The sequence below is a fragment of the Lipophrys pholis genome, assembly GCF_963383615.2.
Source record: "Lipophrys pholis genome assembly, chromosome: 19".
Taxonomy (NCBI): domain Eukaryota; kingdom Metazoa; phylum Chordata; class Actinopteri; order Blenniiformes; family Blenniidae; genus Lipophrys; species Lipophrys pholis.
In genome coordinates, this window is record NC_137647.1 from 22,933,248 (window position 1) to 23,005,336 (window position 72,089).

At 43.4% G+C, this 72,089-nt stretch overlaps 3 protein-coding genes across 4 annotated transcripts in view; all 3 read left to right on the plus strand.

Moving 5' to 3' along the window:
* Positions 1-1,187, plus strand: part of LOC308124874 (NACHT, LRR and PYD domains-containing protein 3-like) — a 21,729-nt gene extending 20,542 nt beyond the window's left edge. For both annotated transcript variants that reach the window (XM_080488230.1, XM_080488231.1), the window contains exons 12-13: positions 247-420; positions 716-1,187. In XM_080488230.1, coding sequence (XP_080344356.1) covers positions 247-420; positions 716-725 — 184 coding nt within the window. In that variant the 3' untranslated portion in view covers positions 726-1,187. The remainder of the gene's footprint in view (positions 1-246; positions 421-715) is intronic.
* Positions 1,188-32,527: 31,340 nt separating this feature from the next.
* Positions 32,528-42,702, plus strand: LOC308124344 (eukaryotic translation initiation factor 4 gamma 1-like; the record flags this gene model as incomplete). Its single annotated transcript, XM_080487265.1, has 17 exons — positions 32,528-32,554; positions 34,264-34,332; positions 34,433-34,852; positions 35,126-35,272; positions 35,456-35,692; positions 36,394-36,498; positions 37,311-37,548; positions 37,652-37,754; positions 37,867-38,111; positions 38,771-38,934; positions 39,073-39,245; positions 39,617-39,742; positions 39,853-39,934; positions 40,044-40,142; positions 41,258-41,392; positions 41,864-42,065; positions 42,698-42,702. 17 exons carry the CDS (start codon positions 32,528-32,530, stop codon positions 42,700-42,702), a joined length of 2,577 nt encoding a protein of 858 aa, XP_080343391.1.
* A 97-nt stretch (positions 42,703-42,799) lies between these two features.
* Positions 42,800-56,959, plus strand: LOC308124345 (uncharacterized protein; the record flags this gene model as incomplete). The annotated part of the gene is made up of 28 exons (XM_080487266.1): positions 42,800-42,805; positions 42,906-43,322; positions 43,596-43,742; positions 43,926-44,162; positions 44,864-44,965; positions 45,289-45,526; positions 45,629-45,731; positions 45,844-46,088; positions 46,748-46,911; positions 47,050-47,222; positions 47,594-47,719; positions 47,830-47,911; positions 48,021-48,119; positions 49,235-49,369; positions 49,841-50,042; positions 50,180-50,268; positions 50,676-50,783; positions 50,884-51,300; positions 51,574-51,720; positions 51,904-52,140; positions 52,842-52,946; positions 53,279-53,516; positions 53,619-53,721; positions 53,832-54,076; positions 54,736-54,950; positions 55,693-55,771; positions 55,855-55,995; positions 56,787-56,959. 28 exons carry the CDS (start codon positions 42,800-42,802, stop codon positions 56,957-56,959), a joined length of 4,773 nt encoding a protein of 1,590 aa, XP_080343392.1.
* Positions 56,960-72,089: the final 15,130 nt, after the last annotated feature.

Consider the following 72,089-nt stretch of genomic DNA (forward strand, 5'->3'; position numbering starts at 1 on the left):
GCTGTGATGTGAGACTCTGATCCTGCAGTGAGAGATGGACTGAGCTCAGCAGCTTGTTACTGATGTGTGTGGACATGAGGAGGAGTGGGAATGTTGAGCTGACATGTGGATGATGAGTGTGATGAAGATCCACAACAACAGAACAGCTCCTTGATCAGGACTCAGTAATGTGGAGCTGCTCATTTCTCCATCAACACATCTGATTGGTTCTCCTCATTCATTCTGCTGCTTTCTCTCTTTATTCAGGTTGATGAACTGCAGGTTGTCAAAGATCAGCTGTTCTTCTTTGGTCTCAGCTCTGAAGTCCAACCCCTCCCACCTGAAGGAGCTCAAACTGCTTTTCAACAACCTGCAGGATTCAGATGTGCAGCAGCTTGTTGGTCTTCAGCAGAGTCCAGACTGCAGCCTGCAGACTCTCAGGTCAGTAGATGTTGGAGTGAGTCCATGCTGCTTCCAGCAGGTTTCTACTAAACACAGTTAGTGTGAGAACAAAGATCCAGAGTTTGACTGCTCTGTGAGGCTGTGAGAGGAGAACGCTGAGCAGCTTCAGGGTTGGACAGCAGAGGACACAGTCAGCCAATCAGAGGAGCCTCAGGCTTGTTGTGTTGGTCTGACAGTGGTGGTCCTTCATGAGCTCTGAGCTGCTGCTGTGGACAGGACTGAAGTCCTGGCTGCTCCACAGAGACTCTCCTCATCACCTCTCATCTCTCTGCAGGTGGAGGTAGAGCAGAGAGGACGCTGTGTGTCCTGAAGATCCACTGTGGAGAGCAGAGAGGACGCTGTGTGTCCTGAAGATCCACTGAGGAGAGCAGAGAGGACGCTGATGAGAATTGCTGTGAAATTTAATGTCTTTGTACTTCATGTGAATTATGGTTTTTTACTTTAATTTTAAGTTTTTTGTTTGGCAGCCGTAGCTGCTCATTTACCATTTTTTAACGGATTCTTTTTTTTACAGAAACTAAAAAAAAAAAATTTTAAAGAAAAGAAAAAATGTATTAAATTATTTTAAATACTGTATTGTTTACGGAGAAGGGGTGGGATTTGATAAGTTATACTTCTTCCCACTCCTTTTCAGACATGCAACCTAAATATATTGTTATGCTGGACTTAGTCACTGCTTCTTGGGGGAAATATCTTTGGGTGATCGGTGTGCGCTGTGACGTTGATATCTGATTTTGAGCGAGTCCAAAATAAACAGATAAAATACAAACTAAGGAGCTGTGTTCACATGGGTTGGATGTCCACACAGTATTCCAGCAGGTCGAAGGTCAGGCACCATGTTTGGTGGGACATGGCTCACTGGTGTGTAGTTTAGTGCAGAGTTCCACTGGAAACAGAGAATATTAACGATAGACTACCTGTAATGACATCATCTCTCCACCAGGGGGAAAAACTCACTGTATTTGTATCTGTTTGTTCTTCTTCCGGTGATGTTCAGTTTCTGGATTAGGTGTTCAGAGCAGAATGTGGCTGAGCTTCCTCGGTCTCAGAAGGCATAAGTCTGTATAATGTCAATTACATTTGCTGCTTTCACACTCACACTAAAGAATCCCATCAGTGATGAAATATGCTGTTTAATACATGGAATCACTGAGGTGACATCATAGCCAGTAGTAACAACAAATTCATGCAGGTTCTGGAATGAATCAGTGTTTCCTTCATCAAGTGTCCTGCCCCACATTGAAAGCTTTCGGGTGAAAGAATGGATCTTGTCTGTGACCTGAGGGAGGTGTTTATCTTTTCCTTCAAGCTGTAGATTTAGTTCATTTAGCTTTCCAAATATGTCACTAGGGTCGGCCAGTTTCAACAGAAAGTTCTCATCACAACATTTTGCGACTTCATACTTGTGCTCCTGCTCCAAAAACACTCTTTGTTGCAAGTCTTTGTTGCTGTCAGTTGCTGCATCAAATTGTCAGGCGAAACGTTTGTCTTTGAGTTCATCTAGCAGCTGTTCCTGGAGATGGTTAGCAATGTCATGTATACGTGGGCCCATAGTGTCATTGGACAGGGGGAGAGTTGTTGTTGCAGCACTAACGTCATCCAGCATGACAGAGACCATGTCTAACGCTGCAGGCAGGATCAGCTCCTCTCCTATGGGATGGGGTTTGTTGCACTGAGCGATTTGGGACGCCACTTTATATGACTCTAACTGTGCTTGCTGCTTTACTGACGTAGTTTTCACAAAGCGGGATGATTGTTGTCGATATTCAGCACATTTCTGCTGAAAAAAACTCAAATGGCTTATCAACGTGACTGGGGTTATTGTGGCGTAAAAAACTAAATATCACTACAAACACCAAGGTGGGCTAAGACGAGGAGGGTGTAACACTGATGACGCTCCGTCTGATGATTTATTGCTCCGATCTTGCATGTAGTTGGCACTTACTTGTTGCCGTTCCATGATTTGCCAGCAGATACATCTCAAGACAGTGCAGATATTTCTTTAGCGACAGCGGTCAACAGAAAGTTTCTCCCCCAAACTCGCCCCACACGGCCCTGATGCAGGTCTGACAACACACCGGCACAGGTGAGCGTGCGCACTAAAAACAAAACACCTCTCCCACAGCGCCACCCCCATTCACTGTGGTGCAGAAGCACTTGCCCTCCAAGCACATGCATGTTGCTCGTAGATAAAGGAGAAATCAACAGAATCCCTGTGGCTCCTACAGGGGTGTAAAGTCTTTAAGTGACGCCTTCATTTATTTGGCTTCATACTGTCCACTGCCAACGTTTTTAGACACAGTAAACATACGGGTCTTTCCTCGTCTCCCACCGTTGTCACAGTGAAGCCAAGCGCTACATACGCTTCGTCATATTTCCTCGTCTTAGCCTTCGGGAGACTTTCGTTTGTTTCATTATCTCTGTCTGTCTCTGCCTTTCTTGTCGTCACTGTGAAATATTTTTTCATGGTGTTTCTTAAGGCTTTGTTTATGTAACGGGTCTGGTTCCCGCCAACGAGCTGTCAGCGAACTCCGTCGGATGCCGGCACAATCCCGACGGCGACAGATAGTGATTCCGAAGCGGCACCTCCTCAGTCTATAGGTCCTTACCTCGACCGACGTCAAAAACAAACAAAAAAATCCACGACAACGATAGAAAATTCTTTTATTCTCTCTGCCACGGTCAGTGCCAGCCTCTCGCTCGCTCTCCTCTTTCTCTCTCTTTCTAACTCCCACTCTGTACTGTAGGCTCGCATGCTTGGTGTGAAAACCATGCCACCTACTGTAGTGGATGTACAATTACACTTTGTTCTAGTACGGCAAAAACGTCATGTTCCCCGGGATCACACGCCCCTGGGGGGCGGGCCCCACTATTTCCATATGTTATTTGGACGGTGCTGGGATGGATTGTTAGTGGACCACTGAATGGAAGGTGTGGTGCGGTGGAAACTGACTTTCCTGATGCTCTGGTTAACAGGATCTCTGTGTGCAGGCTGGAACAAAGGCTGACAAATCAACATTATCATGATTTCACTGAAATGGCCGTGAAGAGAAGAAAATGTCCAGAGAAGACAAAAGGTTTATGCAAATTGTCGGAACAAAAGACTTGCTGAAAAATGTTTCCGATAAGGATGAAATGAAGAAGAGGAAAAGGAAAAATTCCAAGAAGGCCAAGAAAGAAGAAGATGAGAAAGGAGTGATGAGAAGATCCTCCAGAAGAACAACACCTTGAGGCAGGTGCAGCTAGTTGAGCATCAGGAGAACCTGGATTCCGTGAAAATGTTTCACTGCAAAGCAAAAGAACACAAAGAGCAGGAAGTGGTGAGGAACCAGAAAAGACTACAGACGCTGCAGAGCGTAAAGCCTGCATTCATATGGTACTGAGCCTGAGAGGAAAAAAGGCCTGGAGGTCCAGATTCCGGGGGTCCAGAAGGTAGAGAACTGAACTCTAAACATGAAAAGGGAATCAGGACATTCCCAAGACCAGGGATGGGTGCACTGGATGAGAGGAATATGTTTGGTGAATAGATAAGTTTCCTTTTGGCTCCTTTATTTAGTTTTTTTGTTAATTGTTTTGTCTAAACGCCATTAACAATTAGGGGCCGGCGTGTAGGAGCCAAATGTGGCCACGGGGTGGCGCTGGGTGTAAGGGAAGATGTCCTATCATGGAGGTAGGTGAATACTGACCTGGAAGGTCAGACAGGTTTTGACCACCATCAACTCTGTAATATCGCTGTCAAACATTCTGTCATCGTTGCTGTAATACTACAGCAATTTGAAAGGTTTTCAATTTCAAAGGGAAAGTTGCATTGCACTGAGTGCAATAAAGGATGTTTGTGGCATGAAGGAGTGGTTTATGGACATTTGTTGAACATCACACAGTGAAACGAGTGGCATGCAGAGAAGCAAACAGCACGTGGACAGACAGACAGAAGTGCGAGGCTTCACTGAGCCCCAGAAGGAGGAGTACTTCAGGAGGAGACTGAGTGATGAGGAGCTGAGCAGCAGATTCATCTCCCACATCCAGACATCCAGGAGCCTCAACATCATGTGTGGAATCCCCGTCTTCTGCTGGATCACTGCTACAGTTCTGGAGCACATGTTGACCACAGAGCAGAGAGGAGAGCTGCCCCAGACCCTGACTACTGAATATGGTGTTTCAGCAAAAACTAATGAAAAGATTCAAATATGGTTCTCTTAATAGGGCTTGGTAGAGTAGAAAAAAAACTGTGTGGCTGATCAGAATGTGTAATGCGGTCCTGGCAGCACTGTAGAGTTGTGGTGAGCACTGTTGCTCTCAACAAGAAGGTTTCACATTGAAAACTTTCTTTGTGAAGTTTTCTCTTTGCCTGTGTAGGTTTTCTCTGCACATTTCATTATAGCTTAGGCCATCAAATCTAAGGCCTGTTTCATTGCAGTAAATCCATCAGTCCATTGTTTTACTCTTTTGTACCACTGGTCTTTCTTGAGGTGCTTCCGTGGTTCTATCTGGAGTTTTCTCAAGCTTTCCAACTGTTTACACGTCACAATAAGAGCCTGATAAACTTCATCAAAATCTCAATCTCTGCACACGTCACTCCTAAATAAGAATATACTTACACTGGACTGATTGTTTGGGTCATCCGTTTTCATGACAGAAGCACAGACTTTCCATGACAGCTGATTGGTGGGACTCACGTAGATTCCAGGTCATGATGACAGCACCTGTGTTGCTAAAAGCGGAGCCATCTCCAAAAACCTGACCTTGTTTGTGTCTTGAGAGGAAAACATTAACATGGAGTGGAGATGCAGCAGAAGCTGTAAATTCTGAAAGCATAAAAAGAAACTCAGCACTTTTTATTCGAAGCAAAATAAATAAAGACTGTATAAAGCCGTGTTGTTCTTCTTTCCATTATTGATATAGTGTTTTACTGGCTCAGAGGAGACTTCAGATCTCACCGTGGGGGATTTTGACTAGCGACAGGGAAAAAGACTTCTGATTCACCTTGTGTTGAAAAATACTGAGAGAAATGAATGGAAAGACAATCCAAGCCTTGTTTTTGTGAGGGAAGGTGGACAAATGGGTAAAGTCTTTGATTTCAAATGACCGACAATCCAAGAAACACGGGACATTAGCGTGGGAATTTGCGGCCTCATCGAGAAGTCATTACAACGCCATGTTTAGCCTGTGGGAACAATTTCACCCGAACGGTTCAAGAGCAGATGCAATAAATCCAGGCTTCAAGTGTGGAGGTGACGGAGGAGTCGGAGGTAAATGAGGTACAGTATGTACGGCTTTGCTGCCACCTGGCCTTGACCAGATCAGGCACACACACAACAGTCCTCAAGCCTCCCCTCTTCCATCTTCCCAAATCCACGTCTGTCATTCTGCCCAATCAGGATACGCCGGGTCAGGAAAAACCTCAAGAGCAAAGGTCAGGAAACAATTACTGAAAATAACGGCTCGCCAGCGGAGCGGATTCCACTTCCATTTTGAATGTGCGTCTGTTCCTCAGACGATCTCACTCGTTAAATCATTAACACCAGGACTGGAGACCACAAGAGGGGGAAAGTAACAGAGTTGTATGTTAAAAATTTAGACTCCGTCTGCTTCACAAGTGGCTATTACATGAGCTATTACAGACAAAAAGGATGAGAGGAGAGCTCCCTCCCACGCCTCCTCCCGTAAATCAATGAAGGCTCACTGGGCTTGTGGTTTGACCCCAAAGTCGATTTCTCCTTCAGACATTTAGTTCCCAACGAGGGCCAACCAAACAAACTACTTTCTCAGCATTTTATATCTTCCACATGTCAGTAACACTTAAAAAAAATACACGTCGTGGAGTATCTGAGCACTGTGTGGGATTGCAGCGTCATGACAAAGCCTGACAACCATGACATTATGGTTTGGACTCTAAACACACATCAAAACACATTATTCATTTCATGGATTTGTGAGTTCAGCGCAGGGACTGTCTTCGTCTGTCTGTCAGTTATTGTGACTGAAAGATCTCAACAACTGTCTGGAGGATTACTGTGAAATATTGTACAGATGCAGGAGGGTCTTAGCTGCCATGTCATTTCAAATCCTTATTGTTTCACCACAGATACGACATAATAATTGTGAGAAGAACATTTCACAGCTGTTTATGTTGCCATAGAAACTGGGATCTATCATTTGTTATATGGTGAGTTGCTGACGCTTCCTCATCCTCAGTAGCATAAACATTAACTTACAGAACCTCAGTTTTATCAGTTATATTACTTGTTACAATGGATGTCATGATTTCTACAATAGAAACTGCACACTACAGCTCTGAAACTCCTCTGAAGCAGTCTTCGACCTATCACAGTTCGGTCCTTGTCTAAACAATTAAAATCTTCACGCTTGTCAATTTGTCCTGCTTCTACCAACACATCAACTTTGACAATGAAATTTCACTCACTGCCAAAAATATTTTGTACCTAACCTCACTCCAAACTTCACTACAGGTATTTGTTTATGAACCCTGTAGTTGACACATTGCTTCTATCTGCACCCCTAAACTGAGCACCTGCAGACTCTGAACTCATGTGTCAACATTTTGGAAATGGAAACTTAGATAGATCATGAGTCCAAAGATTTAGTCCCACCTGTGTGGATTCTGCAGATATAATTCCTCAGCATGTTTGAAAGAAAATTGGTCCAAATTCCTCCGCTCTGCCCGGGCATTTGAACGCACCAGGAAGAGTCAGAGAATTGTGAACCACTCAGAGGCCGCCTTTTAAAACGTACATACCACGTGATATCAATTGGCCAATCACGTTGCTCGTTACTGCACTTGTAACAGACTGGCTAAAATGGGCAATGAGGACTTAAGAAAAGCAGAAGAGTTTGTGCTGCTTATGCAGAGGCACTACCCCTCCACATTGGCAGTCTCCAGCGACAAAAGTCCGACCTGTGGTGAGATGTTGCCCATCCTGCAAAAGCTACAGCAACACTACACCGTACAAGAAGATGACTGTGCCTTTACAAGGAGCATCAAAGAGAACATTTGGAAAGATCTTTCCAAACGATACCAGGTACAGTTGATGATTTATTTAGCATAAACAAACTGAGCTTAGACCCCGATATAAATTGAAAGTGGATAAGGATGAAGTCTGGGGCAGGATCAGGGAAGCAGCCATTGCAGCAAACACAGGGGCAGCAGCAGATGAGGTATCTGAATTTGACAATGTCTTTGATTGGAGCACATTTCCATCGTGAGAGTGGGACCTTAGATTTCTTTGTTTTATTTCTTGCCTTCTTCTCAAGCTCCCGGAGCAAGGAGAGGCACAAAGGGAGGGGTTTGATGATGAAGATGAGGAGGAAGAAGACTCTGTAAGATTAGCTCATTGTGATGGTAATTGGATGGATCATACATTTTTGGCTTAATTTTTTATTATGTCCATTTCATTTCAGGTGCCACCAGTAAATCAAACAGGACTGCCTTGGAGGAACTCTTTGAAGAGGAGGACAACGAGCTGCAATCATTCCAACAACGGCAGCCCCTTCTTTCCCTGGCCCAGACAGTGGATCATGAGGTCCAGCTGTACCTGCCCCCCATCCCCTGCAAGGATCACGCCACCCTATGGCGGTGGAGCAAGAGAGAGACTCTGTCCCTGCTGTCAGGACTGGCTGAAAGTTTTCTGTGTGCAGGCATCCTCCACCCCGTCTGGGAGGGTGTTTTCCACAGCGGGAGACACCATAAGTCCAGAAAGATCACGTATCCTACCAGAAAAAGCAGATATGCTTATTTTTCTGCAAAAGAATTGTTAGCATAGTTGACGGTTGCATAAATGCAAAATGCACAGTTCCCAGTTCCCAGTTCCCAGTTCCCAGTTGGACTTGAGTTGATTGTATTTGTCGCTGGCTGACGTAGTTATATTTTTAATGCTCAGTCCATATATCCTTTTAAAAAGGAGTGTTGAAATGTTACTGGACATTATTGTGTATTTGCCACAGAATAATTTAGATTGTATTTTGTCAATTTCTACTGAAGAATATATATTTTATTATTATTTTATATTTATTTTCAAAACAAATAATAGTTTTTCTGGGGACCGCATGGCACCCCATCAAGGAGTCCTAGGATGTGGACCTCTTAAGCCCTCATTGTTGGTTTTTTAAGGTCATGTTACGTTTAAACTTGTATCTTGTTCACAGATAAAATTAAGATATGAAACAAAGTGGATGCTAATCTACCTGTTTATTCTCCTTTAAAAAAGAAAGAAAATCGATGAGAGAACCGATAAAGAATGGAATCGTTAAACAGAATCGGAATAGGAAAAATCTTATCAATTCTGATCCCTTGTGATATTTCTGTTCCTGCAGACACCTGAGGAATACTCGGTGGTAAACGCCACGCCCGCAAAAGAGAGGGAATCGAATTTTGAGCTGCCCGGCAGCCTGGATGAGCTGCTTGAGGTCGGTACTCTCTGCCGGTTGATTGACTCTCTCACTGCTTCCATCTTCTTCTCTTTATCACATATAGTTTAACAAATGGCCCCAGTCTTCAGAAAATACACTCAACCATCTTCAGGAGAGTTTCACACGTTGACATGTCTTTACTGATTGTCACTGATTGTAATTTGTAAACTTCATCCACTTTTTTTAATGATTTAAAGCTCATTAAATGTCACACATACAACCTTTGAAGAAATATTTTGGGGAATTACAGAACATTTCTAATGGATGGTGAAGTAAATCATTTCAACTGTTGGACTACTGAAAAAAGCATTATTGATTTAGGAATGCACCAAATACTAGGGTGGTTCATTCAACCAGGTTATGTAATTTTATAGATTACACTTTTAAGGTTATTTTTGCAAACGCCATATTTCAAATATTTTTTTATATTTATCGGCGTTCACGCCAGTTAAAGAAGATGAAGCGCATTGCTGTAATAAAATAGACTTCTGGCTTCCAGCTCCAGACTTGAGGGGATGGCAGCTTAGAAAGAGAGCTGTACAAGCTGGATGCTCTTAAAGGTCCGGGCATCCTGCACGCAGACATTAAACCTGACAACGTCATGCTGGCCAGTGTGATGAAGAGGCTCCTCAGAGTCAAGCTGGTGGATTTTGGTGAAGCAGCTCGAGCCTCTGAAGTCTATCCTGGGTTGGTTCTCCAGCCTATTGGGTACAGGTAGGTCCACGTCCTGGTTCATCCACACTCCCTGGCTCCATGTTGATCAGTTCTTCAGCTGTCCTGTGTTTCCTCCTCAGAGCCCCGGAGGTTTATCTTGGCCTCCCTTTCACCGAGGCCATCGATGTGTGGGGAGTGGGATGCGTCCTGGCCTACCTCTCCCTCGCCGACAACCTTTTCTCAATCAACTGCGAATATCAGATGGTAGGTCTGCTTGTTCCAACATGTATCCCAAAGAAGTTTGAAACCTTGTAAGAACATCTGCTGATGTGTCTGTGAAACGAGGGTGCAGACAAGGCTGTGCAATCTCACCCCTCCTCTCTAATTTATTAAGACAAACACTGGGCCAATCAATAAGACAACATCAGAATTTTAAGGGTGTTTCACTGTCAGGAGTTGAACACAAGGTGGCGATGTTCGCTGACGATGTGCTGATCAGCCTGGGGGACCGTTGAGTTCATTCAGTGAATTAATGTCGACCTTGAGTGATTTTGGTAAGTGTTGCTATGCGACAACACAGCCACCGGTCTTTATCTCGGTTTGACGGGAGAAGCTCCAGCTCTGTGGCTTGAAGGACCTGAAGGAGCTGAAGGAGCTGAAGGACCTGAAGGACCTTGTTGGGATCTCACAAGACCACAGAAAGTTGGTTCATTCTTATGAATAACAATCTTCATTTGTCCCTGAGCATCTCACCGCAGGGGGTTCCTGTTTCCACTGCAGCCCCATGCATTGAAATCCCCCCCCCCCCCCCCCCCCCCCCGCCCCCCCTTTCTGCTCAAAGGTGACCGACTGCCCCCCGTGCACTCAGCCGGTCACCGATTGGTCCCAGGATTCGACACCTTGGAATGCCTCCACCTCACCAAAAGCCTTTTGGAGAGATTCTCTCTAAAAGTTTGGCTCCTGCTCTTCAACGGAGGAGGAGGGTTGCTGGAAGCAGCAAACACCAGAGGCCTGCAACCAAAGGCCTCAACTCCTCTCCTGACCGACCACGAGGGTCAGACCTTCCCTCGGATCCAGAGACCAGCACCCAGCGTCTGATCTCCCATCAACCAAGACCAACCGGTTCCTCCAGGACGAGACCAGGAAACGACACCTCACAGAACCTCTTTGTGCTTTTTCCTCAACAAGTAGGAAAAGCACCACAGACCTGAGCGACCAGATCCTCCGGTCTGGACAAGGGAACAACCAGGAGGCTGCATAGAAAGACTCTCCTGAATCATCAACTCTTTCTTCTTCTTCTTCTTCTCCTCCTGCTGAACACAGCCAACCACAGTTAGCAGGAGGAGCTACCAGCTACAGGAGCAGCAGCTTCTCTCCAGCCTGGACAAAAACCAAACTCCTTCAGAGACCTCAAGGAAGTGGAAACAACCAACTGGGTGAATACCTGAGATTAGTTCAACCTGCTGCTCTGCATAGAACTGTTGATGAGGATGTGTTGATTCTATTACAGTGATTGAGTTCTATTGATCATGATATTAGATTCTATTACAGTGATTGAGTTCTATTGATCATGATATCAGGAGTAGTTGTCAACCTGTAAACCAACGTTAGCTCTGCCACACACACACACACACACACAGGGTCTGCCTGTTAATCTTTGCTTTACTAACTAGTTAACTCACAAACCAACACATTTCACATCGAAGACAACGTCACACAGTAACTGAACACTGTCTGACGACTCCAGACGTTTTACAAGGCAAATCACCTTCACAGGAAGCAACACTAAAGACGAGCTTCCCTTTGTTCTCCATCACCTGGTGGAGACTGAGGACAGCCTTCCTGCTCTCTGAGAACCTCCATTTGGAATGTAGTTTATTGTGATCCACCATCTTGTTTTGTAGTTCAATCACACGTCACACACTCCCTCCACCTCTCTCTCTCGCAACACCTACACACACCAAGCTTTATATAAGTAGTTAGAATCTGTGTTTTTATTTGTTTTCATTGTAAATAAATAAAATTTTTGAATCATACTTGCTGTTTTATTAATGTGCACAAAGGTGAATCAAATGTCGATCTCCTCTGTGTCAAGAACTCCAAAATCCTTCAAGCTTTACAGTTAATTGAGTTAATTGTAATTAATTTAACTATTAGTTCAAATTCCTAATGAACTGTTTCGTATATCTTATGAGACTGATAGAACTGAACTGGCTATCATTTCCTGTTAAACAGGTGGTGCTCCCGAGGTATCTGATACAGATCAGATAAAATTTTCAATACCATAATTAATAACTATCTTTGATAACTATTAATCATTATCGATAGCCAAACTGCCAAAACGCGACATAAATGGTACCCCGTGGGTGGACTGCACTACATAAATGGTACCTAGTGATTATTATGAGGTAGGAAATCCCTACATAGTGTTCAGCAATATTTATTGTGCATCTTCAGTCATGGAAAGGGATTGGAGCCAAATAATTAATTTAATTGTTAGAATTGAAAGTGAGAATAAAGCTTTAAACTCTTCTTTTTTTTTAGGCATGGTGTTCTATGACTCCTTGTAGTGACTACATGTTTCCACCAGGGGGCAGCAGAGGTCAAATGAAAGTTCAATCAACTGCAGGGCTTCAAATCATCAAGTCATCTTTATTATTCATAATTCAAATCATCATTAAACTCTTCTCTGAGTCCGTTTCAGTTTTTAAAAGAAAAATTAATCAAAATATTTCCACTAAAGGACTTTGAAACATTTGTATAGAGAAGAAATTATATATCTAAAAAGTTTGTTTCCATGATCAGGAAATAATACTTATCATTCTGCCTAGACTAAAATAAATATTTATTTTCTCATTGTTTGAATGGTTACAATGGCAAAACAAAAAAAACTATTGTTGAATTGAAATTCTGTCGAATTGGACAAAAATTTTGTCACAAAACTCACAACATTTACACATAAATAAAGATATAAGGCTTCAAACTGTCTTACTCACTGGATTTCTTTAAAATGCTGGAAAACTTCTATGCAACATAGAAAAGTACAGTTCAAAGATAAATGATTGATATGTGTCGGCACAAAAGTACTCAGATTACCACCATGGTAGGTCCATTGCTCATTTCTTCCAAACAGCAACAGAAACATGATGAAATGGTTTCCAACATGAAGAGAAGCTGCTTGTGCAGGAAAACTGAAGACGATGAATGAAACCTCTGCCGCTGAAAGTCCAGTGGTACACAGTCAGGGCTCCTCCCACCAAGCACTCAACGACGCATTGCTCGCTTGCTTGAGAGGCCGTCTCCCAATCAGAAGGTTGCAGGTTCAATTCCCATCTCTGCCTGCCTATGTGCCGAAGTGTCCTCGGGCAAGACACTGAACCCCAAACCTCTCCCGTTGGAGTGATGGTGCCTTGCATGGCTGCAGCCTCCAATGTTGTGTGAACGGGTGAATGTGATGAAGCATGTAAAGGCTTTGGGCTGCTCACACAGTGGAAAAGTGCTATATACTGTAGGTGAAGTCCATTTACCATTTTAAATTTAGTCCAACCACAGCATCTTCCATATATTTACATTTTATATGTTCCATTTCAACCTATTGTTTTCTTAAAAGTTATGAAAATATTTCATGGGATCCAATGTTTTTTGCCATAAATATCACAACAAAAAGGTGAAGAATTGTTTCAAATCTTTAATGTTAATAAACCTTTAACTGCATTTTCATATAGATAATCTGAATTTGTGAGGTTCCACCTGGTTTGATCTGTTTGGTGATGGTGCGTTAAATATGGGTTTTTTAAATGGACTCATAACAAGTTTATACCCGAACTGATCAAGTGTTGATTCTGTTGAACCGTTTTGACAAACAAAGACGACTCAACCAATCAAAATGCTCCGTTTCAGGCCCCGTTTACACAGCAACGTGTTGAGAACAATGTAGTGAGCATGTAGGGCCACTAGTTGGTGCTGTTGGTTGTTTTTGTGATGAAACCACACACACATGCAGCAGAGAACAACTTGCTCTAAACGTTAACGTTAATATAAATAACGTAATTAACGTTAATGTGATTAACGCCTACCTGTCTTTTCAAACGTCTATGTTTGTCGGGTTTTACCTGATAGGGATGTTGTTTGGTAGGTGTTGCTTCACCCACGTCAATATCGTGGCTGAGGACGTGCGTCTGAGAGTGGACATCACCAAACATCGAGCCATAAGAATAAATCAGACCTGCCAGATTAGCCTGCTCCGAAACAGAAACATGGGAAAGGAACAAATTCTGTAATAAAACTGAATTAGCAAACTTTGGCTGAGCCAAAGTCACAATGAAGACGTCCTCCTCAGGTGGTGCTGAACTGGACAGCTCCTGCACGTCTGCACACAAACTGACCCGCTGCCCGGAGCGTTCAGCACCAGAGCCTCTGGACAGCTCCTGAGGCTCCGTCTCTGACACAAACCAATCAACATGCTCAAAATGTATGGAGGTATTATTGTTGAGAAAGGTTTGTGTACTTGTAAAAGCGAATTTGTAGTTGTGTACCATGAGTTGTGTACCTGTAGGATTCTTTTCTCTCCACTAACACAACATCACACTTACAAAGTCACAAATTCTTACTATTAGGAGCCCAAATTCACTTTTACAGATTAAAAAAACTGTAATGCTGATATTTTTCCTCCAATTGTTGCAGTAAATCTGGTGAAGAACATATTTGTGCTTCTGTGTCGATGTGAAGTTCTTCCACACGAGTCACAGATTGTTTTCTTCATCTACAAATCACACATTGCGGCTCTCAGCTGAGATATCTGGTGAAAAAGATCTGTGCGTTCGGTCAATGGAGAAAAAGGCGATGCTTATCTGAGATTGACGGATTTCACAGCCAACCAGGAGAGAGGCTGACAGTGTGAGTGGGTGCAATGACCTCAAATGTCCACCAGGTAGAGGCAGACGTTGACGGGTCAGTGTGAGTGGATGTAATGAACATGAATGTCCACCAGGTGGAGGCAGACGTTGACGGGTCAGTGTGAGTGGGTGTAATGACCTTGAATGTCCACCAGGTGGAGGCAGACGTTGACGGGTCAGTGTGAGTGGATGTAATGAACATGAATGTCCACCAGGTGGAGGCAGACGTTGACGGGTCAGTGTGAGTGGGTGTAATGAACACGAACGTCCACCAGGTGGAGGCAGACGTTGACGGGTCAGTGTGAGTGGGTGTAATCAGTGTTGGGAGAGTTCAGTTTCTACATGAACGAGTTCAAAGTTCAGTTCATAAATTTTGAAATTAACTAGTTCAGTTCATAGTTCTAAATTCACAGTTCCAAAAATGAACTACTTCATCGTTCTTTTTTATCGGAGTTACGTGATGCACCTGAACGCATCACACACGTATCAGCAGCATGAAGCTTGTTAACCCTTAAAAAGCCGAGTCGTCCACCGCAGAGTTCAAAGCATGTAAAAAAAAAAAAAAAGCAGGTTATCATCCGGAAAGTACGGTAACCATATGAAGATGAAGTATTAATCGTGGAGGCAGAGTCTGAGGTAGTGCTGCTGTTCTTCCGTTTGTTTTTACCGCGGTGCTTCGCATTTTGATGACGCATCCAGACTCTGTGTTCGCTGTAGTTTCCAGATTGGCTGTTTCCCCCCTCCATGTTGCGGGTCAGTGTGAGTGGGTGTAATGAACATGAATGTCCACCAGGTGGAGGCAGACGTTGACAGGTCAGTGTGAGTGGGTGCAATGACCTCGAATGTCCACCAGGTGGACGCAGACGTTGACGGGTCAGTGTGAGTGGGTGTAATGACCTTGAACGTCCACCAGGTGGAGGCAGACGTTGGCGGGTCAGCGTGAGTGGGTGTAATGACCTCGAACATCAGGCAAATTGATGCACTTTAAATCTTTTCTGTTACAGACTAAAAAACAATGTTAATAAAGTTATTCTTTGTTGTAAGTTGATCTATATGTTGTTTTATTTAATGTTAATAAGCATAGAATGTTATGCGGAGGTGTACTTATAACAATTTTATAGACAAATTTTACTATTTACAGCCACAGGGGAGTGTGTGTGTGTGGGGGGGGGGGGTGCGTTTTTTCATCCTAAAGAATTATTGAGAAGCACTGCCATAGTTAATGATCACCTCCCATGGCTCCAATACCTGAGGTGCATCCGTACCAATGATGTGTGGGATTTGGATGTTGAGTAAATGTGGACATTTAGTCAGTTCCTCTGGTGTCACCATGCTGTCAGCAGTGACTGGCATTTTCTATTGTATCAGGACCTCTGGGAGAGAATAGAAATTCTTGCTGTCCAAATCAGCTACCATCAAACCAGTGATGGAGGAGCTTGAAACGACTGCATCTTCCAACTTCCTGCTAAGCACCATGGGATAATTGTCCCATGGTGCTTCGCAGGAAGTTTGTTCTTCTTCCGGTGATGTTCAGCTTCTGGATTAGGTGTTCAGAGCAGAATGTGGCTGAGCTTCCTCGGTCTCAGAAGGCATAAGTCTGTATAATGTCAATTACATTTGCTGCTTTCACACTCACACTAAAGAATCCCATCAGTGATGAAATATGCTGTTTAATACATGGAATCACTGAGCTGACATCATAGCCAGTAGTACCAACAAATTCATGCAGGTTCTGGAATGAATCAGTGTTTCTTTCATCAAGTGTCCTGCCCCACATTGAAAGCTTTCGGGTGAAAGAGTGGATCTTGTCTGTGACCTGAGGGAGGTGTTTATCTTTTCCTTCAAGCTATAGATTTAGTTCATTTAGCTTTCCAAATATGTCACTAGGGTCGGCCAGTTTCAACAGAAAGTTCTCATCACAACATTTTGCGACTTCATACTTGTGCTCCTGCTCCAAAAACCCTCTTATCTCCTCTCTGAGCTCAAAAACTGTGGACAAGACCTTTCCTGGTGACGGCCACCTTGCTTCACTGTGAAACAGCACAGCTTGATGTTCAGCTCCCGTCTCCTCACAGAGAGCAGAGGACAGTCTTGTTTTTACTGGTCTGGACTTTGTAAAGTTGACAACACCTTCAATGTCAGTCATAACGTCACTTAATTCAGAGGAGAGGTGCCTTGATGCCAGTGCTTCTCTGTGTATGACACAGTGCGTCAACTCAGCATGAGGCCAGACCTTCTTCATGAGGTTCTGGAGCTCTTTTCTCATCCCTGCCATGGCCTGTGCACCATCACTACAAACACCAATGCAGTTCTCCCACTTCAGCTCATTCTCAGTCAGGAAGCTGTCCAGCATTTTGAACAGCTCTTCAGCTGTGGCTCTGTTTCTGACACATTTACCAAAAAGTAGATCCTCGCACAGGCGGTGTGTCATGTCAAAACGTACATGAGCAATAAACCAAGTCTTTGTTGATGTCAGTTGCTGCATCAAATTGTCAGGCGTAACGTTTGTCTTTGAGTTCATCTAGCAGCTGTTCCTGGAGATGGTTAGCAATGTCATGTATACGTGGGCCCATAGTGTCATTGGACAGGGGGAGAGTTGTTGTTGCAGCACTAACGTCATCCAGCATGACAGAGACCATGTCTAGCGCTGCAGGCAGGATCAGCTCCTCTCCTATGGGGTGGGGTTTGTTGCACTGAGCCATTTGGGACGCCACTTTATATGACTCTAACTGTGCTTGCTGCTTTACTGACGTAGTTTTCACAAGGCGGGATGATTGTTGTCGATATTCAGCACATTTCTGCTGAAAAAAACTGAAATGGCTTCTCAACGTGACTGGGGTTATTGTGGCGTAAAAAACTAAATATCACTACAAACACCAAGGTGGGCTAAGACGAGGAGGGTGTAACACTGATGACGCTCCGTCTGATGATTTATTGCTCCGATCTTAGGTGTAGTTGGCACTTACTTGTTGCCGTTCCATGATTTGCCAGCAGATACATCTCAAGACAGTGCAGATATTTCTTTAGCGACAGCGGTCAACAGAAAGTTTCTCCCCCAAACTCGCCCCACACGGCCCTGATGCAGGTCTGACAACACACCGGCACAGGTGAGCGTGCGCACTAAAAACAAAACACCTCTCCCACAGCGCCACCCCCATTCACTGTGGTGCAGAAGCACTTCCAGACAAATGTGGCGTTGGCGAAGGTATGCGCTCTACCGTGTACCTGTTCTAGTCTACCTACTGTATAAACAAAACTCATGTGTAAAACGAAAGGCAGTTGTGAATCCACCCAAACACACAGTCATTAGTGTACAACAACAAATCAGCCAGTGGGAGTTTCCTTTAAAAAATATTGAGTGAAGTACATAACTCAATAGTTTTAGTTGCTTTCTACAGAGTCCCTGAGTGGCCATAGAGGAAAAATAGTAATAATGCGAGGCAACAAGATAATAAGTTGTTACCTGAAGTTAATTACGCGAAGGAACAAAATAATTTAATCCGTGGCCACAAGATAGTTGTTACTCATGGCCACGAGGGGGGGGTGGGATATGAGGCTCCTGGGGGTGGAGAGCTGACTGTCCTCCAACCGGGCCTGTTCGGGCCTTCGCTTTTCCTGGTCTGGCGGCGGGGCTGGTCACCCCAACACCGCCCCCGTGTTGGGGGGGGGGGGGGCGGTGGGTGGGCCGGCTCCCGGGGGTGCGGTGGGCTTCGCCGCCGGGTTGGGGGGGGCTCTCGGCCCGAACAGGCCCGGGGGCCCTGCTCCAGCCTTTTCTCGGCTTGGCGGCTTGGGTCAGGGCCCGGGGCCCTGTGCCCTTTATCCTTCTCCTGTGGGCTCCTCTTGTCTGGGGGGGATTCCTCTCTGCATTCTCTATCTGGTGCTTTCTGGGCGGGGGCGTGGCTCTCTGGGGTGGTTCGCTGGGGTGGCGATGTCCGGGCCCGATGGCCTCAGGCCCCGGGGTGTCGCTACGGGTCCCCCCACAACAGTTCCGGCCACACCCAGTGGCCACACTAACACACACACACACACACACACACACACACACACACACACTTCCACTCCTCAAGAAAGGTGCTTCTGAAGTTGCTTGTTCTCTGTCATCATTTGCTCAAACTCTAAAAATAATGTTCCTCTTTTGTTGTTGCTTCTTTGTTAATTCATGTTCCTGCTTCATGTTACTGTCTAGATAGAGCTGCTCAGGCTGGTTAATCTAAGAAATCATCTTACTGTCTGGACAGAGCTGCTCAGGCTGGTTAATCTAAGAAATCATCTTACTGTCTGGACAGAGCTGCTCAGGCTGGTTAATCTAAGAAATCATCTTACTGTCTGGACAGAGCTGCTCAGGCTGGTTAATCTAAGAAATCATCTTACTGTCTGGACAGAGCTGCTCAGGCTGGTTAATCTAAGAAATCATCTTACTGTCTAGATCAGACCTGGGCATTGTACGGCCCCCGGGCCACATACGGCCCTTTGCTTGACTCTCACCGGCCCGTGTAAGGTTAATTGAGAATTACAAAATAAACATATTTTCTAATTTTACCTCATGCATGGACTAAAGCTGCATTGCTTTTATTTTGAAGTTGCATTTTATTCACGTACAGTGACGCAATACGTAAATCAAGTCGTGTGCATGATTGACAAGACGACTTTAGCCCTCAAAAATGTCCACTCATGCTAAAAAAAGAAAGGTAGATGCCCAATGCAGGGTTTTCAACACAAAATGGACTGCTAAGTATTTAGTTACTGAAGTCAGAGGTAAAGCCGTGTATTTAGTTTGCGGGGAGCAGATCGCCGTGTTTAAGGATTATAATTTGAGTCGACATTATGAGACGAAACACATTAAGAAATACAAAAACTTGAGTGATGCTGAGAGGGCGCGGACATCGGAAGCGTTGCTAGCTAAGCTACAAAAGCAGCAAGGCTGTTTTACCAAGCTTCACGCATCCAGGGACGCAGCAACCAAGACCAGCTTTGTGATATCCCACAAAATCGCTAAAAACAGTAAGCCATTCTCGGAGGGGGAGTTTGTCAAAGAGTGCTTGGTGGACTCTGCAGCACTGATTTGTCCTGAAAAAAAAGAAGCATTTGAGCAAGTCCCGCTGTCCAGGCGAACCGTGACGCGGAGGGTTGAGGACATTGCGGGAAATCTGGAGCTTCAGCTGCAACGTGAAGTGGCAAGTTTTGACTTTTTCTCCTTGGCTTTGGACGAGAGCTGTGATGTCCGTGACACAGCCCAGTTCCTCGTATTTGTCCGTGGGATAACGGACTTTAAGATGATGGAGGAGCTGGCTGCAATGCGGTCAATGAAAGGGACAATGACAGGGAGTGATCTGTTCACGGAGGTAAATATGTGCATGGACACAATGGGACTGAAATGGGACAGACTGGCAGGTGTCACAACGGACGGTTGTCCGAATCTTACGGGGAAAAATGTCGGACTTTTGAAACGTATGCAAGATGCAAGTGACTGAAATCGACGCAGATCAGAAATTGGTATTTTTGCATTGTATTATACACCACCATGTGTTGTGCAAGTCAGTGCTGAAAATTAACCATGTTATTGATGTTGTAACTAAAATAGTAAACTTCATCAGGGCACGCGCATTGAATCACAGACAGTTTGTTGCACTTTTGGAGGACCATGAGACTGAGCAGTGTGACATCGGCCACCACACAGCTGTCAGATGGCTCAGCCTGCGAAAAGTGCTAAAAAGAGTTTGGGACCTGAAAGCTGAGATTCAAGAGTTTTGTGAGAAGACAGGCAAAGACATCCCAGAGCTCTCAGAGGAGGACTGGATGGCAGATTCTGCATTTGCTGTTGACGTGACTGCACTGATGAATGAACTGAACACCAAACTGCAAGGCAAGGGCCTTTTTGTTCATGAAATGCACAGCCTGGTGAAGCTTTCATGAAAAAGATGCAGTTTCTTTCAAGCCAACTGGAGAGCAACACTCTCACTCATATGCAAACCCTGAAAGAAGTCACACCATCAGCTGATCACCTCCGCAGGTACTCATCCATGTTGGGAGCACTGCATGGTGAGTTTTCAAGGAGCTTTGAAGATCTCAGAACAATGGAGGATGAAATGCAGATGATTTCCTCTCCCTTTACCTGCAGTGTGGATGATGCACCCAGTGATGTTCAGCTGGAACTTATTGACCTGCAGTCTGATGCAACACTGGAAGAGCAGTTTAAGTCAGGATCACTGCTGGATTTTTACTCTTCTCTCAAGAAGGAGAACTTTCCAAACATGAGGAGACATGCTCAGAAGATGTTGGTTCTCTTTGGCTCTACCTACATATGTGAACAAACATTCTCAGTGATGAAGTTTACTAAATCCAGGTATAGATCCTCTCTCACAGATGATCATCTGTCAGCTTTGCTTCGCATCTCCACCTCAGACATTCAACCTGACTTTGATGCACTCGTTAAAGCCCAACAGAGACTAGATTTCTCACACTGAACAAGAAAAAAAGAACTCCAAATGAGGTGGTTAGACTACAAATGTAGGCATGTAAAGGCACCAACTAGCAGTGAATGGGACACTTTCTTTGGAGGCCCTTTTCTCAAAATCACAGTTCAGTGACAATCATTATAATATGATGTTTCTTGCTTAATATTTACAGTACAAAGACAATGTTGTGATGTCTTTAGAAAGCTAAGAACCTCTTTCCAACAGTACTGTATATGAAACTCAAAATGTGTTATGGGGTGAATTTGACTGAAAATGAGTATTATGTATTATATTATTACTAATATAATGAGTCACAAATGGTAAAAACGTTCACATTTTGTTAACCATTGTTGTGGGAAAATCTGATTGAATAAATTACATTTTTTGTAAGGCAACCTCACTTTTTCATTGCTTAATCATAACATATACACTTCCAGCTTGTCAAAACAATGCTATTTACTGCTTTTTATAAAGAAATACAATTAATATTATTCAGAATTGAGTTAAGCCTTTTGACCCGGCCCTCCACAATATTTTCTGTTTCTCATGTGGCCCCGTGGAAAACATAATTGCCCACCCCTGGTCTAGATAGAGCTGCTCAGGCTGGTTAATCTAAGAAATCATCTTACTATCTAGATAGAGCTGCTCAGGCTGGTTAATCTAATAACAGTTGTAAAGTATTTGGAACAGTGTGATAACTGCAAATAATATATGTAGCACAACAAGGATATTGTATACAGGAAGAGACTCCAGGTCTCTCCCTGTTGCAAGAGCAAAAACTGTTCTGACTCCAAAGGTTCTCAATCACATTATATTGTTGGCCCAAGCTGCGGAACAGGACAAGGGCAAAAAATAAAATAAAATAAAATAAATTATCGTAGAAAAAAGAGACTAGACAGGGACAAATACTAGTGTTTTTAGTTCAACTGAGCTTAAGAGAAAACTGTAGTTGTGTACGTCATAGTACATGAGCTACAAAGCCAGATTTTGGTTTGAGTTTTCTATCTCATTTAACAAATTTCTCAAAGCAGTTGGATGGAATATTGCAGAAAGCATTTAACATTCTGGAAATGTAGGTAATCTTGAAACAGTACTATTTGGGCCAAATATAAAAACGTCAAAACTACTCTGCAGGAAACATCAGGGTACAGTCTTCTGTAGTAATAAGACTTTAGCTGAGTATTTGCTGTAAAGTATTCTGGAATGACAGGCGTAAAATCCAACATGTCACTGGATTGTTTGTGTTCTGTTAATGGACCATCAAAGCAGCAGTTCCATTGTTCCGCTGAAGAAATGGAATTATTTACCATCAGGGAAAAAAAGTGCAATGGGTAAACAATCCCTGAGCTAAACAAAATACTAACACAATGTAGTTTTAAAGTTTTCATGTATCCCACAGGCACTAACCAGTCACAGTTGGTGGTAGTAATGATTCTGTGAAATGACTGATTAGTTATGATTTACATCCACAAGACAAGAGGATTGTTGGAATGTGTTTGTGAATTCACACTTATTATAGGCATAGAGCATATAGACATACTCATCTGTTGAATGCATGTGAACCTTTGATTATTGACTGTACAGGTTTCTGCTGCTCCTGCTGCTCCTGGCCAGAGCAACGTGTCCCCCACCAGCAGTCCAGCCCACATGTCATCTGTGGTCAAATTAACCAAATCATTGGTCTTGAACTTATTTAATTACTAATCATCCCGTAAGTATCATTTTATGCCCAACTGCCCGTTCGTTCTCTGTCTGACTCTGTGTGTGTGTGTGTGTGTGTGTGTGTGTGTGTGTGTGTTGTAATGTCCAGCTCCCCTCTGTTGCTCCAGTAGTGTCCCATGCAGGTGACACATCACCTCCTCCTGCTCCCCAGGCAGTGTCATCAGACATTGTCCAGAGTCCCTCAAAAAGGGGAAATGAACTATATCAATGGTGAGTAAGCTGCAGACTCACTTATTTTACTCGCCATTCCTACATCACCATTCAAGTCTTTAAATATCGTATTATACAGTGGTTCAAGCTTACCAAACTTACAAAATTCTGAATTTACCAAAAGCATATGATTGTTTGTTTTTTTGTTTTTTCTCTTTCAAGTTTGAAAGGTCAAGGTTTGGTGGGAGGCATGTCCTAGCAGCTAAACCAAACCTGAACCTCCAGAGAAAATCTCCTCAGACATGGACCCAAATTCAGAGGAGACATCACAGTTGCTGGAGCAGTTGGATGTGGCCGAACCTGTGGAGGAAGATGAGGGCTTTGAGGATTTGGGGGGAGGAGAAACCACATTTGCAGACCTCGTAGTCTGTGAAAACACTACAGAGGTTTTCCACTCCCAGAGCTCTGTGCTGCCTCTCCACCCTCTCCACCCGAGAGTAGGGTGCTCCTCCCAGCAAGATTTAAGTGATAATTCACAAGTCTATCCACAGTCAACACAGACACTGCAACACTGGATACAAAATAGTTTAGCCTTCTGGACATGTGCAGAGTCAAACATATGGACAAGAAATAAAACTGTTAAGCAAAGAAAGGAGCTCCCACGTCACAACAGACTGTTTAAACTGGATGTTTTCATGGACACAGATGGTCTCCTCAAGGTGGGAGGGAGACTCCGACATACCTGCAATGAGTAAAACTGTTGCTTCATTCATCCGGCAGTGTGTGACTTACCGCAGACTCCGCAAAGCTCCAGAAGGTCAGAGGATGAGTGACTTACCTCCACATCGTCTGGAGCCCTCTCCTCCATTCACACACTGCAGCATGGACTGTTTTAGTCAGTTTGTGACAACAGAAGGAAGGAAACAACACAAACGGTATGGACTCTTATTTATTTGCTTTTGTTCTCATGCCATTCACATTGAGTTATAAGACGACCTGTCCAATGATGCATTTATCAACGCATTAAGCTGTTTCATTTCAATCAGAGGTGCAGTCCGAACGATCCAAAGTGACCAGGGAACAAACTTTGTTGGCGCTCAAAATGATTTCAAAGCAGCACTAAAAGAACTAAACACTCAGAGACTAAAGGCCTCTTCATACTCCATAAGAACAAGACGAAAGTTCGGCAGTGCGGGGTCCTGTCGAACAAAATGACTTCATTTCCTTCGTCCAGCTCCTTCTGGCCGAACAAATTAGTTTGGGCTGTGCCAACCGCCCTGGCCGAACTATGTAGGAGCCGCACTGCCGAAACTTCTGCACTGCCGTGTGCTGCGCATGCGTGTTCTAGTTCGCTCATGACTATCGATAATATTTTAATCATATTTAGTTTGTAACAGCGCAACTGTATGAGCGTCGCAGCTTGTTAAAATGTCGGAGTGTAGGCTGACGTGATGCACCTGAACGCATCACGAACAGCTGTCAGCTCCTGTAGTTAAAACTGGACTAACATCGCACTCGGACAAAAACTTTTTTATAACTGAAAAAGTTCAGAGAAATGTATTTCTGAAAGCACTGGAGGCCAGAAATAAACTGTGCTGTTGAAAAATTTAAACGCCGCTTCACAGACTTGTGCCTGCTGCGAGGGGGCGTGGCCTGCGAGTTCGGCAGCTTCTTATCGGAGTATGAACAGTCCTGCCGAAAAAGCTTTTTTTTTCTGCTGCTGGCTGACGTCACTGCCGAATTTTCTTCTTGTTCTTATGGGTTCAAAAGGGAGTATGCAGGGGCCTTAAGTACTTACTTAGCAGAAAGGCAATGTGACTTTATGATGAATGCACCACACTCCAGTCACGCAGGCGGAGTGTGGGAGCGTCAAATAAGGATGGTCAGAAGTGTGCTGAATACCACTTGGTCACTTGCTCATGGTACACTCAATGATGCTTCATTAAGGACTTTATTCTATGAGGCTATGGCTATAGTCAACAACAGACCCCTAACTGTGGATAACCTGAACAACCCTGACAGCTGAGAACCGCTTACACCTCATCATCTGCTCCACATGAAATCCAACGCACCGCTGCCCCACCTGGTGCTTTTCCATAGGAGGATCTCTATGGCAAAAAGAGGTGGTGCCGCATGCATTTCCTTGCAGAGTAGCTCTGGAGTTGCTGGATATGGGAATCTGTTCACAACATCATTTCAAGGCAAAAAAGTGGCACTCACCTAAGAGGATTCTAAAAGGAGGTGATGTTGTGTTGGACATGGATGAACTATTGCCCAGAGGCGAATGGAAACTTGCAAGAGTTTTTGAGACTGTCACAGGAAATGATGGACTCGTGAGAAGAGCAAAGATCTCATTTGGAGATAAAGGACTAAACAACAAAGGTTAACGCTCTAGTAGGCCATCAGTTGTAGAGCGTCCATTACAAAAACTCATCTTGCTGTTGGAAAGTTCCTAATGTAACCATTTTACGTTGGGTTGTTTCGTTTGAGAAAATCATTTGTTGTTCTTATGTAAACCAACAGTCATAATTTTGGTGGGAGTGTAAATAACCCCGATTTTATTTTTCTACCTACTAAAGTCAACTTCCTGTTTTGTGTGTTGATGCTTTTATTTTGAAAGCGCAACTTCCTTTTCTTGAGCGCAAGAAGCCAGTTTAACGGCAACGAAAGGACACGGAGAAGGTAAAAGTTTTCACGGAGCATAATTGCTTCATTTAAATGGTATTACCCCCTGGCAGCCCCCTTGATAGAGGCACAAGGTTTGGTTGCTTTGTAAAGAAATTATATTTGACTGTTTTGTGCTTCTGGAAGTTGTAAATGTTTTGATTTTATTGCCAAGCTAAGATGAATTGTTAAAACTGTTATGTTTAAGCTAGGTTAACGGATGTAAGAGTATGGCTGTAAGTTCATATGCTATTTTTTGTGTGTATTCCCAGCTCTTACGGTGAGATTGATGGTTTACTGCCATTAAACCTGACAATCCATCAGTAAAGTGTCATCCTTCATTCGGAGGTGTATGCTACACTTTGTCTGTTGGTTCCTCAGAAAGCAGATCCAGCAGCACCAAGCAGGTCGGACTGATCTCAGGATAGATCAGATTATTATATTCAATATAATGAAGAGTAGGATGGAGACCTGCTCCATATGAGAAATGTCCTGAGATGCTAGATGATTCAGCTCTACATTAATGAAACTGAGCTGAACTTTGTAAAAAGGGAGATTTGTGCTGAGAATTGAGATCATTTTTAAAAAGTGATTTAGTGTGAGAAGCAGAGCCAGTGGGGATGAGGGGATTGATCCCGTCACTATGGAAGGAACAGCTGAGCTGTTGGAACAGTGTGTGAACAATCAAGCAGTATGTCCAATATATGAGAAGATCCTCAACAGTACATTTCATTAAAAACAGACTCAGGATCACTTTGACCCAGATGGAACTTGAGGCATTTATGCTCATGAGCACTGAGGATGAAATCCTCATGTCTGTGGAAAATGATATTGTCATAAACAACAGACCAGTGCACTGCTGAGGGTTTATTCTTGTTTTAGGGTCGGCCATGTTTCTTTGAAAAGCATATTATAGTGTTATAAGACAGTATTTTTTTAATTCTACGTTATGAATCTAATATTTTATGTTTTTGTTTCATTTTTAACGTTTGAATATCTGTTAACACTTTTCTGAAATATAGATTCTGAAATTATAAATTAAAAAAAAGATGTATAATGGTGCACTTGTGTTGAACTAAATCTTCATTATGAAGCAACCCTTACTTGGACTGAATTACAAGGCTTTACAGAATAGCACTATGAACACATTTTTAAGATTATAATGACTTGATTTTAATAGGTGGTGATCTAAAGTGGGCCGGTCTGAGGTATGAAACTCCAGGGACTGAAAATGAGTCAAACTCCGGCCCTGTTAGGAGCCGTGATAATAACTTTGCGGATACAGTGAAGAAAGTTTTGTGAATACACTCGTATTCGTTGTCATTTAAACGGGGCGTTAGTTTTCTTGGTGAAGTCTGCAAAACTTTCACAAACTAATTAAATCACTTCACGTCAGGCTTTACCACCTGAATGAATGATGGCCCGACTGAAAGCTACTGAGCTCATGTGAAGGATAATCAGCTGAGGTTAAAACTAGCTACTAAATAATCCTGACAGCTGGCAAATAATAACAATAATGGATGAAGATTGACACAATAGATAATAAGGTGCACAACAATAGATGGCATTAAAGCAGTAAGTGGTTTGAAATCACAAGATAAAAATAGTGGATTGTAAAACCAGTTAAATGTTGAAAACTGTTCCCTAAAATACCCTTTCCCTCCTTATGTCAGACAAAAAGAATTTCTGAAGGTAAATAATGAAATTGATTCAAAACATATTTGCACAGTGAAGCTAATGGAGAAAGCTGAAATCACTAATATGCTGATATAATTGTGGAAAAACATTGGATTGTCGATGGGTATTGGTGGATTAGGTGGTGTGAGATTACAATTGACATTTTTGACCAATGTTTAACATAGAAAAAAAACAACTTCCAATTTATGATCAAAAGCTCCATTGAAAATAATGGAAAAGTGTATAGAAATATAAGAGAAGAAAGAATCAAAGGTTTTGAAGAAGAGCTTGTTCAAGACCATTGCATTAAATGGACGGTACTCATGTTTGTCTTGCCGGACACAGCGACTGTGGCTCGGCTGGAGAAGCGGGTGACGGAAGGGCGGCTGCTGGATGCCGGGCTTGTCACCATGGAGGAAACTCTGGAGCCAGCAGGAGGACTGCTGGAGGTGGGGCAAGAGGAGAAGGGGAGCAGGTGGGGATGGAGGGCTGGACTGAGGATGTGGAGATGAGCCTGGCTGTGAGTGTGGGCCTGACCCTTTCCATAGGAGACCTCCTTGATCTCCTGATGGTTCTCCTGAATGTCATCGATGTGGTTCTTGTGGTTCTGACTGCCGCTGTGTTTCTTGTTCAACATTGTTCTCCTGTTACACGAGAGCCCGCTGAGGAGCTCCGCCTGTCGGGTGAGAGTCTCCAGCCGACTCCTGAGCTGTCGATTCTCCTGCTGGAGCTGAACCACGGCTCGCCCGAGGGGTCCGCTGAGGTTGGCCGTCTCCTCCAGGAGACGTTTCCGCTGAGGACAGAGGTCAGAAAGACAATCCTGAATCCAGACATGGAACAAAATTACCATCAACACAGAGATGCAGGTCTGTTTCACTCAGAGCTGATATAGACGTACCTGTGTGTGTGTGTGTGTGTGTGTGTGTGTGTGTGTGTGTGTGTGTGTGTGTGTGTGTGTGTGTGTGTGTGTGTGTGTGTGTGTGTGTGTGTGTGTGTGTGTGTGTGTGTGTGTGTGAAAATACATGCATACATTAGTACATTTCATACTTGCCTGTAGAGAGGAGTTTACTCATATAAAGTCAACAATAATATAATAATAATATTAAAGTAAACAGAGCTCTGGTATCAGAATCCTATCGGCAAATATACAAATTCAGGTATCGGGATCGGAAGTGAAAAAACGTGGATCGGTGCTTCCCTACTGCAATGTAGGTGAGCAAGTTCCTGAAGCTGTCCCTCCATCAGACACCTGAAATAAGAACATTTGAATGTTCATGAATTGTGCTTCAATACTTGTTTTCAAAATATTTTTGTGACAAACTGGATCCACATTTTGTCAGTTTGTGTTCTACATTACTGGACTCTGTCATGCATCAGTTTTGTGTCTTTTTATTGGTGTACTCTAGTCACTGAATAATACCAGTTAATGTATGATACTACAATTTATTTTTTGTTTAAAACTAGTCAATAATTCTCTGGTATGCACAAGAATTTAATTCTTCCCTCTAAATCATTAATGCAGTACTTGTATATAATAGGTGTTTTCTACTATTCTAAGGTAATTGAAATGACTCTGTTAATATGTAAATAAATTAAATATGTAAATTAACTCTGATAGGCTAAATGTCTAAATGTTTCAGTACTATGTCAGAATCCGCATGGAGGCTCTCATGGAAAGAAGTTAAACTGTAAAAATTATTTGTGAAATCCTACTATGTTTGTCTCGTCTTTTTTAATTGGAATCAAATATATTTCAAGTTTATTCAAAAAACAATTAAAGAAACGTATTACAATGTATTTATTGGTCGAATTCATACATTACCCAAGCTTATAAATTTCCATTAAACTTTGGGCAAGTAAAAAGTTGAAAGCACTTGCCCGAGGTCCCGTATGCAAGGTACTAGCCACAAGACTGCTGTTGGCAGCATCTTTCTGTGGTCCACCAGCAACACCACCACCTGGTAACATGTCAGGTGAGCTCGCCAACACAGATACGACCGCGACCTCTGCTTCATCCTCTGCTTCATCCTCTGCTTCATCCTCTGCTGACATCAGGGTGACTATGGGTGGCACACCAACGCTGTGTGCAGAGGTTATCTGGTGTCTCAACACAGCAGCAAATCACCACTCATTGAACTCAAACGAAGATATTGTGGATATTTTTAAGTCGATGTTTCCGGATTGGGACATTGCTAAGACGTTCACCTGTGGCAAGGACAAAACTGGATACGTGATAAGATTGGGGTTAACACTGTACTGTAAGCAGCAGCTTGTTGACAGCATCAACAAAGCTGGCCCCTTTGTGTTGATGTTGGACGAGTCTTGTAATAAGTTCTTGTTTCCCGGCAGTTGACGTTGAATAACTGTTATTACTTGTTGTGACTGAGGGGAATGTCAATAAACCTAACGTTGGTTTAATTCATTTCTGTTAAATTGTAAACTACAACTGTTAAAGATGTGTCGCTAACAAGAACTTAAAGTGGCGATGAGGTCATAATTTCTTTTGAAAGGTTTTTTGAAAAAAAGGTATTGAAATTAACATCAGGATTCCTGCATATACCCTGTAATAGGTAAAGTCCACACAATCATCTTAATTATAATTCTGACTAATTTAGTCCTCAAAATCTGAAATTTCAAGTCACAATGTTTCCATTGTCAATGTGTAAATGTTTACAGTTCTGCTCAGGACACCCAAACACTGCTCTGACTGCACTTTTATCAGCAAGGAAGGATGTCTTTAAAACAACATTCTTTAAACTGTAAATGCACAATATTACTACCCTTTAATCTAAAACTGTCATTGGCTGGAAATATTGTCTTAGTTCTTAGTATTGTTGACTCATTCACTCAGACTATCATATCAGTCCAGTAAAAGTTTGCCTATTTTATAACCAGGAGCTACAATAAGCAGACATGTGAACTTTGTTCGCATTTGAATGGTTTAGTTGTTGTTTGATTAATAATTTAAACCAGTATGTTGATGAGCCAGTGGTGTATGGTGGATATAGTCCAGTTCAACCTACAGTATTTCTTTTTCTCAACCTCATCAGCAACAATAATTTGCAGTCTTTGATAAAGTACAGTTTTATCTGCTTGATAAATGTATAAATTAAATATTTGAACAAGGACTTGTGAAAAGGCTCAGTGGACTTTGTGTTTCATCCTCATTCACTCTAGAGTTGGAAGCGGAGATGAGGAGGTCGTCTGTCTCCAGCACCGGTGCACTCCACACTCACAGTGCAGCATCACGTACGGCAGTCTGCTGTGTCTCCACCAAAATGTCTCCTTCCCTCTCCGACACTCTGACACACACCCTGGCCGTCACAACCATGGGGGCTGTTTTGTGGTCCAGCAGTGAGCTCGGGTGGATCCCATGATGTTGCTCTCCTCTGGCCTCCACCTTCAGGTCAGATCTCTTCTTCTCCACCTCTGCAGTCACAGATCTCTCTGTGGCTGTCACACTATTTACAGCAGATCACTAGCTTTTTCTTTTAGTGAAGCCACGACCGTTACCCACACATAAGATCATTTTCCTGACCTCCACCTCCCCCATGACTGTTTCGCTCTCTGTTAAATTCCTTTTCCTCGTCTCTTCAGTCAGGATTTAGCATCAAATGCTGTGTGATCAATAGGCTGATTGAGATGCAAAAATATTGACGAAGCACTTTGTATTGACCGTTTATGGTAGAAAGTGGGCGTGTTGAGGGTGGGATCTGAACTGCACAACCTTCCAAGTGGACTGGGATCTATAAAAGGAAAGTGCGTGCAGATGTTCGTACGCACAGTTTTACTGATCCCAATTTTTTGGGACACGCGCCATTTTCAGCTTTGGCCGCATTGTTAGTACATTTTTAGTAGGAATCCTACGCAACGTTTAATAGATGAGGCCCCTGCTCTTCAGTGTCAGGTGCCATCTCTGGCAACTGACACAGCTGCACCGAATCTGCCTGGAAACACACACTGGTCCTTCAATAATTCTCCATTAAGGCGTGACGTGCGGAATTTAGACGCACGGAATCAGCATGAGAATGTGTGCAATTTATATACACGCGGTTCCCGCTCCCAAACTGCAGGGGGCAGTACAACGCAAACACACTTCCACCGCAGTATTAAATTATAGCAGAGGGTTAGAAATAGACTCCTTCTCTTCGACACCAACAGGTGATCCTGCAAGTGGAAACGGAGCGGAGAAGGCAGCTATTGTTTCAAATGAAATTTTCCCTCTGTTGAAGTCTGACACTGAAGCAAATTGGCATCTATGAGTCAAATCTCTACAGTCTTTAAAACCAAGTCTTCAGTCCTCCTATTCAGCTCCTACGACTCCGTCTGTGTAGTCAGAAATATTCGGAGGCGCGCAGAGAGGTGACATCCGCGTGAACAGGGGTCGGAGGGGCGTGGCGGCTGAAAGACGTAATTCGGCCGCACGGAGCCATGCTGAGTAGTGATGAAAAACCCGACTCCTTAAACTGACTCAAGGTTTTTTGAATCGTTCATCCAAGTGAACTGGTTGTCTGAGTCTTTTGAGTCATTTTATTCAGTTGGACATGCACGCCATTTCCACCCACTCCAGGACCTGGAGGCTCAGCTGAACTGCGTCACAAACCAGAGGGGAGCATCATGTAATATGCTGAAATACTTTTGAGGGAAATAAACAATTACACACTAGTTTTTAGTGGCACTGATCTCTTTATTCTCGATTATTTGTGTTGTTTATGAGCTTTATTTGAACAGGTCGCGCAGTCAAAAGATTTGGGCTGCACGCGCTCGACTGCAGTGGGGCCGCAGCGGAGGCAGTCACACAATATTTATATTATATATCATTTAGATTATTATTTATATCCTATTTACTATTATTCTGCCGCCGCGCTATATCTCCTGCAATCTTTAACCGATTTGAACTGTTCGAATATCAAAACGTGCAGCCTGTTCATGAGATGAGTGCTGTGCTGTATGCTTTTTGTATCTTTAATAAATTTCCGAATAAATCCACAAAAACTATGAAGAAATGTCCAATACAAAGCGGATGGGAGAGGCACCTCATTAAGATCAAAGCAAAGTCAAACAAACATCATCAAAGCAACATGAACGCAACATCAAAGCAAGGAAATTAAAGCAAGGAGATCACAGGCGATAATACAAAGAGCTCATTTTCTGTCAGTACACATTGTGTTTCGGGTGTTTTCATATTTTGGGAGGTTATTATCAAGTGATTGACTCCGAAGCTCTGTTCTACACTGCCATTTTGCTTTTGCTTGGACATCAATAATCTTGCGGTCTTTCAAAGTGTAAACAGAAGAAGGAAAAGCCCTAGTTGTTAATATTTTGTGGAGTCCACAGGTCCTGTTTTTTTCTCACTGTTGTCGCTGCTCGACATCTCTAATAGGCCTCATTCGCCCCAGGGCAACCCCCTTCAGTATGTTTGCCACCCCACAGTGTTCACAAATGATCCCAACACAACAGCCCCGGCAGGTAGGTCCACCTGCTGCGCTCTACACCAATGACTGCTTTCATATGTCACAGTCACTGTTTCTCAATGCTTTAGATACTTGATGTTATGCAGAGCTTTGTTTCATGTCTAAACCTTCTCTTTGAGGATCACAGCTAATCAGCAATCAGCAATTTCATTTATTCTAGGAAATCATTAAGAGAAAAACCCTCTCTCACTGATACTTCATTTTTTCAAATGTTCCTGTGTGGCTTTCTGAAATCACATTATCCCGAAACAGTCTGAACATTTCTTATAAGGCATGCTTGCCTGTTTGCTTACTTATCACCAGTTCTGCACCTTTTTTTAAACTGTCAATGTGGCCTTCGGAGTCGACGTGCTCACTTGGCTCCCATCTTCATGAATTTTTTTAATTATTATCTCCAGAGAAACTGTTTGTTATTGATTACAGTTAGTAGTTACTTCTTTAAAATGTAGTAGAGACATTTGATCGGGGACTGAAATCAAAACAGAACCAAGTGCACTTAATTTAACTGTGTTATTGCTGAGTGAGCATTGATTCAGTTATTTGAGGTAAGATGCTCTATAATCTTTAATTTTCTATGAAGTAATGAAGTATTAGCAACGAGCAGCATACAACTGTAGGGATATCCTACCTCATAATAATCACTAGGTACCATTTATGTAGTGCAGTCCACCCACGGGGTACCATTTATGTTGTGTTTTGGCAGTTTGGCTATCGATAATGATTAATAGTTATCAAAGATAGTTATTAATTATGTTATTGAAATTTGATCTGAATCAGATACCTCGGGAGCACCACCTGTTTAACAGGAAATGATAGCCAGTTCAGTTCTATCAGTCTCATAAGATATACGAAACAGTTCATTAGGAATTTGAACTAATAGTTAAATTAATTACAATTAACTCAATTAACTGTAAAGCTTGAAGTATTTTGGAGTTCTTGACACAGAGGAGTTCGACATTTCATTCACCTTTGTGCACATTATTAAAACAGCAAATATGATTCCAAAAATTCTATTTATTTACAACGAAAACAAATAAAACACAGATTCTAACGACCTATATAAAGCTTGGTGTGTGTAGGTGTGTGTGTGTGTGTGTGTAGAGAGAGAAAGAGAGAGTGAGGCGGAGGGAGTGTGTGTGTGATGTATGATGAAACTACAAAACAAGATGGTGGATCACAAACTACATTCCAAATGGTGGTTCTCAGAGAGCAGGAAGTCTGTCCCTGGTCTCCACCAGGTGTTGGAGAACAACAGAACATTGAAGCTAGTCTTTAGTGTTGCTTCTATACATTCGTCCCCTTCCTTTGCGTCCTCAGTACTGCTTGCCACTCAAGATGTTACAGCCAGCAGAACAAGCAATTTTTATGTCGCAAAATAGGTGTTTCACAGTGGAAGAAAGATGGCACATGAAAAAATAGTATTATATACATATGTAATGAGCTAAAGAATTCCTGTGAGAAAAAGCGACACAGAGCAACAGTTCCTCAAAATGGGATTTAAAAAACCCCAAAACAAAACCCTGCTTTGTATCAAGAGGTAATTGTTCCTGACACCTCATGTCAACTATTGTCTCGGTCCTCAATAGTAGTGCTAACGTTTCATGTGGACTTTTAAGAAATTGAGTTTCCCACCCCTGACACACAGGTTGCTTGAATCATTTTTTGTGGCGTGAATGAATCTGACTCTGCTTTCGTCTTGTTCAGGCTAAGAAGACTCCTCTGCGGCCCGAATTCACACTCTCACTCCTTAACCTGGGACGGCCCAGCATGAGAGTGGGTGGCAGAGGAAAAGTAAGCAAACATCATTCCTGATGAAGGTAACAGATTTGACAAGAATGGACATCTCTAACGGCCCTTTGCCTCTTCCCACCAGCGTCCAGGCATGGACATGGGTACAGAGAAGGGCGCCCCGCAGCGCGCCCAACAGATGCAGAGGAAAGAGCCATGGAAGAACATAACCAGTGTGCCACTCAACAACGGCATTGAGCTCAAGAAGGCGGAGACGGTCTGGAAGCTCCCCACTGTAAAGGAGATTACCCACAACCATGTGGCGGCGGCGGTGCTGGACAATGACCTGGAGAATCTGAAGACCCAGGAACTGTTGGGACAGGTCCGCAGTATCCTTAACAAGCTGACCCCGGAGATGTTCCAAAGGTTGATGAAACGGATGACGGCGCTCCCCATTGACACTGAGGAGAGGTTGAGAGGCGTCATCGACCTCATCTTTGAGAAGGCCATCTCTGAGCCAAGCTTCTCCGAGGTCTACGCCAAAATGTGCCACTGCCTTACTGAGGTGAGGGACGCCTTGGTCATCACAGATGTGGTTCATCAGATTGAAATTCAATATTTTGGCTCAAAGCGTTGAGTTTGAAACTTGGCATAAATGAATTGAGTATCTTATACGGTGCAGTTGGGCTCCAGTGATGGCCTCTAGTTAGAGCCACGTGTCTGTGCCACTGATGGAAGTGATGGGATGAGGACCTGAGGAGCTTCTTTGACCTAAATAAACTTTGCTCCCTTTATTGTCTTATTAGTTTCTCACATACGTTTTCTCTGCTCGTTCCAGCTTAAAGTCCAAGCCCAGGATAATTCGGGAGCCAATGTGAATTTCAGCACACTGCTACTGAACAGATGCCACAAGGAGTTTGAGAAGGACATGGATGATAATGAGATCATTGAGAAGAAGCAGAAAGAGCTGGAAGCTGCTTCAGGGGTAAAGTTCTGAGTCATGAAATGTTGAATCCTGTACAATGACATGAAAGTCCAATTGTTTAAACTTTTGAGTTCAGAAAATACCTTTTTACTCAGATAACAGATGCAGGTTGTGATGTTGGACTTGTAAACCTCCAACAGTGTTTCTCATCCTCCCTCTTTCTTGTATAATTTCCCCCGACAGGATGAAGAGAAGCAGCTGCTCAGCAAGGCGCTGACAGACGCTAAAGACAAGGCCCAGAGACGCTCGCTGGGAAACATCAAGTTCATTGGCGAGTTGTTCAAGGTCCAGATGCTCACAGAGGACATCATGCACGACTGTGTAGTGAAGCTCCTGAATAAGCATGACGAGGAATCCCTGGAGTGCCTCTGTAGACTGCTGTCCACTATGGGGAAGGACCTCGACTTCAAGAAGTCCAAAGTACGCCACGCTTGCACAGTCACAGTCCCCATGTAGAAAATCCACTGGAGGATGAGTAAACTCCATCGTGGGATATCAATGCTGTAATATGTATATTTCACATGTTGATATTGTGCAGCTCGAACTTGTTTTCTAGGGTTTTTTGCATGATCATCTAGAGCAGGGGTGTTAAACATATGAGCCAGACCAGTAAAAAAGTATCACAATTACCTTAAAATTAAAACTTTAAAGGTTTTCTTTGTTGCGGCACCGAGTATACGTGATGAAAATGTTGTTATTTTCACAAAACCAAACAATTTCTACCCAAAATAACTACAATCTCAACATAAAGCCAATTTTATTGAAACCTTCTGGTGCAAAATACATTGAAATGTCCTGAAAACCACTCGTATAGTTGCTGCATTATGCATGTTTTTACAACTCACCGATTAATGAAGTGGATTATTTGGGACTATGGAGGATGGTAACGGATGTGTGCTGAGTTCAGAGCTCTAAAACTGTTATTTTCCTCTTCACATTGGAATTATGATCATCCTCAGTATCCTGTCTTTTTCACTTGGTAATCGGACCACTTCTTATTTGTACTGCAGGGTTTGTACCAAACAACTGCTACACATTTAACCTTTTTCAGAAACACGTCTTTCGCGCTTTCACAGACTTTGTATTACGTGATTCTGACTTCCTTTATGTGATATTTTCAGCTCTGTATGGACCAGTATTTCCAGCATATGGAGAAGATCATCAAGGAGAAGAAGATCTCTTCCAGGATCCGCTTCATGCTACAAGATGTTCTGGAGCTGCGGCAGGTAAATCCACTGACAAACACGAGAGAAGCATCTTACTTTATGGGACTTTTCAAGTGTCATTGTGAAGACTTTAAGAGCAAAAGGTGTTGAGCTGAAAAAGCCTGCCAGTTCACAAACCGGGCAAGAACCCCAAAGTTCTGGATAATTCCCTTTTGATGCCGGATGCTGAAAATGGATGACCTGGCAGTCAATAGCAGATCATTTTCTTTTGATTTGAACTGTGACGCTGTTTGATGAATATAAGAGACTGAAATCATCAGCAAAATTTCACATATCCATTGACAATCCATATTTTTCTGATAGTTGTGTTTTGGTTTTTTAAAAACAAGATTTTCTTGAAAAGCGATGTCACACCCACCCTTTCAATATACTTTGTAATATTTTGTCTTACTCCTTACTACTTCATTATTTCTTTCATTTTCCCAATATTTAAATGCAATTTTTGTATTTTTATGTGAAAACAGGAAACTTAAAATGAAACAGTAGTACTAATATATATTTTTGTTAAATGATATCTATATCTATATATCTATATAAATATATCTATATCTATGTCTATATCTATATATTTATCTATATCTATATCTATACATATATATCTATCTATATCTATATATCTATATATAGATATATAGATATATATAGATATAAATATATAGATATATATAATTGTTTTTTTTAAGTCTTAATCGGTTAAACTTCAAATGTTAATATCCAAACATCAAAAGGCAAGGCAATTCTACATTTTCTTGTTATCTGGATTTTGTGTTCTTGTTATGATCTCGCTGCTCACCTTCTCCACCCCACCTCAGAACAACTGGGTGCCCCGGAGAGGCGACCAGGGTCCGAAGACGATCGCCCAGATCCACAAACAGGCTGAGCTGGAGGACCACAGGGAGCAGATGAAGGTCCAGCAGGCCCTCATCTCCAAGGAGGAGTATGGTGGAGGCCCTGGCCGGATGGGCTGGCGAGGACCTGGAGTGCTTATCTCCAAGAACCGACCCATCAACGCCTCTCGCCATAGCACCAGTGCCAAACCAGCAGATTCTGGTAGGTTGTTGTCCTCTCATGATTTTCTTCACAAACTCAGAATCCGGTAGTGTGAAACTCATCTTGTCATGATGTTTTTTTTTCCCCTCATGCTCCGATTCAGGCAGCCGTCCAGCCACCAGCACTCTGAACCGATTCTCAGCCTTGCAGCATTTGTCGAACTCACGGAGTTCTTTGATGGACTCAGAGAGAAAGATTCCTCAGAGGTGAGCGACAGCCAACTCCCGTCGACACCAACTAAACCAACACAGTCTTTTTTTTTGTTTTGTTTTGTTTCTTCCCCTTTCTAACCCCGTGCTGCTGCTGTTTTGACTCCAGAAACTGCTGGAGTCGAGAGCACTGTGACCGTTTGGACCGCCAGGCCCGTGGAGGAGGCGAGCGCTCCGAGCGACAGCATGACTGGGACCGAAACCGGCTCCAGGTCACCAAGTGCAGTTTCAGCCGGGAGAATGAGGAGCGGAACCGTGAGAAAGAGCAGCATGGTGCGGCCGATCCCGTTGGCCCGGTGGCAAGAATGACCGAGGACCGTGGCTGCCGAGAGCAGGCCAGGAGCAAAGAGAGTGGTGGGTGAAGAGCAGAGAGAAATCTGAATTATTCATGTCTAGTTTCTTAGGATCAGTGAGTATCCACTGAAGCAAAATATCCCACACAAGATAGTAATTAATTTGATATTAACAATGGCGAATACACAGAAAATGGAAGTTGCAATTGTAGTTATCGTCAATCTACTCGTTCAAGAGTTGTAGTAACTACAAGACTGTAGTTTGCAGGTGCAGTTGCAGCATTTCAGAAAAGTTGCGTCCACCCCCCCCGTTTTCCAGTTGGAGCATTTTCTAAAAGTATTTCCAGTGGCACTGAGCACCGTTTTTGTGTAAACGCAGCCTTATTCTAAAGAGTCCAGGTAGTGTAAGTAGATGGAGCTTTGGGAGTTTGAGTCTTATTCAAGGAATCTGGGTTTAGTTTAGAGTCCAGGTCTGTTTTGAAGAGTTCGTCAAGAAATCAGTTGATTTCACATTGAATTCCCCATGAAGTCTTAATGACATCAAGATCTCTCTCGGATAAGAGACAAAGTGCAAAGTCACAATTAAAGACAAAGTAAAACCCACAAAACACTGAATCTAGTTCAGTCCCAATCACTAATTTGAAACAGAAATGAGCTTGATGCCGGCCATGTCGTTCTTTTCATTTCCACTGAACGTTTGTTTTCTTTCTGTGTGAACAGTGAAGCGGGAGACGCCATCCACGCCTCCACCTCCCCTTGCCCCCACCCCCGCTCCCACCCCCACCCCCATCCCCACCCCCACCAAGCCGGCCTTGTCCGAGGAGGCGTTGGTGAAGAAGTCCAAAGCCATCATCGAGGAGTACCTCCACCTCAACGACATGAAGGTACACGATGTCCTCAAACCACCTCTAAACCAGCGGCTGTCTGCTGTCTGAGCCACGTAATCACTCACAGAACTGAGACACTGTGTACAGATGGTTGATGCTTCATGACCGTGTGTCTTTGTGTGGTTCCCTTAACAGGAGGCTCTGCAGTGCGTTCGGGAGCTGAACAGCACGGAGCTGCTCTTCGTGTTTGTACGAGACGGGCTGGAGTTGACTCTGGAGCGCAGGGCCATCGCCCGGGAGCGCATGGGCCTGCTGCTGCACCAGCTTCTCAAGACCAGCGTCCTGCCCACACAGCAGTACTACAAAGGGTCAGTGCACAGCCCCGCCTCTACCTCCTATTTCACCCACACGTCTTCTCTAAACAACACTGCCGCCTGACATTTCTGTATATTTACATCTTCATTTTGAAGGCAGCTGAATTTACATTGCAGGTCTTTGTTTATGACCTGAACATTAGCACTGCAACAAACAAAGTTCAATTAAATCAATAACATTTCTAATATATTCCTATACATTTCACATTTTATGACGGTATTGTTAATGAGTCTTTGGTTTCACAAACATGTGCTTTCATGCAGAGTAATTATACAGACTAAGGCATGTGAAAAGCCTGATTCCTCCTCCTCCTCCTTTCACCTTTAAATTAGCTCTGAAGGCAGCTTCTTGTTTGTGTGCTCAGGCTTCAGGTGATCCTGGAGGTGGCTGAAGACATGGCCATAGACATCCCCCACTTCTGGCTTTACCTGGCAGAGCAGACCACGCCCATGCTGCAAGAGGGGGGCATCCCAATGGGAAATCTATTCAGGTCAGGTCCTCACAGTGCAGCGAAACACACACACACATGCACACGCTGGTTTGAAGGACATTTTTTGGCTGGTTTGGGGTTGAACTCATGCTGAGCTCTTTGGTCTGCAGGGAGATTTCAAAGCCTTTGATCCCTCTGGGCAAAGCTGGAGTTCTGCTGGCCCACATCCTCAATGTACTCTGCAAAGGAATGGTGAGCGCTGCTTTTAGAAATGATAATCTCATGTTCCAATGAGAATTGAACCTGTTCATGATGTACAGACACTGTGTCCCTTCAGTCATCCCTTTGTCTCACCAAACAGAGCCATGAAAAGGCGGGGACTATGTGGAGGGAGGCGGGCCTCCAGTGGAAAGACTTCCTTCCCGAGGACGTTGATGTCCACAAGTTTGTGACGGAACAGGTGAGTAGAAAGTGTTTAGATTTTACCGCCGGAGTCTCAGACTTATTTCACTACCAGTTCACTTTGATCTCATCAAATTACAGCAAAATAACTCACAGCTCTGCGTTTTTCACTTTATATCTATGCAGTTAAGTATGAGTGCGTTCTTATAATGTTGACATTTATTCAACCTGAAATTTCTTTGACAAAAAGTGTCATCTGAAACCTTCTTTGACAATGAAACGGTAGCAGTTAAAATACTTGTAACAAATCTCTAGTTAAAAGTCACATAATCTCCAAAATCAAACTCATTATTTGCTACTACCAGGGCATGAATGTTTTATCGAGTTCATTATAGCAAGTTTCCTCCAGGTCCAGAAATATATATATGAAAAACAAAAAATTGTATTGGTCAATGTGGTCAAACAAACCGTTTTCACTGCAGCATCGTCCTTCAACTGACCGTTTGCTTCTTTGTGTTTAAGTTGTGCAAAAGTGAAAATTTGTCAAATTTTAAAATGGAATCAAAGAAAACATTTTGGAGTAGTCCACAAGTTATTTATTAATAAGCGGTCCAGACACTCTCTTGAGAATATTTTCTTTTGCTGGTATTATTATTGTTAATCTAATTTAAAGTCTGAACTACAAGGGACAAATTAAAAATTACTGCACATTCCACACCTTGTAATGAATAGTAATGTAATGTTGGACATTTTAAATGTAATTGTGCAAATCACTTAAAATGGTTTCATATTGCATGTTTAAGTAATTAAGTAATATCTTACAGTCCTAACTCTTTCTTTTTTTTAAGCAGCTGCAGTAAAATTGTATTCAACACATAATGATAAACTATACAATAACGACATCACATGTGTTACAAACTGTGGGTGGGATTCATTCAGATTCTAGATGTTTATGGACAAAATATCCACATAATTTCAGCTTAAACTGTAGAAAGTCTTTAGTGCAACTTGTTTATTTTAACTCCACAAGTTCATTCATAGTGGTTTTTTTTTTTCAAAAGTTTGAACTGTAAATTAAACATAGAAATTGAAAAGACGTTAAAGTGGTGGAGAGGGACTGATGCACGGGTCGTCAGAGGAGCTGATGGTGCTGCTGCTGCTCTGTGTGTGCAGAATGTGGAGTTCACACTGGGCGACGAGACAGAGAAGAGTCTGACGAAGGAGTTGAGCACCGCAGAGCTGACAGAACAGCTGGAGAAACTCCTCCAGAACAAGGCCGACAACCTTAAGATCATCGACTTGGTGGAGGTTCGTTTCAGTGCTATTTAGATCACGAGTATTCCCGGAGTTATTCACTTTTCTACAACATTCGTTAGCTTGTCACGCTCCCTCATGTGCTGTTCAATGGAGTTTCTAAACTTAATTAACAGTCCGATGGCGGATTCGCTTTTTAAACGATACTGAAGTTCCATAAGTCAATAGTTGGTGCTCACAGGTTATTTTGATCTGTTTGTTTTGATCAGACTTTATTGAAATCAGATATATGAAATGGCTCCTGACCTAAACTGCAAACCTAAACTTTGCAGTTTTCTATATATAAATTCTATCTACCTCTGAAGAGCCAGAGCCACTGAAAACATAACTGAATGAGGAGTTCTAAAAAACTAAATGCTGAATTAGGAACATTCACGGACTGATTTGTTTAGTTTAGTTTAGTTTAGTTTAGTTTAGTTTAGTTCATGTGTTAACTTACATATCCAACATTGTTTCCTGACCTAGGAGCAGGTGGTGGTCCCGCCAGAGCCTGAGCCCGCCCCAGCCCAGGAGCCTCAGCACCCTGCCGCCTCTCCTCCTGCCTCAGAGGAGGCGGACCTGAGCAGGGAGGACAAGGAGGTCAAGCTGGACAAGCTGGATGCAGAGAACATCCAGCCAGACTCGCCCCAGTCGTCCGCCATTGACAAGAAGTTCCAGTACAAAAAGGGTGGGTCCCTGAACCTTGACACATTTCAAAACAACAATCTTATATCCTTCACACTCCTCAGTTAGCAGTTTGTCATTCATGTGCGCATCAGTCAAGCCAAAAAGTCTGAAAAGTCTTGTTGTGTCCTTTTTTACAAGAACAATGGAATCCAGTCGACCCAGAGGAGATGGAGAAATATGAGTTTCATCTGAATCTGCCGGCCATCACTAATGTCGTCCGAGATAAGGTGCAAACACCACACACATCAGACATCAGACTCAAGATGTTACAGCCAGCAGAACGAGCAATTATTATGTCGCAAAAAAAGGTGTTTCACAGTGGAAGAAAGATGGCACATGAAAAAAATAGTATTATATACATATGTAATGAGCTAAAGAATTCCTGTGAGAAAAAGCGACACAGAGCAACAGTACCTCAAAATGGGATTTAAAAAAACCCAAACAAAACCCTGCTTTGTATCAAGAGGTAATTGTTCCTGACAACTCATGTCAACTATTGTCTTGGTCCTCAATAGTAGTGCTGACTTTTCATGTGGACTTTTAAGAAATTGAGTTTCCCACCCCTGACACACAGGTTGCTTGAAGTATTTTTTGTGGCGTGAATGAATCTGACTCTGCTTTCGTCTTGTTCAGGCTAAGAAGACTCCTCTGCGGCAGCTTGACCTGAGTCGCCGAGCAGGATTGAACTGTAGATCCAACTACGCACCCTCACTCGTTAAGCTGGGACGGCCCAGCATGAGAGTGGGTTGCAGAGGACCAGTAAGCAAACATCATTCCTGATGAAGGTAACAGATTTTACAAGAATGGACATCTCTAATGGCCCTTTGCCTCTTCCCACCAGCGTCCAGGCATGGACATGGATACAGAGAAGGGCGCCCTGCAGTGCTCCCAACAGATGCAGAGGAAAGAGCCATGGAAGAACATAACCAGTGTGCCACTCAATAACGGCATTGAGCTCAAGAAGGCGGAGACGGTCTGGAAGCTCCCCACTGTAAAGGAGATTACCCACAACCATGTGGCGGCGGTGCTGGACAATGACCTGGAGAATCTGAAGACCCAGGAACTGTTGGGACAGGTCCACAGTATCCTTAACAAGCTGACCCCGGAGATGTTCCAAAAGTTGATGAAACGGATGACGGCGCTCCCCATTGACACCGAGGAGAGGTTGAGAGGCGTCATCGACCTCATCTTTGAGAAGGCTATCTCTGAGCCAAGCTTCTCCGAGGCCTACGCCAAAATGTGCCACTGCCTTACTGAGGTGAGGGACGCCTTGGTCATCACAGATGTGGTTCATCAGATTGAAATTCAATATTTTGGCTCAAAGTGTTGAGTTTGAAACTTGGCATAAATGAATTGAGTATCTTATACGGTGCAGTTGGGCTCCAGTGATGGCCTCTAGTTAGAGCCACGTGTCTGTGCCACTGATGGAAGTGATGGGATGAGGACCTGAGGAGCGTCTTTGACCCAAATAAACTTTGCTCCCTTTATTGTCTTATTAGTTTCTCACATACGTTTTCTCTGCTCGTTCCAGCTTAAAGTCCAAGCCCAGGATAAATCGGGAGCCAATGTGAATTTCCGCACGCTGCTACTGAACAGATGCCAGAAGGAGTTTGAGAAGGACATGGATGATAATGAGATCATTGAGAAGAAGCAGAAAGAGCTGGAAGCTACTTCAGGGGTAAAGTTCTGAGTCATGAAATGTTGAATCCTGTACAATGACATGAAAGTACAATCATTTAAACTTTTGAGTTCAGAAAATACCTTTTTACTCAGATAACAGATGCAGGTTGTGATGTTGGACTTGTAAACCTCCAACAGTGTTTCTCATCCTCCCTCTTTCTTGTGTAATTTCCCCCGACAGGATGAAGAGAAGCAGCTGCTCAGCAAGGCGCTGACAGACGCTAAAGACAAGGCCCAGAGACGCTCGCTGGGAAACATCAAGTTCATTGGCGAGTTATTCAAGGTCAAGATGCTCGCAGAGGGCGTCATGCACAAATGTGTAGTGAAGCTCCTGAATAAGCATGACGAGGAATCCCTGGAGTGCCTCTGTAGACTGCTGTCAACTATCGGGAAGGACCTCGACTTCAAGAAGTCCAAAGTACGCCACGCTTGCACAGTCACAGTCCCCATGTAGAAAATCCACTGGAGGACTAGTAAACTCCATAGTGGGATATCAATGCTGTAATATGTATATTTCACATGTTGATATTGTGCAGCTCAAACTTGTTTTTTAGGGTTTTTTGCATGATCTTCTAGAGCAGGGGTGTTAAACATATGAGCCAGACCAGTAAAAAAGTATCACAATTATCTTAAAATTAAAACTTTAAAGTTTTTCTTTGTTGCGGCACCGAGTATACGTGATGAAAATGTCGTTATTTTCACAAAACCAAACAATTTCTACCCAAAATAACTACAGTCTCAACATAAAGCCAATTTTATTGAAACCTTCTGACGCAAAATACATTGAAATGTCCTGAAAACCACTCGTATAGTTGCTGCATTATGCATGTTTTTACAACTCACCGATTAATGAAGTGGATTATTTGGGACTATGGAGGATGGTCGCGGATGTGTGCTGAGTTCAGAGCTCTAAAATTGTTATTTTCCTCTTCACATTGGAATTATGATCATCCTCAGTATCCTGTCTTTTTCACTTGGTAATCGGACCACTTCTTATTTGTACTGCAGGGTTTGTGCCAAACAACTGCTACACATTTAACCTTTTTCAGAAACACATCTTTCGCGCTTTCACAGACTTTGTATTACGTGATTCTGACTTCCTTTATGTGATATTTTCAGCTCCGTATGGACCAGTATTTCCAGCATATGGAGAAGATCATCAAGGAGAAGATCTCTTCCAGGATCCGCTTCATGCTACAAGATGTTCTGGAGCTGCGGCAGGTAAATCCACTGACAAACACGAGAGAAGCATCTTACTTTATGGGACTTTTCAAGTGTCATTGTGAAGACTTTAAGAGCAAAAGGTGTTGAGCTGAAAAAGCCTGCCAGTTCACAATCCGGGCAAGAACCCCAAAGTTCTAGATAATTCCCTTTTGATATATATATATCTATATATAGATATATATATCTTTTTTTTTTTAAGTCTCTATCGATTGAACTTTAAATCTTAATATCCAAACATCAAAAGGCAGGGCATTTTCTTGTTATCTGGCTTTTGTGTTCTTGTTATGATCTCGCTGCTCACCTTCTCCACCCCACCTCAGAACAACTGGGTGCCCCGGAGAGGCGACCAGGGTCCGAAGACGATCGCCCAGACCCACAAACAGGCTGAGCTGGAGGACCACAGGCAGCAGATGAAGGTCCAGCAGGCCCTCATCTCCAAGGAGGAGTATGGTGGAGGCCCTGGCCGGATGGGCTGGCGAGGACCTGGAGTGCCCATCTCCAAGAACCGACCCATCAACGCCTCTCGCCATAGCACCAGTGCAAAACCAGCAGATTCTGGTAGGTTGTTGTCCTCTCGTGATTTTCTTCAAAAACTCAGAATCCGATTGTGTGAAACTCATCTTGTCATTATGTTTTTTTTCCCCTCATGCTCCGATTCAGGCAGCCGTCCAGCCACCAGCACTCTGAACCGATTCTCAGCCTTGCAGCATTTGTCGACCTCACCGAGTTCTTCGATGGACTCAGACAGAAAGATTCCTCAGAGGTGAGCGACAGCCAACTCCCGTCGACACCAACTAAACCAACACAGTCTTTTTTTTTGTTTTGTTTTGTTTCTTCCCCTTTCTAACCCCGTGCTGCTGCTGTTTTGACTTCAGAAACTGCTGGAATCGAGAGCACTGTGACCGTTTGGACCGCCAGGCCCGTGGAGGAGGCGAGCGCTCCGAGCGACAGCATGACTGGGACCGAAACCGGCTCCAGGTCACCAAGTGCAGTTTCAGCCGGGAGAATGAGGAGCGGAACCATGAGAAAGAGCAGCATGGTGCGGCCGATCCCGTTGGCCCGGTGGCGAGAATGACCGAGGACCATGGCCGCCGAGAGCAGGCCAGGAGCAAAGAGAGTGGTGGGTGAAGAGCAGAGAGAAATCTGAATTATTCATGTCTAGTTTCTTAGGATCAGTGAGTATCCACTGAAGCAAAATATCCCACACAAGATAATAATTAATTTGATATTAACAATGGCGAGTACACAGAAAATGAAAGTTGCAATTGTAGTTATCGTCAATCTACTCGTTCAAGAGTTGTAGTAACTACAAGACTGTAGTTTGCAGGTGCAGTTGCAGCATTTCAGAAAAGTTGCGTCCACCCCCCCCGTTTTCCAGTTGGAGCATTTTCTAAAAGTATTTCCAGTGGCACTGAGCACCATTTTTGTGTAAATGCAGCCTTATTCTAAAGAGTCCAGGTAGTGTAAGTAGATGGAGCTTTGGGAGTTTGAGTCTTATTCAAGGAATCTGGGTTTAGTTTAGAGTCCAGGTCTGTTTTGAAGAGTTCGTCAAGAAATCAGTTGATTTCACATTGAATTCCCCATGAAGTCTTAATGAGATCAAGATCTCTCTCGGATAAGAGACAAAGTGCAAAGTCACAATTAAAGACAAAGTAAAACCCACAAAACACTGAATCTAGTTCAGTCCCAATCACTAATTTGAAACAGAAATGAGCTTGATGCCGGCCATGTCGTTCTTTTCATTTCCACTGAACGTTTGTTTTCTTTCTGTGTGAACAGTGAAGCGGGAGACGCCATCCACGCCTCCACCTCCCCTTGCCCCCACTCCCGCTCCCACCCCCACCGACAGCCCCACCCCCACCAAGCCGGCCTTGTCCGAGGAGGCGTTGGTGAAGAAGTCCAAAGCCATCATCGAGGAGTACCTCCACCTCAACGACATGAAGGTACACGATGGCCTCAAACCACCTCTAAACCAGCGGCTGTCTGCTGTCTGAGCCACGTAATCACTCACAGAACTGAGACACTGTGTACAGATGGTTGATGCTTCATGACCGTGTGTCTTTGTGTGGTTCCCTTAACAGGAGGCTCTGCAGTGCGTTCGGGAGCTGAACAGCACGGAGCTGCTCTTCGTGTTTGTACGAGACGGGCTGGAGTTGACTCTGGAGCGCAGGGCCATCGCCCGGGAGCGCATGGGCCTGCTGCTGCACCAGCTTCTCAAGACCAGCGTCCTGCCCACACAGCAGTACTACAAAGGGTCAGTGCACAGCCCCACCTCCACCTCCTATTTCACCCACACGTCTTCTCTAAACAACACTGCCGCCTGACATTTCTGTATATTTACATCTTCATTTTGAAGGCAGCTGAATTTACATTGCAGGTCTTTGTTTATGACCTGAACATTAGCACTGCAACAAACAAAGTTCAATTAAATCAATAACATTTCTAATATATTCCTATACATTTCACATTTTATGACGGTATTGTTAGTGAGTCTTTGGTTTCACAAACATGTGCTTTCATGCACAGTAATTATACAGACTAAGGCACGTGAAAAGCCTGATTCCTCCTCCTCCTCCTTTCACCTTTAAATTAGCTCTGATGGCAGCTTCTTGTTTGTGTGCTCAGGCTTCAGGTGATCCTGGAGGTGGCTGAAGACATGGCCATAGACATCCCCCACTTCTGGCTTTACCTGGCAGAGCAGACCACGCCCATGCTGCAAGAGGGGGGCATCCCAATGGGAAATCTATTCAGGTCAGGTCCTCACAGTGCAGCGAAACACACACACACATGCACACGCTGGTTTGAAGGACATTTTTTGGCTGGTTTGGGGTTGAACTCATGCTGAGCTCTTTGGTCTGCAGGGAGATTTCAAAGCCTTTGATCCCTCTGGGCAAAGCTGGAGTTCTGCTGGCCCACATCCTCAATGTACTCTGCAAAGGAATGGTGAGCGCTGCTTTTAGAAATGATAATCTCATGTTCCAATGAGAATTGAACCTGTTCATGATGTACAGACACTGTGTCCCTTCAGTCATCCCTTTGTCTCACCAAACAGAGCCATGAAAAGGCGGGGACTATGTGGAGGGAGGCGGGCCTCCAGTGGAAAGACTTCCTTCCCGAGGACGTTGATGTCCACAAGTTTGTGACGGAACAGGTGAGTAGAAAGTGTTTGGATTTTACCGCCGGAGTCTCAGACTTATTTCACTACCAGTTCACTTTGATCTCATCAAATTACAGCAAAATAACTCACAGCTCTGCGTTTTTCACTTTATATCTATGCAGTTAAGTATGAGTGCGTTCTTATAATGTTGACATTTATTCAACCTGAAATTTCTTTGACAAAAAGTGTCATCTGAAACCTTCTTTGACAATGAAACGGTAGCAGTTAAAATACTTGTAACAAATCTCTAGTTAAAAGTCACATAATCTCCAAAATCAAACTCATTATTTGCTACTACCAGGGCATGAATGTTTTATCAAGTTCATTATAGCAAGTTTCCTCCAGGTCCAGAAATATATATATGAAAAACAAAAAATTGTATTGGTCAATGTGGTCAAACAAACCGTTTTCACTGCAGCATCATCCTTCAACTGACCGTTTGCTTCTTTGTGTTTAAGTTGTACAAAAGTGAAAATTTGTCAAATTTTAAAATGGAATCAAAGAAAACATTTTGGAGTAGTCCACAAGTTATTTATTAATAAGCGGTCCAGACACTCTCTTGAGAATTTTTTCTTTTGCTGGTATTATTATTGTTAATCTAATTTAAAGTCTGAACTACAAGGGGCAAATTAAAAATTACTGCACATTCCACACCTTGTAATGAATAGTAATGTAATGTTGGACATTTTAAATGTAATTGTGCAAATCACTTAAAATTGTTTCATATTGCATGTTTAAGTAATTAATTAATATCTTACAGTCCTAACTCTTTCTTTTTTTTAAGCAGCTGCAGTAAAATTGTATTCAACACATAATGATAAACTATACAATAACGACATCACATGTGTTACAAACTGTGGGTGGGATTCATTCAGATTCTAGATGTTTATGGACAAAATATCCACATAATTTCAGCTTAAACTGTAGAAAGTCTTTAGTGCAACTTGTTTATTTTAACTCCACAAGTTCATTCATAGTGGGTTTTTTTTTTCAAAAGTTTGAACTGTAAATTAAACATAGAAATTGAAAAGACGTTAAAGTGGTGGAGAGGGACTGATGCACGGGTCGTCAGAGGAGCTGATGGTGCTGCTGCTGCTCTGTGTGTGCAGAATGTGGAGTTCACACTGGGCGACGAGACAGAGAAGAGTCTGACGAAGGAGTTGAGCACCGCAGAGCTGACAGAACAGCTGGAGAAACTCCTCCAGAACAAGGCCGACAACCTTAAGATCATCGACTTGGTGGAGGTTCGTTTCAGTGCTATTTAGATCACGAGTATTCCCGGAGTTATTCACTTTTCTACAACATTCGTTAGCTTGTCACGCTCCCTCATGTGCTGTTCAATGGAGTTTCTAAACTTAATTAACAGTCCGATGGCGGATTCGCTTTTTAAACGATACTGAAGTTCCATAAGTCAATAGTTGGTGCTCACAGGTTATTTTGATCTGTTTGTTTTGATCAGACTTTATTGAAATCAGATATATGAAATGGCTCCTGACCTAAACTGCAAACCTAAACTTTGCAGTTTTCTATATATAAATTCTATCTACCTCTGAAGAGCCAGAGCCACAGAAAACATAACTGAATGAGGAGTTCTAAAAAACTAAATGCTGAATTAGGAACATTCACGGACTGGTTAGTTTAGTTTAGTTTAGTTTAGTTTAGTTTAGTTTAGTTCATGTGTTAACTTACATATCCAACATTGTTTCCTGACCTAGGAGCAGGTGGTGGTCCCGCCAGAGCCTGAGCCCGCCCCAGCCCAGGAGCCTCAGCACCCTGCCGCCTCTCCTCCTGCCTCAGAGGAGGCGGACCTGAGCAGGGAGGACAAGGAGGACAAGCTGGTCAAGATGGATGCAGAGAACATCCAGCCAGACTCGCCCCAGTCGTCCGCCATTGACAAGAAGTTCCAGTACAAAAAGGGTGGGTCCCTGAACCTTGACACATTTCAAAACAACAATCTTATATCCTTCACACTCCTCAGTTAGCAGTTTGTCATTCATGTGCGCATCAGTCAAGCCAAAAAGTCTGAAAAGTCTTGTTGTGTCCTTTTTTACAAGAACAATGGAATCCAGTCGACCCAGAGGAGATGGAGAAACACGAGTTTCATCTGAATCTGCCGGCCATCACTAATGTCGTCCGAGATAAGGTGCAAACACCACACACATCAGACATCAGACTCAAGATGTTACAGCCAGCAGAACGAGCAATTATTATGTCGCAAAAAAAGGTGTTTCACAGTGGAAGAAAGATGGCACATGAAAAAAATAGTATTATATACATATGTAATGAGCTAAAGAATTCCTGTGAGAAAAAGCGACACAGAGCAACAGTACCTCAAAATGGGATTTAAAAAAACCCAAAACAAAACCCTGCTTTGTATCAAGAGGTAATTGTTCCTGACAACTCATGTCAACTATTGTCTCGGTCCTCAATAGTAGTGCTGACTTTTCATGTGGACTTTTAAGAAATTGAGTTTCCCACCCCTGACACACAGGTTGCTTGAAGTATTTTTTGTGGCGTGAATGAATCTGACTCTGCTTTCGTCTTGTTCAGGCTAAGAAGACTCCTCTGCGGCAGCTTGACCTGAGTCGCCGAGCAGGATTGAACTGTAGATCCAACTACACACCCTCACTCGTTAAGCTGGGACTGCCCAGCATGAGAGTGGGTGGCAGAGGAAAAGTAAGCAAACATCATTCCTGATGAAGGTAACAGATTTTACAAGAATGGACATCTCTAATGGCCCTTTGCCTCTTTCCACCAGCGTCCAGGCATGGACATGGGTACAGAGAAGGGCGCCCCGCAGTGCTCCCAACAGATGCAGAGGAAAGAGCCATGGAAGAACATAACCAGTGTGCCACTCAATAACGGCATTGAGCTCAAGAAGGCGGAGACGGTCTGGAAGCTCCCCACTGTAAAGGAGATTACCCACAACCATGTGGCGGCGGCGGTGGACAATGACCTGGAGAATCTGAAGACCCAGGAACTGTTGGGACAGGTCCACAGTATCCTTAACAAGCTGACCCCGGAGATGTTCCAAAAGTTGATGAAACGGATGACGGCGCTCCCCATTGACACAGAGGAGAGGTTGAGAGGCGTCATCGACCTCATCTTTGAGAAGGCTATCTCTGAGCCAAGCTTCTCCGAGGCCTACGCCAAAATGTGCCACTGCCTTACTGAGGTGAGGGACGCCTTGGTCATCACAGATGTGGTTCATCAGATTGAAATTCAATATTTTGGCTCAAAGTGTTGAGTTTGAAACTTGGCATAAATGAATTGAGTATCTTATACGGTGCAGTTGGGCTCCAGTGATGGCCTCTAGTTAGAGCCACGTGTCTATGCCACTGATGGAAGTGATGGGATGAGGACCTGAGGAGCGTCTTTGACCCAAATAAACTTTGCTCCCTTTATTGTCTTATTAGTTTCTCACATACGTTTTCTCTGCTCGTTCCAGCTTAAAGTCCAAGCCCAGGATAAATCGGGAGCCAATGTGAATTTCCGCACGCTGCTACTGAACAGATGCCAGAAGGAGTTTGAGAAGGACATGGATGATAATGAGATCATTGAGAAGAAGCAGAAAGAGCTGGAAGCTACTTCAGGGGTAAAGTTCTGAGTCATGAAATGTTGAATCCTGTACAATGACATGAAAGTACAATCATTTAAACTTTTGAGTTCAGAAAATACCTTTTTACTCAGATAACAGATGCAGGTTGTGATGTTGGACTTGTAAACCTCCAACAGTGTTTCTCATCCTCCCTCTTTCTTGTGTAATTTCCCCCGACAGGATGAAGAGAAGCAGCTGCTCAGCAAGGCGCTGACAGACGCTAAAGACAAGGCCCAGAGACGCTCGCTGGGAAACATCAAGTTCATTGGCGAGTTATTCAAGGTCAAGATGCTCGCAGAGGGCGTCATGCACAAATGTGTAGTGAAGCTCCTGAATAAGCATGACGAGGAATCCCTGGAGTGCCTCTGTAGACTGCTGTCAACTATCGGGAAGGACCTCGACTTCAAGAAGTCCAAAGTACGCCACGCTTGCACAGTCACAGTCCCCATGCAGAAAATCCACTGGAGGACTAGTAAACTCCATAGTGGGATATCAATGCTGTAATATGTATATTTCACATGTTGATATTGTGCAGCTCAAACTTGTTTTTTAGGGTTTTTTGCATGATCTTCTAGAGCAGGGGTGTTAAACATATGAGCCAGACCAGTAAAAAAGTATCACAATTATCTTAAAATTAAAACTTTAAAGGTTTTCTTTGTTGCGGCACCGAGTATACGTGATGAAAATGTTGTTATTTTCACAAAACCAAACAATTTCTACCCAAAATAACTACAATCTCAACATAAAGCCAATTTTATTGAAACCTTCTGGTGCAAAATACATTGAAATGTCCTGAAAACCACTCGTATAGTTGCTGCATTATGCATGTTTTTACAACTCACCGATTAATGAAGTGGATTATTTGGGACTATGGAGGATGGTAACGGATGTGTGCTGAGTTCAGAGCTCTAAAACTGTTATTTTCCTCTTCACATTGGAATTATGATCATCCTCAGTATCCTGTCTTTTTCACTTGGTAATCGGACCACTTCTTATTTGTACTGCAGGGTTTGTACCAAACAACTGCTACACATTTAACCTTTTTCAGAAACACGTCTTTCGCGCTTTCACAGACTTTGTATTACGTGATTCTGACTTCCTTTATGTGATATTTTCAGCTCTGTATGGACCAGTATTTCCAGCATATGGAGAAGATCATCAAGGAGAAGAAGATCTCTTCCAGGATCCGCTTCATGCTACAAGATGTTCTTGAGCTGCGGCAGGTAAATCCACTGACAAACACGAGAGAAGCATCTTACTTTATGGGACTTTTCAAGTGTCATTGTGAAGACTTTAAGAGCAAAAGGTGTTGAGCTGAAAAAGCCTGCCAGTTCACAAACCGGGCAAGAACCCCAAAGTTCTGGATAATTCCCTTTTGATATATATATCTATATATAGATATATATATAGATATATATATCTTTTTTTTTTAAGTCTCTATCGATTGAACTTTAAATCGTAATATCCAAACATCAAAAGGCAGGGCATTTTCTTGTCATCTGGATTTTGTGTTCTTGTTATGATCTCGCTGCTCACCTTCTCCACCCCACCTCAGAACAACTGGGTGCGCCGGAGAGGCGACCAGGGTCCGAAGACGATCGCCCAGACCCACAAACAGGCTGAGCTGGAGGACCACAGGCAGCAGATGAAGGTCCAGCAGGCCCTCATCTCCAAGGAGGAGTATGGTGGAGGCCCTGGCCGGATGGGCTGGCGAGGACCTGGAGTGCCCATCTCCAAGAACCGACCCATCAACGCCTCTCGCCATAGCACCCGTGCAAAACCAGCAGATTCTGGTAGGTTGTTGTCCTCTCATGATTTTCTTCACAAACTCAGAATCCGATCGTGTGAAACTCATCTTGTCATGATGTTTTTTTTCCCCTCATGCTCCGATTCAGGCAGCCGTCCAGCCACCAGCACTCTGAACCGATTCTCAGCCTTGCAGCATTTGTCGACCTCACCGAGTTCTTCGATGGACTCAGACAGAAAGATTCCTCAGAGGTGAGCGACAGCCAACTCCCGTCGACACCAACTAAACCAACACAGTCTTTTTTTGTTTTGTTTTGTTTCTTCCCCTTTCTAACCCCGTGCTGCTGCTGTTTTGACTCCAGAAACTGCTGGAATCGAGAGCACTGTGACCGTTTGGACCGCCAGGCCCGTGGAGGAGGCGAGCGCTCCGAGCGACAGCATGACTGGGACCGAAACCGGCTCCAGGTCACCAAGTGCAGTTTCAGCCGGGAGAATGAGGAGCGGAACCATGAGAAAGAGCAGCATGGTGCGGCCGATCCCGTTGGCCCGGTGGCGAGAATGACCGAGGACCGTGGCTGCCGAGAGCAGGCCAGGAGCAAAGAGAGTGGTGGGTGAAGAGCAGAGAGAAATCTGAATTATTTATGTCTAGTTTCTTAGGATCAGTGAGTATCCACTGAAGCAAAATATCACACACAAGATAATAATTAATTTGATATTAACAATGGCGAGTACACAGAAAATGGAAGTTGCAATTGTAGTTATCGTCAATCTACTCGTTCAAGAGTTGTAGTAACTACAAGACTGTAGTTTGCAGGTGCAGTTGCAGCATTTCAGAAAAGTTGCGTCCACCCCCCCCGTTTTCCAGTTGGAGCATTTTCTAAAAGTATTTTCAGTGGCACTGAGCACCGTTTTTGTGTAAACGCAGCCTTATTCTAAAGAGTCCAGGTAGTGTAAGTAGATGGAGCTTTGGGAGTTTGAGTCTTATTCAAGGAATCTGGGTTTAGTTTAGAGTCCAGGTCTGTTTTGAAGAGTTCGTCAAGAAATCAGTTGATTTCACATTGAATTCCCCATGAAGTCTTAATGAGATCAAGATCTCTCTCGGAAAAGAGACAAAGTGCAAAGTCACAATTAAAGACAAAGTAAAACCCACAAAACACTGAATCTAGTTCAGTCCCAATCACTAATTTGAAACAGAAATGAGCTTGATGCCGGCCATGTCGTTCTTTTCATTTCCACTGAACGTTTGTTTTCTTTTTGTGTGAACAGTGAAGTGGGAGACGCCCTCCACGCCTCCACGTCCACCTCCACCCACCCCCACCCCCACCGCCACCCCCGCTCCCACCGCCGCCCCCGCACCCGCTCCCACACCCACCCCCGCCCCGAGTCTGACGAAGGAGTTGAGCACCGCAGAGCTGACAGAACAGCTGGAGAAACTCCTCCAGGACAAGGCCGACAACCAGAAGATCATCGACTTGGTGGAGGTTCGTTTCAGTGCTATTTAGATCACGAGTATTCCCGGAGTTATTCACTTTTCTACAGCATTCGTTAGCTTGTCACGCTCCCTCATGTGCTGTTCAATGGAGTTTCTAAACTTAATTAACATTCCGATGACAGATTCACTTTTTAAACGATACTGAAGTTCCATAAGTCAATAATTGGTGCTCACAGGTTATTTTGATCTGTTTGTTTTGATCAGACTTCATTGAAATCAGATATATGAAATGGCTCCTGACCTAAACTGCAAACCTAAACTTTGCAGTTTTCTATATATAAATTCTATCTACCTCTGAAGAGCCAGAGCCACAGAAAACATGACTTCTAAAAAACTAAATGCTGAATTAGGAACATTCACGGACTGGTTAGTTTAGTTTAGTTTAGTTTAGTTTAGTTTAGTTTAGTTTAGTTTAGTTTAGTTTAGTTTAGTTTAGTTCGGACATGCAGGTACACAACAAAACAAAACATAAAATAACTCAAACAAACAACAAACATAACAGAGCAACGCAAGCAAAACAAAACAAAAAAACGTAACAGATAACTAATTAAATAATGGCCCGTCGTATCCGAAAATCAACAGTAATTCGTACTTCTGTATTCGTACTTCTGTATTCTTACTGTGTGTGTGTGTTTGTGTGTGTGTGTGTGTGTGTGTGTGTGTGTGTGTGTGTGTGTGTGTGTGTGTGTGTGTGTGTGTGTGTGTGTGTGTGTGTGTGTGTGTGTGTGCAGGCCAACCTGGATGAGCAGCAGACCTCTAACATGTTCGTCAGAGTGCTGATGACCTGCGTCTGCCAGGCCGCCATCATCCGTGAGTCACCTCCCCACCAAGATGACTTTGATTTTGAGAAATTCCTTCCTTCTGATCTCAGAGAACAAACTCTTCCCTGGCAGGCAAGAAGCCGTTCAAGCTGGACAAATCTGTGATGAAGCTAAGAGCCGGACTGCTGCAGAGATACCTGAAGGACGAGCAGAAGGAGCTGCAGGCTCTGTACGCCCTGCAGGCCCTCATGGTGGAGCTGAAGTCGCGTACCAGTAAGCAGAACACATTTCAGTATTTCTGCCCTTTCTGTGTAAACAGACGTCGTTTTCAAAATGTTGTCATGTAAAGGTGAAACTTTTCTGAAACAAAAACACAAAAATGATGCATTTTCTCCTTAAACTGATGTCGTCTAAACGGGGCCTCAGTATTACACTGGGAATAAAGTTCATGTTAGCTTGGCCAGCGTTGCTCGCGGCTACATGTTAGTCTTTGAGGTGATTTCAAAGACTTGAATTACTTAGTGGGATCGAAGCGTAGATTTGACCAGTTATTCAGACTGAAATGTTCCATTCACGTGGCCAAACAACACACTCTCATCCGTTTTATCATCATATCAGTTGCTACTGTCTTTAGACGGATTGCTCTGAACTGAAATGAACTTTCTCGGGTGCACTGAGGAACATTCCTGTAAAATTTGTTTGTTGTTTTCCCCAGTAATCAACGAAACCAAATGAATGTGATTTAAGCTATTTGACTAAAGACGAGACGGATATTAGACTCACTAATTAGACAAGGTTTCTGAAGATTTTATAAAATCGTACATGGTGTACTTTGAAGTTTCTTTGTTTTGTCTATATCTTTTTAAATGTTTGTATCAATGATCGACTGAGTCATGGTAAAGTGATCTTTAGTGTGATTCGCTCCACATGGGAACAGCAGCTCATTGTTTCTCGCAAAAATAATCCAGATGAGTCACATCACAACATCACAGCAGCTGAATTCAAGCTGTGTTTTGATGTTTCAACAATATGTAACCTCGGAGGTGTCTCTCTTCGCGTTTCAGATCTGCTGCAGATGTTCTTCCATTGTCTCTACGACGAGGACGTGCTCACAGAGGAGGCCTTCTTCAAGTGGGAGTCCAGCAAAGATGGCGCTGAGCGGCGGGGCAAGGGCGTGGCCTTGAAGTCTGTCACCACCTTCTTCGTGTGGCTCCACAAGTCAAACAGCAGCAGCTAAAGAAGCACGGTCGATTCAGATGTAATCTGAATCACCAAATTCCTTCCGCACGAACATAAAAGGAAAATAAAAAAAAAAACAAAAAAAACTATATATATTCTTCAGCTGGGAGAGATTGAAATTTGGATCGAACGTTCGATCATTTTTTGTTATTTTGTTTTTCCTGCAAAACTAAATGTCTTTTTTTTTTTAACTGAATACTCTTGAGAAGAGATTTAAGAGAGAGGACGCCGTCAATGCAGTTTTCCTCAGTATTCTCTTTTCAGATGGCTTTTTTTCCCCCCATCTCGCCACGGCAACACTATTCAAGATGTTTTTGATTAACGACCGATCTTTAGAAGAAGAAAACAAACTGTCTGTTCACATCTATATTTTTGGAGGAGTTCACCCTTCATCATGCACGTGTGCGGAGCTGCTCCTACACGGCGTAGAGCTTTTTGTTTTCCAGTGTTCCCCACCCCCCTTCCGGGTTGGATGATGCGTGGAGTGCGTGTTTTATAATATCATAGAAAACTATAAAGAGGGCGCGGTCTCAGACGGGGGCCACTTCCAGGATGGACAACGAGGGCGGGGTGCAGACCGTATAACCTCAGGGGGATGATTATGCTGGATTCAGGAAATGACCCTTGAATGAAGAGTGCAGTGGTATTTGATCAGGGAAAAAAAGGCACAAGATGCATTACGAGGACTTTTCCTCAGAAAACTAAAACATTCGATTGAACTAGGTTGTGATTGCATCTGGGAAAGGCAACTTTTATATCAGTCCCTTTATGGACCGATTGTGACCAAGAGTTTCTACTACATGGGCTTTTCTGAATTATGGCTGCTAACTTAGGGTTTTTGTTTTTAACATTAACATCTTTTGTGTTTACCCAGTTGAGTTTTGGGACAGGCTGGATTGAACACGCCGCTCACTTTTAAAAGGTTGCCTCAACGTGCCTCCAATTGAATTTTGGTACAATGTGGTGTGCAGTGCAAGTAACTGCTCCAGTTGGTGCACCAGCTGCCTCACATACTCACTAATATGCCAAAAATGCTCCTGGAGAAGAGTCCTGTTCATTGTGTGTGAACGGTACAATGTAAACGTTCCATCAGGAAACTTTGAGTAGCATATCCGAGTCATTGGGGCCCTTTCTGAAGGCCTTTAGGGTAGGTGTACACTATGTTCACGGCAGCCCGTTTGACCAAAACGCAGTGCGCCGTGGGATTTTGGGGAATTCTGAGGAAGGCGTGGCAAGTTTTTCACGTTCTGTCAAGGCTTTCTACAGATGAAATATGGACGTTGGGCCATTTTGAAGCGCGTTTATGCTCCAAAGGGCCACCAAAAGTGTTCCAATAGTCTAGCCTACAGGAGATATAAGCATTAGCACTTCCGCACTTGCCTGAGAGAGAAGTGGGAGGACTCTGACTTTGTTCTTCAGGTGATAAAAACCAGTCTTTGTGACATTTTTGATGTGTGAGATAAAATGAAGCTCAGAGTCAAAAATCACGCCCAGGTTTTTTATGAATGAAGATGGGTTAAAATCTAGCAGTTCTATTAAAGTTTCTCACTCTGGCGTTCAGGACCTAGAACTAAAACCTCTGTTTTGTCCTGGTTGAGCTGAAGGAAGTTTGCTGCCATCCAAGACTTAATATCTAAAATGCAGTTAAGAAGGGCATCAATTGGCCTTGTGTCATCAGGAGACACCGCCACATACAGCTGTGTGTCATCAGGAGACACCGCCACATACAGCTGTGTGTCATCAGGAGACACCGCCACATACAGCTGTGTGTCATCAGCATAGCTGCGGAAGCTGATGCCATGTCTCCTGATGACATCCCCGAGTGGCAGCATGTAAAGATTAAAAAGGATTTGGCCTAAAATCGACCCTTGGGGAACCCCATAGCTGATTTCATGGGTTCCCGAGGAATGTGTATCCATACTTACAAAGAAGCGTCGATCTGTGAGATAAGAACTGAACCACTTAAAAACAGAAGTAATTCTGCAGCAAAGTAGCAGTAGCAGTGCTAATGTGCAAATGATGTACTCCACATGTACATGTGCACACACAGTGTGTGTGTGTGTGTGTGTGTGTGTGTGTGTGTGTGTGTGTGTGTGTGTGTGTGTGTGTGTGTGTATTATTGACACTTTGTTCATGGAATAACTTTTCAACTTTGTTTCTAGAAATATTCAAATTCTCAAAGTGGTGGACCTGCACTCTAACAAAACCCAGACTTATGTTAGATGGTTATTAATTAATTTATTTATGTTTTTATTATTTTTCTAATCTTGGAGAGGAACAGCATTCACACTAAGCTAAAATGATTTTATAAAAATAGTCTTGGATTTTAAATATAGTCTCTGTGTGTTGAGTCGACATTAATTCTGTGGTTTTCCCTGAAGAAATATCCAATAAAAGCTTCAGCCTTCAGTAGAAAAACAATGTGATTAATCACAATTAATTACAGACAATTGTGCAATTCGTTTATTTAAGTTTCTTAAATCTATTGACAGCACCTATTGAGGCGTTAAAACAGTCTTGTATACAGAATTTTGGTATGTTATGTTGATAACGAAGCCTAAATATTTCTCATATTGTGATTGTCCAGACACCGTAAAATGCTCTTTGCAGCACACACAGGCCCTGTTTACGTGAGAACAATTCAAAACTATTCTGGAAGCTGTTTGTTAAAAATGCTGTTTTCACAGGCTTGGCGCTATTGTCATGTAAACAGGCAGCCAAAAAACAACTTTGTTGTTTAACAACGGCCATAGCCAAAGACTTTTCAACAGGAAAGGCTCTGCTGTAGCCCGATCTGGCACACTGAGCGCAGACATGTTTCCTACCCATTATGTCTTCAACCTTCACATTCAGCATGAGAATTCAGCTCCTCCAGTGGTCTGCAGTCAACCAGTAAATTACTGGCTGTTTGAAAAATGTGTCCATTGTTGTATTGCTATATAGAGCATTCAGGTTGAGATCTCTTCCTCATCTAACACACGTTTGTGCAATCAGAAGCATTCGATGTCATACATATTTACAGTGTGTGTGTAAGATAAGTAGAAGGAGAAAGGACAGACTAGATACAACAGCATCAGGAGGGTAATGGAAGAAAAAGCAATGCTTATATATATATGTTTATTTCTTAACCTTACAAAAAAGCTGCTGTTTGTCCAAATTCATAAATCACTGATTGGAACCCTTCAAAGTTATGCCTGGTGTTTCACAGGGCTCAGCTATTACAGTTACACCCCTCGTTATTTAAATCCTCCTCATTTGGAAACATTAAACTTATTGTCTTCCACTTCTTTGTTAAACGTCTCCCAGTCAAATAGCTTGTACAATTCAGAATCCTGCTGTTAACGTTCAAAGCTTTCTTTATCTCGCCAAGCTATTAAACACATACAGTGTCAACACGCTGAGTGTGTGTGGCCTGCCAGACATAGTGAGCTCATTGGTTCAGAAACAGGTTGTCTCAGATGCCATGAATGACTGGAAAATGTGCCACAAGCCATCGCACGCTCATTGTTAATAAGGTTTCTGTTTCTGTCCTCCAGGGGAAAAAAAACCCCTCCCTCAGTGTAACCACACTTTGGACCTAAAAAGATTTCTGAACGTAAGTGTGAAGACGTCCGTCCAATATCCTATTTAAGTCTGATTGTTTCGCCCTTCAATTCACAAAATATCTCCATGTAACGTACTGCACATTGTTGCTCAGTAAGTTCTAATTGACAGTGACCCTTTTGTCCTCCACAGATCCGTGCACAGATCCACGCCCGCCTCTCCATGCAGAACCCCATGAAATGAATGAAGCACCACAGCCTATAACGGGACACCCCTCCACCCCCCACCCTTCCCCCTCCCCGGGCCTCTCGCAGGTAACCAGCCACTCACACACACACCCCCCACCCCCCAAAGCTGCAGCGATGACGGAGGTTTCTTGGTGGGGGCGGGTGGTTGGGGACTGTTTCAGAAAGTCCTGCAGACAGTCATTTTCTGTGAACAGTTTGGGTTGGGGGGGTAGCGGCTTGCTGTGTGCAGCATTACATGCTCCATGTGGAGCTGTCATAACAACTGGATAACGAGGAGAAAGCAGCTGAAACAACAATGTTCTGATCATAAAGAGGAGAGACAGGACTGTTGTGCAGCAGCATAGGACCTGTTGATTTGAGCAGCACTGTGTAACCTTTAAATCAACATAATCTCTGATGGAGAAGACGAGTGAGTGCAGAGTCGTCCACATCTCTCTGTGTAAAGCTCATGGTTGTAATAAAGAATAACAAGTTTGAAAGGACTTCATCTTTGGTTTTTTTCATATCATGAGATTCAAACCTTCCACAATATTGAAGCTGCAGGAACAGCAGGTTGTTCTGCTTCACCCACTCCGAGTGGTTAGCATGGAGGCTAGTGCTAGCTGACCGGCTGGGACTCGCGTCCGCCTTCAGAAGATGAATTCTCCGTCTCTGGATGACGGCACACGGCCCACCTTTCCACTGTGGAGATGCTGGTACACCTCAGTACTCCTAAAGTTTATCACAGCTGCTCCGTGAGCCGCTAATGACGGGACGAAGACGTCATCGGAAGTTACCACAGTCCTTTCTCATGTCGTCCTCTCAGGTCAAAATTAAGGAAGAATGAGGTAACATGATGCCGAGTCCGATCATCCCAGATCAGTTTTCCTGTGTTCCTACTTCAATATCCTGGTAGCAGCGTTGTTTGTTATGTTTTATGGTAGTTTCATAGACGAGATAAAAACACTGGGCTGCCGTCCACCACAATGGAATTTGTCAGTAACTAGAAATGCCCAAGACAAAATGAGGAACAACGGAGAAATGAAAGTGGGCGGAGCAGAATAAGGTCAATACATCAAAACGTAGCTCCAAGCCTTGTGGTTCTAATAAGGGGCCACTTTTGTCTGTAACATAAAATGTTCCCTCTAAAGATGCTTTTGTGCCAGATTTCTTGTCTCATTTGTCTCGTTTGTCTTGTTTCCAAGACGGTTCAAGACGATCGCTTATTGATGGAGTTAAGGAAATAAAAAATGGACTTGAATAAAATTATTGAACATAAAATACAATTTCAACTGCAGAGATTACGCTGGGAGAACTGTGAACACGGCAATAAATCCAGCAGATTCTGAGACAATCAGTTAAAACGAAATAAAGAAAAATTTACAGTTTCCTCAGTTAAAACTCAAAATGGTAAAATCACTTTTGACCCTCAAGAAATAAACAATACTTTCAGAGAATTTTACAAAAAACTTTACTCTTCACAAATTGACCCTTCACAATCTGAAATAGAGAACCTTCTGAGCACAGTTGACCTCCCAAAATTAAAAGACAAACAGATCCAAGGCCTCGAAGCTTCCATCTCAGTAGAAGAACTGCATGAAGCTCTCCAGCACATGCCTGATGGTAAAGCCCCAGGACCTGACGGTTACCCTGCTGAATTGTACTAAGAATTATGGTCTTTTCTCTCACCAATTCTTTTTAGAATAATTGAGGAGATTAAAGAATTTTCAACTCTCCCTCAACGTATGAACTGGGCAAATATCAGTCATTTTCTAAAACCAGATAAAGACCCCACACTACCTCCTAGCTATCGACAAACAAAGGCGACTCAACCAATCAAAATGCTCCGTTTCAGGGCCCGTTTACACAGCAACGTGTTGAGAACGATGTAGTGAGCATGTAGGGCCACTAGTTGGTGCAGTTGGTTGTTTTTGTGACGAAACCACACACACATGCAGCAGAGAACAACTTGCTCTAAACATTAACGTTAATATAAATAACGTAATTAACGTTAATGTGATTAACGCCTACCTGTCTTTTCAAACGTCTATGTTTGTCGGGTTTTACCTGATAGGGATGTTCTTTTGTAGGTGTTGCGTCAATCACGTCAATATCATGGCTGAGGACGTGCGTCTGAGAGTGGACATCACCAAACATCGAGCCATAAGAATAAATCAGACCTGCCAGAGTAGCCTGCTCCGAAACAGAAACATGGGAAAGGAACAAATTCTGTAATAAAACTGAATTAGCAAACTTTGGCTGAGTCAAAGTCACAATGAAGACGTCCTCCCCAGGTGGTGCTGAACTGGACAGCTCCTGCACGTCTGCACACAAACTGACCCGCTGCCCGGAGCGTTCAGCACCAGAGCCTCTGGACAGCTCCTGAGGCTCCGTCTCTGACACAAACCAATCAACATGCTCAAAATGCAGCTTCAGCATATGAAGGTGGCAAAGCGACGTTCAGGGGTGGAGATTAAATAGTCCGTATCACCAACTGTGCGTTTAACAAGGTAAGAAGCCCCACACCACACCTGTACACTGGATCCAGGAATGAGCAGTAACACCAGCACTTTCTGACCAGGTTTGAAGTCTCTGACCCGAGCATGTCTGTCCAACCAAGACTTCATCCTGGCCTGTGTGACTCCAAGTTCTTCCTTTTCCATTTCCAATGCACAGTGGAGTTTATGTCAAAAGCGACTCACGTAGTCCAACAGACTTTGTTCAGTGGCCCCACACAACCACGTCTCTTTTAACTCTTTCAAAGGACCATGAACCGTGTGCACAAAAAAACAGCTCTGAGGGACTAAAACCAAGAGACTCCTGAACCACCTCCCGTATAGCGAACAGCTGTAAACGAAGCCCATCATCCCAGGTCTTGTCGAGCTCCAGACCTATTTCTAGGCGGAGCGGGACGTTTAAATAACAAAATACTACAGAGAGTACAGATAACTGAAGACACTCACAAAAAGAATAGGTTCAAACTGTTCAATATATAAAAACTGTAAAAATAAATTAACGGAGAAAATACCAATAAAAGAACAAAGGGGGGAAATGTGCCCTAATAACAAAGCACCACCCCATCAATGATAAACAAGAAGAGTTATTTCTACATTATGAAGTCTAGCAGCAGGCACACCCTCCATTGGGAAGCACTCCCAATCCTTTGAAATAAGAAAGAAATGTCCTTCACCATGTAAACAGTTCCTTTTCTCGGGTCGTCACAAGTTTCTAAGTCTGATCTATTTCTGAAGCTCTCGTTCTGTTTGCTGCCTCGCTCACACTCGCCTGGTGCTAGCAGGCGATAACACTTAATAGAAAGTGTCTAAAAACCCATGTGTGGGTTTGACTTGGTGAACCAAACTGAACCTTCACTCTGACGCAGGAACCCCCGAGACGACGAGAACGCTGTGAACAAGAATCTCTCGGAGACGCTGTCGGCAACATTCTGACTTTATTCAACTGAAAGTGAAAACGTGTCGCCAAACGTCACCAAACAGGAGCGACAGTCAGACGTCGTCTGCGCTCACCGACTTCCCCAGCTGGAAGATTTCAGTCAATACGTCTGAAAAGCAATTCACATTTACAGTTTTCAAAAAATAGAATTTAACTCGCTTAAAACTTAATGTTTACGTTTAAAAGATTAACTACGTGAATGTATATAACTCTAACGATTATATGAAGTGGGGTTTATAATGTGGCAGTTTGTGGCGGCTCAACAAATGTACAACTAAATTAGAATTATTATGTTAAGTTAAGAAAACTGTATAATACTAGAAAATGTAATAAGATGAGAAGAATTTTTAAAATAACATGAATGAAAATAGTTCAAACAAAATGAAAAGGTCAAATAAATTATATTAAAAATGTAGCAGCATCAAATCAAATACAATGATGTTTGCTTTTCTGCACCCAGTAGAATACCAATCTTGAGGTGTACTTCAGGGTTCATTCCTCGTCCCCATGTAAATCATCCCATGTGTCTGTTTTGGTGCCATATGATCTTTTAGTTAGAACATAAAAAATCTATAAACATTTTTAAGAAGTAAATCCGTTGGATCAACACAGTGAATAATGCATTTGAAGGTTTAATAACTTGAGATATTTCTAAAGTTAAAGAAAAAAAAAGGTGGAGTGCAGGGTTTAGGTGATAAATAGAAGCACTGAAAGCAGTTTGAAAGATTTTAACTGAATGAGGTTATAAAACGTGAAATCTTCTACCTGATCGTAGTGGTGGTCACATGACGGTACACTCTCCTCATCACCTCTCATCTCTCATCTCTGCAGATGGAGGTAGAGCAGAGAGGACGCTGTGTGGCCTGAAGATCCACTGTGGAGAGCAGAGAGGACGCTGTGTGTCCTGAAGATCCACTGTGGAGAGCAGAGAGGACGCTGTGTGTCCTGAAGATCCACTGAGGAGAGCAGAGCTCCATCCATCAGTGAGTGACAGAGGAACCACCAGAAGATCTGCTGAGTGTCAGTGGTGCAGTGTGAAGAGCTGTGAGAGTCCAGCGTCGAACCAGGGATCCTCTGGATGTGACGCAGGACCATCACTGTGTGGACTGAACCTCCTCCTCCTGCTTTTCCTCATCTTCCTCCTTCACAATAAAATTATTGTTTTATGTTATGTTATGTTATGTCATGTCATGTCGTGTCGTGTCGTGTCGTGTCGTGTTGTGTTGTGTTATGTTATGTGCATCCAGAGCACATGGTGGTGCCAGAGCATCCATAGTGCAGCGTTTCGCACGGCTGCTCCAGTGCTATTGATCTGCTTCTATTGAAATTAGACTGGTTATGTCACACCTTGATGAACTGATGGATAATCAATCAGTTCTATCCACCGCTCTATATCATTAGTAATCAATCAATGTATATCAATGAAGTAATGATGTGTATCATTATATTCAGTTATAGTTCACTCTTCAATGTTGGGCAGTTCTACTTTCAACTATTTTATTGTTATGTTTCTATCGACTTGCTGCTGGCACTATGCCAATCCTTTATTTTACAATTTTCAAAACACACATCAACTAAATACACAGTTTGAAATTTAGAAGAAATAGTAACAAATGTGATTTCTGTGTTCATGGATCTTTTCCAAAGAACTTGTGACGTCATGGTAATTCCAATAAATACATCGGTGATGGTCACTGATTCCAGGCGCTCCAACAGCAGAGGACCACACCTCGTACTCCTCATACATGGAGCCTCGGAGGAGATTGTGGAGAACCTCAAGCTCCTTGGTGTCACCGTCTCTAACCGGCTGACATGGTCTGCCAACACCCAGCAGCTGGTGAAGAAAGCCCGCCAGCGGCTCTTCTTCCTGAGGCGGCTGAAACAGGCTGAACTTCCTCCTCCCTGCTGCTGAACTTCTACAGGAGCACGATAGAGTCCGTCCTGACCAACTGCTCAGCAGTGTGGTCTGCTAGCGGCACTGCTGCTGGAAGACGACAGCTGAACCCGGTGGTGAAGCCTTGTTGGTGTGGAGCCTCCACAATGGGGCTCTGTCTCCACCGTGAGACTGAGACTCTCTGTTTGAACCCACTGCTGTGGTCATTCATTTATACAAATAGAATCTCAAGTTGAAGATTTTTTATACTCCAAACTTTATTTTCTTTGTCTTGAATTTGTATTAAACTGCTTGTTAATCTTTAACCTTAAGAGATAAGCCTTGTAGAGTTTCACTGTACCCAGTGTATAATAATAATATAATTCATTGATTCATTAACCTGCTCCAGAGTTCACTTCTGTACCAGATTATCACAATTACTAACCAGTGAGAGTCCAGCATTGAACCAGGGTTCCTCTGGATGTGACGCAGGACCATCACTGTGTGGACTGAACCTCCTCCTCCTCCTCCTTCTGCTTTTCCTCGTCCTCCTCCTTCACAATAAAATGCTTGTATGTTGTATATCTTGTTGCCGTTGCTTCCTGTGGCTTCTCTTCCTGCTGTCGCTCCCTGAAGCAGCTCCTGTGTGGAAGAAGACCGAGGCCACATCACTCAGCTCACATTTCCAGGGTCGGACTGTTGATGCAACAGAAAGAGAGAAACTCTCAATGTGCGCTCAGCCAAGCTGGAGATGTTCTCTGTGTGTAAAGCGTGTTGAAAGGTGTTGTCAGGACTGTGTGTAAAGAGTTCTCACTGCTTTCTTTTCCTTTCTGGTAAATAACTATCTTGTCTCTCGTTGTTTGTTTCTGATTGGAAACAATAAAAACACAGAAAGTCAAAATGTGCAGTAAATCTTCTTTGTTTTCTTTCAGACTGAAATGCTCCTTTTATCAAGAGATTAGTTTTTAATCCCAGAAATGGATGAAATAATGGAATGGTAGCAGAGTTCTCATGATGCAGTTACTGCAGGACGTTCCTGAAGAACCTCTGCTCTTCACAGCTGGATTGAAAACGTCCTGTAAAGGAGTCGATCGCCCCGTTCACACCACAGAGCGTCCAAAGGCTGAGTAACATTGTTCTTTTCTTTAATGAACTGCATCATGAGAACTCTGCTACCATTCTATTATTCCATCCACTAAAAAACACTTTTTCTTTTTGTACCACGTTTCTGATTCCCAGCAGGAAAAGAAAAAGTGTTTTTAGTCCATGTTTCTTTTCCAAGATTGACGTCAGATGCAGAACCGTAGAACTGGTCCTCATCACAGTCGTACAAACTCCAAGTGTCACAGTGTGAAAATCAAACCTTACTGGGTAAAAAGAGCAGGACAGTAAGAACTAAAAGGTTTCAATGAAATCACTTCTCACAGGTTTTACAAACTCAGTCCTTTTCAACCGACTCTTCATCAACTTTTCTTTTTCCATTTCGTAAATATTGTGTAATACTTTATATTCAGTCATATTTCATTCTTCAATGTTGGACAGTTCTACCTTCAACTATTTTATTGTTATGTTTCTATCTGCTTGCTGCTGGCACTATGCCAATTCTTTTTGTCCTTCATGTTACAGTTTTCCAAACACATCACTCAAATAAACAATTCCTGTCTTCTGTGTCTTCTCTCTACCTCCTTCTTACCATCAGCCACAGATTTCATTGCTCAACCGGTGTCACATATTTTAACCTCACCATTCAAAACAGTCTCAGTTCCTAGGGACAAACAACAATGACTGATCTGCCGACCTGAGAGAGCGAGGGAGTGTCAAACAGGGAGCCGGTGAACCGAGGCTAAAACTGGTGTGATGTGCTGGTGTTTTTTGGCTCCTGTTAGAAGTCGAGCAGCGGCGTTTTGGATCAGCTGAAGACGTGAGAGTGAGAACTGGCTGAGCCCAACGTAAAGTGCATTGCAATAGTCTCAACGAGTGGTGATAAAAGCAGGGATTAAAATCTCAAAATGATGCAAGGACAGAAAAGGTTTCACTTTGGCGAGTTGTCTCAACTGAAAAAAGCTGGACTTGACCACTGATTTAATTTGTCTATCGAATTTAAGATCAGAGTCCAGTCTGACACCAAGGTTTTTTGACCGAGTGTGTTAAGTGTTGCCTTAGAGGACCCAGACCAACATGTACCTTGGTGGAACCACGAGGCCCAAACAACATGACCTCGGTCTTCTCATTGTTTAAATGTAAAAAGTTCAGGGACGACCAGGCCTTGATTTCAACAATACAGTCAAGGAGTGGATTCATGGAAAAAGCATTTTCTTGATTCAGAGGAAAATAAATTTGGCTGTTGTTGGGCTTGAATCGCCCGGCTGAAATACGGGAAGATGTGAAACCTCTTGTGATGAAAGAATAGCTCCTTCTTCTCTCGAGCCAAACGTAACATCTTCACTTCATCCTGATAATTCAGGAGCTTCATGACAAGCGGTCGTGGTCGTTTCGCCATGTCGGCTTTATCGCGCACGCCGAGACGGTGGCTTCTCTCCAGGCACAGCAGTTCCGTGAAGTGGTCCGTCCTGAGTAACTGGGATGAAAGCTGTGCAATCGGTTCCTTCTGAAGCCCCGGGGACCCCCACTATTAAGAGATTATTCTGCCTGCTTTTATTCTCCAAGTCCTCCACCTTTGACAGCAGTAAAGTCACATTCTTCTCCAGGGTTTTTATGTGCCCCTGTGCGTCGTACAGGTCGTCCTCTGCTTTGCTCACCCGCTGTTGGATCTCCGCATATTGTTCTGCCAAGGTGCTCATTGACACATCCAAGTGGTTCACAGTCTTTTCGGTTGTTTCAAGTCGAACAAGAACCTGTTGTTTACTATCCTCGACTGATTGAAGTATAGATTGCATCGTGCGTTCACCTGCCATTGTTTGATTATACGCACATGGAGCACTTGTGAACAGAAAAGCGATGATATCAAATAATCAAGCAATTCTCACATATGAGTGCAGGTTAAAGTTGAATACTCATTGATTTTCAATGTCTCTCATTTCATATATGATCCAATGCATTGAAGATGGTTAATTCCAGCTTTTCAGACAGGCCTGGGTGCAGAGCTCACTCATGCACAACCTTCTCCTCCGCCAACTTCTCCTCTTTTTTTTTTTTCTGAGCTCACAAGGTTTTCTCAAAACGTTGTCACGTTTTACGCCACTGCGCACTCGGCTGCACGAAGCAAGAAATCTAGACGTGACTCCCTTGTAGCTGCTGAGGGAAGGATGAGGGTTCTCTCAGATCCATCGTCCAGGGTGGCGAATCCTTCCAGGGAGTGCTCTGCATTGTACAGGCGAACCTCCACTAACTTCAGCATGACTTTCTGCGGACAACTCGGGCGGTCAACAGTGTTGGGAGCAGCGTGGATCATTAACACCTTCTTAGCTTCCTTGTCACACACTTCCTGAAGCACAGTAAGGTGTTGTTGTTTGCACACTTGGCAGGGCTTCTTGAGTGTACATGCCTCAGGTGTATGGTTCCTGTCACACTTCCAACAGCCTCTGTTCTTGATCCAAGCAGAAACCTCCGTTGGGGTGAGCACTTTGAATTCAGGGCACAGGCTGAGGTAATGCTCTCGGGTATTGCAGTACGGTCAGTAGGGCTTCACACTGGGTTTAGCATTAGGTGACTTAGTGCTGCGAACAGGATCTGGGGAAGCTCATTTAGCTTGGACTTCGGTGTTATAATAAACACTGGATGAAGGATTCTGTGGTTTCCTTTGGCTCTTAACTGGCTTGAACTGATCTTGGAAGATAAGAGCTGCTCGGGGTGAAATACGCTGAGCTTGTGATTTCAAACGAAGCCAAGCAGAAAAGTCGCTGAGCGTGTAGGTCTGATCCATGCCGGTCCTCAGGATGCCGTGGTTTAGACTGTTCTCCACAAACCCATCTCGATAGTGGGCAGGCAGTTTGCTGAGCAGCCTGTCGACGGGAGAGCCACATCGCAGTTCGTAACCGTTCTCACCCTCGAGGGAGCGAAGCATGCCCACGAGAGCCTGTACTGAAAGGGAAAAGTTGTCAAAGGCCTCTGGAGCTCCTCTGGGCCTCTAGCTTCTTTGTCTTGAAGATAGCACTACTCATCAACTAGAGTCTGCTCCATGTGCTTTACCTGCTACCCCAACATGGCACTCTGTAGCTCGGAGAGCCCATCTCTAACGGACCTCTTGGTGGATGAGTGAGCGCTGGATTCGGTTACCGCTCTACTACGATGAGAAGATACTGAGTATTGGCTTGACGGTGGTCTAACAGGGGGTGGGAATGACAGTGGATAACTGACCGTGTTGCCTGGAGCTGGAGCTGTTGCTGTTCCTCAGCTGTAGTGGTAGGAGGTACTGTGACTCCTGGTGTATACCCAACTTGGAAGTCATCAAGGTGCCCTGGTAGGTGTCTCTCCCGCTGGGGTCCAGAACTCACTACTGAGTCTGCAGATGGTTCTTCTGTCTCCATGTTGTTTCCAGTAAGCTATGAAATCCACCTCGAAGGACCATGTGATAGAGTGAGACACTCTGAAGGGATGTTTGGTCTGATAGCAACCTTCGACAGAGCTCCTATCAGAGAGAAGGGCACGGAGACACCTTTCCAGGGTACTTAAAAAATGAAGTTGGAATGACAACATGAACGCAGAATCAATGTATGTGTGTGTGTGTGTGTGTGTGGTCTACAAAGGAAACAAACAAATACAGAACAACATTGAAATATTGTACAAATAAATAGTTTTATAATACAATATTAAACATTGCCAATTCTTACTTAAAGTGTAATGGTTTGGTCAAAATAACCCAAAAATGTAATAATTTGAACAAAAGTCTGAATATAGAGGGTGAATAATCAGGTTGTAATGAAATTAAGGATTTTAAACAGATTTGATGGTCTGTGTCTCCCTCTGGCGGGCGCAGACTGCAACTGCATCTTATTGAACAGATCACATGACGACTGCATGGATAATTAGTTGTAACGAAGGCATGCGGCACATATGGAAACTAAACTACACATAACGTCAAAACAGACCTCAAGCACTCGGGAATACACCTTGAAAGACATAAAAAAGGGTTTACACTTGTTCGGTAACTAATGACACTGTCACATGAACCTAATTAACTCATGAACGATTCTCAAAAGTGCTCAAACTTGAAAATAAACACAGTATGGGCAAAGGGGGTTTATCTAAAAGAATGCAGAGGCAATTATGAAGCAATAGTTACACATTTACACAGACTGTCACTTACTGTGGCTCAAATAACAAGCATGAAAGACTTTCCGACAACACGGTTGTGTTGTTTCCTGTCACTGTGGGCTGCAGAGCACAGTAGTACACATAGCAGAGTCAGTCACTGCAGCAGAGGAGATGATCAGCTGGATTTGTTTTTGTATCACGTTGATCTTCAGTCCTGGAACTGGATTTTCTATCACTGATCCTGATGCTGAGTGACAGATGAGAAACTGTGGTGGTTTTCCTGGATATTGTCGATACCAGAAGAATTGATTCATCGGACAGAGAAACAGTGCTGCCTGCCAAACTGTGCTCGTCGCCGTTGATTGGTTTGAGGTCTTCACAGCTGATGTCTGCTGGGAAATAAAAACATCTTTGTCTGATTGTGATTCAACATTAAATCATCAGTGAACAAACGATCAGTTGTGAAAGCAGCTGTCAGTGAAAAGAAGAGGAAGAGATGAATTGTAGACTTACCAGTGAATGTATGGAGGAGCAGCAGTGACACTAAAACCATCATGTTCAACTAAAACTGCTCAGTGATCCTCAAAGTAAACTTTGTAAAGTCTGGGTGGTTTCTCATGGTGACAGCCAGGTTTCTCTGTTTGGACAGGAAGTCCCGCCTCCTCATCATGTCACAGTGGGACATAGGTGAGAGCAGCAGGTTGGATCTTCATCTCACTCCACTCATTTCCTTCAACATTCTTAATTCTTAATCTGTAATGCACTTTTCATTCAGAAATCTCAACATGCTACAATTCTGACTCCATGAAGTTTTCATT